Source organism: Taudactylus pleione, unplaced genomic scaffold (genome assembly GCF_031769625.1).
Source record: "Taudactylus pleione unplaced genomic scaffold, aTauple2 ptg000575l, whole genome shotgun sequence".
In the NCBI taxonomy this organism is placed as follows: Eukaryota; Metazoa; Chordata; class Amphibia; order Anura; family Myobatrachidae; genus Taudactylus; species Taudactylus pleione.
In genome coordinates this window covers 1045044-1117132 of record NW_028284977.1, presented here as the reverse complement: position 1 = coordinate 1117132, position 72089 = coordinate 1045044, and the positions used below count along the sequence as shown (strand labels likewise).

Genomic DNA, 72089 nt, shown 5'->3' with positions numbered 1-72089 from the left:
GATAGAAGTATTACAGATAGAATGAAATGTAATAGGAGATAGCTGTGTAACTTTGATAGATGTATTACAGATAGAATGACATGTAATAGGAGATTAGCTGTGTAACTGTGATATATGTATTACAGATAGAATGACATGTAATAGGAAATTAGCTGTGTAACTATGATAGAAGTATTACAGATAGAATGAAATGTAATAGGAGATCGCTGTGTAACTGTGATAGATGTATTACAGATAGAATGACATGTAATAGGAGATTAGCTGTGTAGCTGTGCTAGATGTATTACAGATAGAATGACATGTAATAGGAGATTAGCTGTGTAACTGTGATAGACGTATTACAGATAGAATGACATGTAATAGGAGATTAGCTGTGTAACTGTGATAGACGTGTTACAGATAGAATGACATGTAATAGGAGAGTAGCTGTGTAACTGGGATAGACGTATTACAGATAGAATTACATGTAATAGGAGATTAGCTTTGTAACTGTGCTAGATGTATTACAGATAGAATGACATGTAATAGGAGATTAGCTGTGTAACTGTGATAGATGTATTACAGATAGAATGGCATGTAATAGGAGATTAGCTGTGTAACTGTGATAGATGTATTACAGATAGATTGACATGTAATAGGAGAGTAGCTGTGTAACTGTGATAGACGTATTACAGATAGAATGACATGTAATAGGAGATTAGCTGTGTAACTGTGCTAGACGTATTACAGATAGAGTGACAAGTAATAGGAGAGTAGCTGTGTAACTGTGATAGACGTATTACAGATAGAATGACATGTAATAGGAGATTAGCTGTGTAACTGTGATAGACGTATTACAGATAGAATGACATGTAATAGGAGAGTAGCTGTGTAACTGGGATAGACGTATTACAGATAGAATGACATGTAATAGGAGATTAGCTGTGTAACTGTGATAGATGTATTACAGATAGAAAGACATGTAATAGGAGATTAGCTGTGTAACTGTGCTAGATGTATTACAGATAGAGTGACATGTAATAGGAGATTAGCTGTGTAACTGTGATAGATGTATTACAGATAGAATGACATGTAAGAGGAGATTAGCTGTGTAACTGTGATAGATGTATTACAGATAGAATGACATGTAATAGGAGAGTAGCTGTGTAACTGTGATATATGTATTACAGATAGAATGACATGTAATAGTAGATTAGCTGTGTAACTGTGATAGATGTATTACAGATAGAATGACATGTAATAGGAGATAGCTGTGTAACTGTGATAGATGTATTACAGATAGAATGACATGTAATAGGAGATTAGCTGTGTAACTATGCTAGATGTATTACAGATAGAATGACATGTAATAGGAGATGAGCTGTGTAACTGTGATAGATGTATTACAGATAGAATGACATGTAATAGGAGATTAGCTGTGTAACTGTGATAGATGTATTACAGATAGAATGACATGTAATAGGAGAGTAGCTGTGTAACTGTGATATATGTATTACAGATAGAATGACATGTAATAGTAGAGTAGCTGTGTAACTGTGATATATGTATTACAGATAGAATGACATGTAATAGGAGATTAGCTGTGTAACTGTGATAGACGTATTACAGATAGAATGACATGTAATAGGAGATTAGCTGTGTCACTGTGATATACGTATAACAGATAGATTGACATGTAATAGGAGATTAGCTGTGTAACTGTGATAGACATATTACAGATAGAATGACATGTAATAGGAGATTAGCTGTGTAACTGTGATAGACGTATTACAGATAGAATGACATGTAATAGGAGATTAGCTCTGTAACTGTGATAGACGTATTACAGATAGAATGACATGTAATAGGAGATTAGCTGTGAAACTGTGCTAGACGTATTACAGATAGAATGACATGTAATAGGAGATTAGCTTTGTAACGGTGCTAGACGTATTACAGATAGAATGACATGTAATAGGAGAGTAGCTGTGTAACTATGATAGAAGTATTACAGATAGAGTGACATGTAATAGGAGATAGCTGTGTAACTGTGATAGATGTATTACAGATAGAATGACATGTAATAGGAGATTTGCTGTGTAACTATGATAGAAGTATTACAGATAGAATGACATGTAATAGGAGATTAGCTGTGTAACTGTGATAGACGTATTACAGATAGAATGACATGTAATAGGAGATTAGCTATGTAACTGTGATAGACGTATTACAGATAGAATGACATGTAATAGGAGATTAGCTTTGTAACTGTGCTAGACGTATTACAGATAGAATGACATGTAATAGGAGATTAGCTGTGTAACTGTGATAGACGTATTACAGATAGAATGACATGTAATAGGAGAGTAGCTGTGTAACTGTGCTAGACAAATTACAGATAGAATGACATGTAATAGGAGATAGCTGTGTAACTGTGATAGATGTATTACAGATAGAGTGACATGTAATAGGAGATTAGCTGTGTAACTGTGATATATGTATTACAGATAGAATGACATGTAATAGGAGATTAGCTGTGTAACTGTGATAGACGTATTACAGATAGAATGACATGTAATAGGAGATTAGCTATGTAACTGTGATAGACGTATTACAGATAGAATGACATGTAATAGGAGATTAGCTGTGTAACTGTGATAGACGTATTACAGATAGAATGACATGTAATAGGAGATTAACTGTGTAACTGTGATAGATGTATTACAGATAGAATGACATGTAATAGGAGATTAGCTGTGTAACTGTGATAGACGTATTACAGATAGAATGACATGTAATAGGAGATTAGCTTCGTAACTGTGAGAGATGTATTACAGATAGAGTGACATGTAATTGGAGATTAGCTGAGTAACTGTGATATATGTATTACAGATAGAATGACATGTAATAGGAGATTAGCTGTGTAACTGTGATAGACGTATTACAGATAGAATGACATGTAATAGGAGATTAGCTATGTAACTGTGATAGACGTATTACAGATAGAATGACATGTAATAGGAGATTAGCTGTGTAACTGTGATAGACGTATTACAGATAGAATGACATGTAATAGGAGATTAGCTTCGTAACTGTGAGAGATGTATTACAGATAAAATGACATGTAATAGGAGAGTAGCTGTGTAACTATGATAGAAGTATTACAGATAGAATGAAATGTAATAGGAGATAGCTGTGTAACTTTGATAGATGTATTACAGATAGAATGACATGTAATAGGAGATTAGCTGTGTAACTGTGATATATGTATTACAGATAGAATGACATGTAATAGGAGATTAGCTGTGTAACTATGATAGAAGTATTACAGATAGAATGAAATGTAATAGGAGATAGCTGTGTAACTGTGATAGATGTATTACAGATAGATTGACATGTAATAGGAGAGTAGCTGTGTAACTGTGATAGACGTATTACAGATAGAATGACATGTAATAGGAGATTAGCTGTGTAACTGTGCTAGACGTATTACAGATAGAGTGACATGTAATAGGAGATTAGCTGTGTAACTGTGATAGATGTATTACAGATAGAATGACATGTAATAGGAGATTAGCTGTGTAGCTGTGCTAGATGTATTACAGATAGAATGACATGTAATAGGAGATTAGCTGTGTAACTGTGATAGACGTATTACAGATAGAATGACATGTAATAGGAGATTAGCTGTGTAACTGTGATAGACGTATTACAGATAGAATGACATGTAATAGGAGAGTAGCTGTGTAACTGGGATAGACGTATTACAGATAGAATGACATGTAATAGGAGATTAGCTGTGTAACTGTGATAGATGTATTACAGATAGAAAGACATGTAATAGGAGATTAGCTGTGTAACTGTGCTAGATGTATTACAGATAGAGTGACATGTAATAGGAGATTAGCTGTGTAACTGTGATAGATGTATTACAGATAGATTGACATGTAATAGGAGATTAGCTGTGTAACTGTGATAGATGTATTACAGATAGAATGACATGTAATAGGAGAGTAGCTGTGTAACTGTGATAGACATATTACAGATAGAATTACATGTAATAGGAGATTAGCTTTGGAACTGTGCTAGATGTATTACAGATAGAATGACATGTAATAGGAGATTAGCTGTGTAACTGTGATAGATGTATTACAGATAGAATGACATGTAATAGGAGATTAGCTTTGTAACTGTGCTAGACGTATTACAGATAGAATGACATGTAATAGGAGAGTAGCTGTGTAACTATGATAGAAGTATTACAGATAGAGTGACATGTAATAGGAGATAGCTGTGTAACTGTGATAGATGTATTACAGATAGAATGACATGTAATAGGAGATTTGCTGTGTAACTATGATAGAAGTATTACAGATAGAATGACATGTAATAGGAGATTAGCTGTGTAACTGTGATAGACGTATTACAGATAGAATGACATGTAATAGGAGATTAGCTATGTAACTGTGATAGACGTATTACAGATAGAATGACATGTAATAGGAGATTAGCTTTGTAACTGTGCTAGACGTATTACAGATAGAATGACATGTAATAGGAGAGTAGGTGTGAAACTGTGCTAGACGTATTACAGATAGAATGACATGTAATAGGAGAGTAGCTGTGTAACTGTGCTAGACAAATTACAGATAGAATGACATGTAATAGGAGATAGCTGTGTAACTGTGATAGATGTATTACAGATAGAGTGACATGTAATAGGAGATTAGCTGTGTAACTGTGATATATGTATTACAGATAGAATGACATGTAATAGGAGATTAGCTGTGTAACTGTGATAGACGTATTACAGATAGAATGACATGTAATAGGAGATTAGCTGTGTAACTGTGATAGACGTATTACAGATAGAATGACATGTAATAGGAGATTAGCTGTGTAACTGTGATAGATGTATTACAGATAGAATGACATGTAATAGGAGATTAGCTGTGTAACTGTGATAGACGTATTACAGATAGAATGACATGTAATAGGAGATTAGCTTCGTAACTGTGAGAGATGTATTACAGATAGAGTGACATGTAATAGGAGATTAGCTGTGTAACTGTGATATATGTATTACAGATAGAATGACATGTAATAGGAGATTAGCTGTGTAACTGTGATAGACGTATTACAGATAGAATGACATGTAATAGGAGATTAGCTATGTAACTGTGATAGACGTATTACAGATAGAATGACATGTAATAGGAGATTAGCTGTGTAACTGTGATAGACGTATTACAGATAGAATGACATGTAATAGGAGATTAGCTGTGTAACTGTGATAGACGTATTACAGATAGAATGACATGTAATAGGAGATTAGCTGTGTAACTGTGATAGACGTATTACAGATAGAATGACATGTAATAGGAGATTAGCTTCGTAACTGTGAGAGATGTATTACAGATAGAATGACATGTAATAGGAGAGTAGCTGTGTAACTATGATAGAAGTATTACAGATAGAATGAAATGTAATAGGAGATAGCTGTGTAACTTTGTTAGATGTATTACAGATAGAATGACATGTAATAGGAGATTAGCTGTGTAACTGTGATATATGTATTACAGATAGAATGACATGTAATAGGAGATTAGCTGTGTAACTATGATAGAAGTATTACAGATAGAATGAAATGTAATAGGAGATAGCTGTGTAACTGTGATAGATGTATTACAGATAGATTGACATGTAATAGGAGAGTAGCTGTGTAACTGTGATAGACGTATTACAGATAGAATGACATGTAATAGGAGATTAGCTGTGTAACTGTGCTAGACGTATTACAGATAGAGTGACATGTAATAGGAGATTAGCTGTGTAACTGTGATAGATGTATTACAGATAGAATGACATGTAATAGGAGATTAGCTGTGTAGCTGTGCTAGATGTATTACAGATAGAATGACATGTAATAGGAGATTAGCTGTGTAACTGTGATAGACGTATTACAGATAGAATGACATGTAATAGGAGATTAGCTGTGTAACTGTGATAGACGTATTACAGATAGAATGACATGTAATAGGAGAGTAGCTGTGTAACTGGGATAGACGTATTACAGATAGAATGACATGTAATAGGAGATTAGCTGTGTAACTGTGATAGATGTATTACAGATAGAAAGACATGTAATAGGAGATTAGCTGTGTAACTGTGCTAGATGTATTACAGATAGAGTGACATGTAATAGGAGATTAGCTGTGTAACTGTGATAGATGTATTACAGATAGATTGACATGTAATAGGAGATTAGCTGTGTAACTGTGATAGATGTATTACAGATAGAATGACATGTAATAGGAGAGTAGCTGTGTAACTGTGATAGACATATTACAGATAGAATTACATGTAATAGGAGATTAGCTTTGGAACTGTGCTAGATGTATTACAGATAGAATGACATGTAATAGGAGATTAGCTGTGTAACTGTGATAGATGTATTACAGATAGAATGGCATGTAATAGGAGATTAGCTGTGTAACTGTGATAGATGTATTACAGATAGATTGACATGTAATAGGAGAGTAGCTGTGTAACTGTGATAGACGTATTACAGATAGAATGACATGTAATAGGAGATTAGCTGTGTAACTGTGATAGACGTATTACAGATAGAATGACATGTAATAGGAGATTAGCTGTGTAACTGTGCTAGACGTATTACAGATAGAGTGACATGTAATAGGAGATTAGCTGTGTAACTGTGATAGATGTATTACAGATAGAATGACATGTAATAGGAGATTAGCTGTGTAGCTGTGCTAGATGTATTACAGATAGAATGACATGTAATAGGAGATTAGCTGTGTAACTGTGATAGACGTATTACAGATAGAATGACATGTAATAGGAGATTAGCTGTGTAACTGTGATAGACGTATTACAGATAGAATGACATGTAATAGGAGAGTAGATGTGTAACTGGGATAGACGTATTACAGATAGAATGACATGTAATAGGAGATTAGCTGTGTAACTGTGATAGATGTATTACAGATAGAAAGACATGTAATAGGAGATTAGCTGTGTAACTGTGCTAGATGTATTACAGATAGAGTGACATGTAATAGGAGATTAGCTGTGTAACTGTGATAGATGTATTACAGATAGAATGACATGTAATAGGAGATTAGCTGTGTAACTGTGATAGATGTATTACAGATAGAATGACATGTAATAGGAGAGTAGCTGTGTAACTGTGATATATGTATTACAGATAGAATGACATATAATAGTAGATTAGCTGTGTAACTGTGATAGATGTATTACAGATAGAATGACATGTAATAGGAGATAGCTGTGTAACTGTGATAGATGTATTACAGATAGAATGACGTGTAATAGGAGATTAGCTGTGTAACTATGCTAGATGTATTACAGATAGAATGACATGTAATAGGAGATGAGCTGTGTAACTGTGATAGATGTATTACAGATAGAATGACATGTAATAGGAGATTAGCTGTGTAACTGTGATAGATGTATTACAGATAGAATGACATGTAATAGGAGAGTAGCTGTGTAACTGTGATATATGTATTACAGATAGAATGACATGTAATAGTAGAGTAGCTGTGTAACTGTGATATATGTATTACAGATAGAATGACATGTAATAGGAGATTAGCTGTGTAACTGTGATAGACGTATTACAGATAGAATGACATGTAATAGGAGATTAGCTGTGTCACTGTGATATACGTATAACAGATAGATTGACATGTAATAGGAGATTAGCTGTGTAACTGTGATAGACGTATTACAGATAGAATGACATGTAATAGGAGAGTAGCTGTGTAACTGTGATAGACGTATTACAGATAGAATGACATGTAATAGGAGATTAGCTGTGTAACTGTGCTAGATGTATTACAGATAGAATGACATGTAATAGGAGAGTAGCTGTGTAACTGTGATAGAAGTATTACAGATAGAATGACATGTAATAGGAGAGTAGCTGTGTAACTGGGATAGACGTATTACAGATAGAATGACATGTAATAGGAGAGTAGCTGTGTAACTGGGATAGACGTATTACAGATAGAATGACATGTAATAGGAGATTAGCTGTGTAACTGTGATAGATGTATTGCAGATAGAATGACATGTAATAGGAGATTAGCTTTGTAGCTGTGCTAGATGTATTACAGATAGAATGACATGTAATAGGAGATTAGCTGTGTAACTGTGATAGACGTATTACAGATAGAATGACATGTAATAGGAGAGTAGGTGTGAAACTGTGCTAGACGTATTACAGATAGAATGACATGTAATAGGAGAGTAGCTGTGTAACTGTGCTAGACAAATTACAGATAGAATGACATGTAATAGGAGATAGCTGTGTAACTGTGATAGATGTATTAGAGATAGAGTGACATGTAATTGGAGATTAGCTGTGTAACTGTGATATATGTATTACAGATAGAATGACATGTAATAGGAGATTAGCTGTCTAACTGTGATAGACGTATTACAGATAGAATGACATGTAATAGGAGATTAGCTATGTAACTGTGATAGATGTATTACAGATAGAATGACATGTAATAGGAGATTAGCTGTGTAACTGTGATAGACGTATTACAGATAGAATGACATGTAATAGGAGATTAGCTGTGTAACTGTGATAGACGTATTACAGATAGAATGACATGTAATAGGAGATTAGCTGTGTAACTGTGATAGACGTATTACAGATAGAATGACATGTAATAGGAGATTAGCTTCGTAACTGTGAGAGATGTATTACAGATAGAATGACATGTAATAGGAGAGTAGCTGTGTAACTATGATAGAAGTATTACAGATAGAATGAAATGTAATAGGAGATAGCTGTGTAACTGTGATAGATGTATTACAGATAGAATGACATGTAATAGGAGATTAGCTGTGTAACTGTGATATATGTATTACAGATAGAATGACATGTAATAGGAGATTAGCTGTGTAACTATGATAGAAGTATTACAGATAGAATGAAATGTAATAGGAGATAGCTGTGTAACTGTGATAGATGTATTACAGATAGAATGACATGTAATAGGAGATTAGCTGTGTAACTGTGATAGATGTATTACAGATAGATTGACATGTTATAGGAGAGTAGCTGTGTAACTGTGATAGACGTATTACAGATAGAATGACATGTAATAGGAGATTAGCTGTGTAACTGTGCTAGACGTATTACAGATAGAATGATATGTAATAGGAGATTAGCTGTGTAACTGTGATAGACGTATTACAGATAGAATGACATGTAATAGGAGATTAGCTGTGTAACTGTGATAGACGTGTTACAGATAGAATGACATGTAATAGGAGATTAGCTGTGTAACTGTGATAGATGTATTACAGATAGAATGACATGTAATAGGAGATTAGCTGTGTAGCTGTGCTAGATGTATTACAGATAGAATGATATGTAATAGGAGATTAGCTGTGTAACTGTGATAGACGTATTACAGATAGAATGACATGTAATAGGAGATTAGCTGTGTAACTGTGATAGACGTGTTACAGATAGAATGACATGTAATAGGAGAGTAGCTGTGTAACTGGGATAGACGTATTACAGATAGAATTACATGTAATAGGAGATTAGCTTTGTAACTGTGCTAGATGTATTACAGATAGAATGACATGTAATAGGAGATTAGCTGTGTAACTGTGATAGATGTATTACAGATAGATTGACATGTAATAGGAGAGTAGCTGTGTAACTGTGATAGACGTATTACAGATAGAATGACATGTAATAGGAGATTAGCTGTGTAACTGTGCTAGACGTATTACAGATAGAGTGAAATGTAATAGGAGAGTAGCTGTGTAACTGTGATAGACGTATTACAGATAGAATGACATGTAATAGGAGATTAGCTGTGTAACTGTGATAGACGTATTACAGATAGAATGACATGTAATAGGAGAGTAGCTGTGTAACTGGGATAGACGTATTACAGATAGAATGACATGTAATAGGAGATTAGCTGTGTAACTGTGATAGATGTATTACAGATAGAAAGACATGTAATAGGAGATTAGCTGTGTAACTGTGCTAGATGTATTACAGATAGAGTGACATGTAATAGGAGATTAGCTGTGTAACTGTGATAGATGTATTACAGATAGAATGACATGTAATAGGAGATTAGCTGTGTAACTGTGATAGATGTATTACAGATAGAATGACATGTAATAGGAGAGTAGCTGTGTAACTGTGATATATGTATTACATTTAGAATGACATGTAATAGTAGATTAGCTGTGTAACTGTGATAGATGTATTACAGATAGAATGACATGTAATAGGAGATAGCTGTGTAACTGTGATAGATGTATTACAGATAGAATGACGTGTAATAGGAGATTAGCTGTGTAACTATGCTAGATGTATTACAGATAGAATGACATGTAATAGGAGATGAGCTGTGTAACTGTGATAGATGTATTACAGATAGAATGACATGTAATAGGAGATTAGCTGTGTAACTGTGATAGATGTATTACAGATAGAATGACATGTAATAGGAGAGTAGCTGTGTAACTGTGATATATGTATTACAGATAGAATGACATGTAATAGTAGAGTAGCTGTGTAACTGTGATATATGTATTACAGATAGAATGACATGTAATAGGAGATTAGCTGTGTAACTGTGATAGACGTATTACAGATAGAATGACATGTAATAGGAGATTAGCTGTGTCACTGTGATATACGTATAACAGATAGATTGACATGTAATAGGAGATTAGCTGTGTAACTGTGATAGACGTATTACAGATAGAATGACATGTAATAGGAGATAGCTGTGTAACTGTGATAGATGTATTAGAGATAGAGTGACATGTAATTGGAGATTAGCTGTGTAACTGTGATATATGTATTACAGATAGAATGACATGTAATAGGAGATTAGCTGTCTAACTGTGATAGACGTATTACAGATAGAATGACATGTAATAGGAGATTAGCTATGTAACTGTGATAGATGTATTACAGATAGAATGACATGTAATAGGAGATTAGCTGTGTAACTGTGATAGACGTATTACAGATAGAATGACATGTAATAGGAGATTAGCTGTGTAACTGTGATAGACGTATTACAGATAGAATGACATGTAATAGGAGATTAGCTGTGTAACTGTGATAGACGTATTACAGATAGAATGACATGTAATAGGAGATTAGCTTCGTAACTGTGAGAGATGTATTACAGATAGAATGACATGTAATAGGAGAGTAGCTGTGTAACTATGATAGAAGTATTACAGATAGAATGAAATGTAATAGGAGATAGCTGTGTAACTGTGATAGATGTATTACAGATAGAATGACATGTAATAGGAGATTAGCTGTGTAACTGTGATATATGTATTACAGATAGAATGACATGTAATAGGAGATTAGCTGTGTAACTATGATAGAAGTATTACAGATAGAATGAAATGTAATAGGAGATAGCTGTGTAACTGTGATAGATGTATTACAGATAGAATGACATGTAATAGGAGATTAGCTGTGTAACTGTGATAGATGTATTACAGATAGATTGACATGTTATAGGAGAGTAGCTGTGTAACTGTGATAGACGTATTACAGATAGAATGACATGTAATAGGAGATTAGCTGTGTAACTGTGCTAGACGTATTACAGATAGAATGATATGTAATAGGAGATTAGCTGTGTAACTGTGATAGACGTATTACAGATAGAATGACATGTAATAGGAGATTAGCTGTGTAACTGTGATAGACGTGTTACAGATAGAATGACATGTAATAGGAGATTAGCTGTGTAACTGTGATAGATGTATTACAGATAGAATGACATGTAATAGGAGATTAGCTGTGTAGCTGTGCTAGATGTATTACAGATAGAATGATATGTAATAGGAGATTAGCTGTGTAACTGTGATAGACGTATTACAGATAGAATGACATGTAATAGGAGATTAGCTGTGTAACTGTGATAGACGTGTTACAGATAGAATGACATGTAATAGGAGAGTAGCTGTGTAACTGGGATAGACGTATTACAGATAGAATTACATGTAATAGGAGATTAGCTTTGTAACTGTGCTAGATGTATTACAGATAGAATGACATGTAATAGGAGATTAGCTGTGTAACTGTGATAGATGTATTACAGATAGATTGACATGTAATAGGAGAGTAGCTGTGTAACTGTGATAGACGTATTACAGATAGAATGACATGTAATAGGAGATTAGCTGTGTAACTGTGCTAGACGTATTACAGATAGAGTGAAATGTAATAGGAGAGTAGCTGTGTAACTGTGATAGACGTATTACAGATAGAATGACATGTAATAGGAGATTAGCTGTGTAACTGTGATAGACGTATTACAGATAGAATGACATGTAATAGGAGAGTAGCTGTGTAACTGGGATAGACGTATTACAGATAGAATGACATGTAATAGGAGATTAGCTGTGTAACTGTGATAGATGTATTACAGATAGAAAGACATGTAATAGGAGATTAGCTGTGTAACTGTGCTAGATGTATTACAGATAGAGTGACATGTAATAGGAGATTAGCTGTGTAACTGTGATAGATGTATTACAGATAGAATGACATGTAATAGGAGATTAGCTGTGTAACTGTGATAGATGTATTACAGATAGAATGACATGTAATAGGAGAGTAGCTGTGTAACTGTGATATATGTATTACATTTAGAATGACATGTAATAGTAGATTAGCTGTGTAACTGTGATAGATGTATTACAGATAGAATGACATGTAATAGGAGATAGCTGTGTAACTGTGATAGATGTATTACAGATAGAATGACGTGTAATAGGAGATTAGCTGTGTAACTATGCTAGATGTATTACAGATAGAATGACATGTAATAGGAGATGAGCTGTGTAACTGTGATAGATGTATTACAGATAGAATGACATGTAATAGGAGATTAGCTGTGTAACTGTGATAGATGTATTACAGATAGAATGACATGTAATAGGAGAGTAGCTGTGTAACTGTGATATATGTATTACAGATAGAATGACATGTAATAGTAGAGTAGCTGTGTAACTGTGATATATGTATTACAGATAGAATGACATGTAATAGGAGATTAGCTGTGTAACTGTGATAGACGTATTACAGATAGAATGACATGTAATAGGAGATTAGCTGTGTCACTGTGATATACGTATAACAGATAGATTGACATGTAATAGGAGATTAGCTGTGTAACTGTGATAGACGTATTACAGATAGAATGACATGTAATAGGAGAGTAGCTGTGTAACTGTGCTAGACGTATTACAGATAGAATGACATGTAATAGGAGATTAGCTGTGTAACTGGGATAGATGTATTACAGATAGAATGACATGTAATAGGAGAGTAGCTGTGTAACTGTGATAGAAGTATTACAGATAGAATGACATGTAATAGGAGATTAGCTGTGTAACTGTGATAGACGTATTACAGATAGAATGACATGTAATAGGAGATTAGCTGTGTCACTGTGATATACGTATAACAGATAGATTGACATGTAATAGGAGATTAGCTGTGTAACTGTGATAGACGTATTACAGATAGAATGACATGTAATAGGAGAGTAGCTGTGTAACTGTGATAGACGTATTACAGATAGAATGACATGTAATAGGAGATTAGCTGTGTAACTGTGCTAGATGTATTACAGATAGAATGACATGTAATAGGAGAGTAGCTGTGTAACTGTGATAGAAGTATTACAGATAGAATGACATGTAATAGGAGAGTAGCTGTGTAACTGGGATAGACGTATTACAGATAGAATGACATGTAATAGGAGAGTAGCTGTGTAACTGGGATAGACGTATTACAGATAGAATGACATGTAATAGGAGATTAGCTGTGTAACTGTGATAGATGTATTACAGATAGAATGACATGTAATAGGAGATTAGCTTTGTAGCTGTGCTAGATGTATTACAGATAGAATGACATGTAATAGGAGATTAGCTGTGTAACTGTGATAGACGTATTACAGATAGAATGACATGTAATAGGAGAGTAGGTGTGAAACTGTGCTAGACGTATTACAGATAGAATGACATGTAATAGGAGAGTAGCTGTGTAACTGTGCTAGACAAATTACAGATAGAATGACATGTAATAGGAGATAGCTGTGTAACTGTGATAGATGTATTAGAGATAGAGTGACATGTAATTGGAGATTAGCTGTGTAACTGTGATATATGTATTACAGATAGAATGACATGTAATAGGAGATTAGCTGTCTAACTGTGATAGACGTATTACAGATAGAATGACATGTAATAGGAGATTAGCTATGTAACTGTGATAGATGTATTACAGATAGAATGACATGTAATAGGAGATTAGCTGTGTAACTGTGATAGACGTATTACAGATAGAATGACATGTAATAGGAGATTAGCTGTGTAACTGTGATAGACGTATTACAGATAGAATGACATGTAATAGGAGATTAGCTGTGTAACTGTGATAGACGTATTACAGATAGAATGACATGTAATAGGAGATTAGCTTCGTAACTGTGAGAGATGTATTACAGATAGAATGACATGTAATAGGAGAGTAGCTGTGTAACTATGATAGAAGTATTACAGATAGAATGAAATGTAATAGGAGATAGCTGTGTAACTGTGATAGATGTATTACAGATAGAATGACATGTAATAGGAGATTAGCTGTGTAACTGTGATATATGTATTACAGATAGAATGACATGTAATAGGAGATTAGCTGTGTAACTATGATAGAAGTATTACAGATAGAATGAAATGTAATAGGAGATAGCTGTGTAACTGTGATAGATGTATTACAGATAGAATGACATGTAATAGGAGATTAGCTGTGTAACTGTGATAGATGTATTACAGATAGATTGACATGTTATAGGAGAGTAGCTGTGTAACTGTGATAGACGTATTACAGATAGAATGACATGTAATAGGAGATTAGCTGTGTAACTGTGCTAGACGTATTACAGATAGAGTGACATGTAATAGGAGATTAGCTGTGTAACTGTGATAGATGTATTACAGATAGAATGACATGTAATAGGAGATTAGCTGTGTAGCTGTGCTAGATGTATTACAGATAGAATGATATGTAATAGGAGATTAGCTGTGTAACTGTGATAGACGTATTACAGATAGAATGACATGTAATAGGAGATTAGCTGTGTAACTGTGATAGACGTGTTACAGATAGAATGACATGTAATAGGAGAGTAGCTGTGTAACTGGGATAGACGTATTACAGATAGAATTACATGTAATAGGAGATTAGCTTTGTAACTGTGCTAGATGTATTACAGATAGAATGACATGTAATAGGAGATTAGCTGTGTAACTGTGATAGATGTATTACAGATAGATTGACATGTAATAGGAGAGTAGCTGTGTAACTGTGATAGACGTATTACAGATAGAATGACATGTAATAGGAGATTAGCTGTGTAACTGTGCTAGACGTATTACAGATAGAGTGAAATGTAATAGGAGAGTAGCTGTGTAACTGTGATAGACGTATTACAGATAGAATGACATGTAATAGGAGATTAGCTGTGTAACTGTGATAGACGTATTACAGATAGAATGACATGTAATAGGAGAGTAGCTGTGTAACTGGGATAGACGTATTACAGATAGAATGACATGTAATAGGAGATTAGCTGTGTAACTGTGATAGATGTATTACAGATAGAAAGACATGTAATAGGAGATTAGCTGTGTAACTGTGCTAGATGTATTACAGATAGAGTGACATGTAATAGGAGATTAGCTGTGTAACTGTGATAGATGTATTACAGATAGAATGACATGTAATAGGAGATTAGCTGTGTAACTGTGATAGATGTATTACAGATAGAATGACATGTAATAGGAGAGTAGCTGTGTAACTGTGATATATGTATTACAGATAGAATGACATGTAATAGTAGATTAGCTGTGTAACTGTGATAGATGTATTACAGATAGAATGACATGTAATAGGAGATAGCTGTGTAACTGTGATAGATGTATTACAGATAGAATGACGTGTAATAGGAGATTAGCTGTGTAACTATGCTAGATGTATTACAGATAGAATGACATGTAATAGGAGATGAGCTGTGTAACTGTGATAGATGTATTACAGATAGAATGACATGTAATAGGAGATTAGCTGTGTAACTGTGATAGATGTATTACAGATAGAATGACATGTAATAGGAGAGTAGCTGTGTAACTGTGATATATGTATTACAGATAGAATGACATGTAATAGTAGAGTAGCTGTGTAACTGTGATATATGTATTACAGATATAATGACATGTAATAGGAGATTAGCTGTGTAACTGTGATAGACGTATTACAGATAGAATGACATGTAATAGGAGATTAGCTGTGTCACTGTGATAGACGTGTTACAGATAGAATGACATGTAATAGGAGAGTAGCTGTGTAACTGGGATAGACGTATTACAGATAGAATTACATGTAATAGGAGATTAGCTTTGTAACTGTGCTAGATGTATTACAGATAGAATGACATGTAATAGGAGATTAGCTGTGTAACTGTGATAGATGTATTACAGATAGATTGACATGTAATAGGAGAGTAGCTGTGTAACTGTGATAGACGTATTACAGATAGAATGACATGTAATAGGAGATTAGCTGTGTAACTGTGCTAGACGTATTACAGATAGAGTGAAATGTAATAGGAGAGTAGCTGTGTAACTGTGATAGACGTATTACAGATAGAATGACATGTAATAGGAGATTAGCTGTGTAACTGTGATAGACGTATTACAGATAGAATGACATGTAATAGGAGAGTAGCTGTGTAACTGGGATAGACGTATTACAGATAGAATGACATGTAATAGGAGATTAGCTGTGTAACTGTGATAGATGTATTACAGATAGAAAGACATGTAATAGGAGATTAGCTGTGTAACTGTGCTAGATGTATTACAGATAGAGTGACATGTAATAGGAGATTAGCTGTGTAACTGTGATAGATGTATTACAGATAGAATGACATGTAATAGGAGATTAGCTGTGTAACTGTGATAGATGTATTACAGATAGAATGACATGTAATAGGAGAGTAGCTGTGTAACTGTGATATATGTATTACAGATAGAATGACATGTAATAGTAGATTAGCTGTGTAACTGTGATAGATGTATTACAGATAGAATGACATGTAATAGGAGATAGCTGTGTAACTGTGATAGATGTATTACAGATAGAATGACGTGTAATAGGAGATTAGCTGTGTAACTATGCTAGATGTATTACAGATAGAATGACATGTAATAGGAGATGAGCTGTGTAACTGTGATAGATGTATTACAGATAGAATGACATGTAATAGGAGATTAGCTGTGTAACTGTGATAGATGTATTACAGATAGAATGACATGTAATAGGAGAGTAGCTGTGTAACTGTGATATATGTATTACAGATAGAATGACATGTAATAGTAGAGTAGCTGTGTAACTGTGATATATGTATTACAGATAGAATGACATGTAATAGGAGATTAGCTGTGTAACTGTGATAGACGTATTACAGATAGAATGACATGTAATAGGAGATTAGCTGTGTCACTGTGATATACGTATAACAGATAGATTGACATGTAATAGGAGATTAGCTGTGTAACTGTGATAGATGTATTACAGATAGAATGACATGTAATAGGAGATTAGCTGTGTAACTGTGATAGATGTATTACAGATAGAATGACATGTAATAGGAGAGTAGCTGTGTAACTGTGATATATGTATTACATTTAGAATGACATGTAATAGTAGATTAGCTGTGTAACTGTGATAGATGTATTACAGATAGAATGACATGTAATAGGAGATAGCTGTGTAACTGTGATAGATGTATTACAGATAGAATGACGTGTAATAGGAGATTAGCTGTGTAACTATGCTAGATGTATTACAGATAGAATGACATGTAATAGGAGATGAGCTGTGTAACTGTGATAGATGTATTACAGATAGAATGACATGTAATAGGAGATTAGCTGTGTAACTGTGATAGATGTATTACAGATAGAATGACATGTAATAGGAGAGTAGCTGTGTAACTGTGATATATGTATTACAGATAGAATGACATGTAATAGTAGAGTAGCTGTGTAACTGTGATATATGTATTACAGATAGAATGACATGTAATAGGAGATTAGCTGTGCAACTGTGATAGACGTATTACAGATAGAATGACATGTAATAGGAGATTAGCTGTGTCACTGTGATATACGTATAACAGATAGATTGACATGTAATAGGAGATTAGCTGTGTAACTGTGATAGACGTATTACAGATAGAATGACATGTAATAGGAGAGTAGCTGTGTAACTGTGCTAGACGTATTACAGATAGAATGACATGTAATAGGAGATTAGCTGTGTAACTGGGATAGATGTATTACAGATAGAATGACATGTAATAGGAGAGTAGCTGTGTAACTGTGATAGAAGTATTACAGATAGAATGACATGTAATAGGAGATTAGCTGTGTAACTGTGATAGACGTATTACAGATAGAATGACATGTAATAGGAGATTAGCTGTGTCACTGTGATATACGTATAACAGATAGATTGACATGTAATAGGAGATTAGCTGTGTAACTGTGATAGACGTATTACAGATAGAATGACATGTAATAGGAGAGTAGCTGTGTAACTGTGATAGACGTATTACAGATAGAATGACATGTAATAGGAGATTAGCTGTGTAACTGTGCTAGATGTATTACAGATAGAATGACATGTAATAGGAGAGTAGCTGTGTAACTGTGATAGAAGTATTACAGATAGAATGACATGTAATAGGAGAGTAGCTGTGTAACTGGGATAGACGTATTACAGATAGAATGACATGTAATAGGAGAGTAGCTGTGTAACTGGGATAGACGTATTACAGATAGAATGACATGTAATAGGAGATTAGCTGTGTAACTGTGATAGATGTATTACAGATAGAATGACATGTAATAGGAGATTAGCTTTGTAGCTGTGCTAGATGTATTACAGATAGAATGACATGTAATAGGAGATTAGCTGTGTAACTGTGATAGACGTATTACAGATAGAATGACATGTAATAGGAGAGTAGGTGTGAAACTGTGCTAGACGTATTACAGATAGAATGACATGTAATAGGAGAGTAGCTGTGTAACTGTGCTAGACAAATTACAGATAGAATGACATGTAATAGGAGATAGCTGTGTAACTGTGATAGATGTATTAGAGATAGAGTGACATGTAATTGGAGATTAGCTGTGTAACTGTGATATATGTATTACAGATAGAATGACATGTAATAGGAGATTAGCTGTCTAACTGTGATAGACGTATTACAGATAGAATGACATGTAATAGGAGATTAGCTATGTAACTGTGATAGATGTATTACAGATAGAATGACATGTAATAGGAGATTAGCTGTGTAACTGTGATAGACGTATTACAGATAGAATGACATGTAATAGGAGATTAGCTGTGTAACTGTGATAGACGTATTACAGATAGAATGACATGTAATAGGAGATTAGCTTCGTAACTGTGAGAGATGTATTACAGATAGAATGACATGTAATAGGAGAGTAGCTGTGTAACTATGATAGAAGTATTACAGATAGAATGAAATGTAATAGGAGATAGCTGTGTAACTGTGATAGATGTATTACAGATAGAATGACATGTAATAGGAGATTAGCTGTGTAACTGTGATATATGTATTACAGATAGAATGACATGTAATAGGAGATTAGCTGTGTAACTATGATAGAAGTATTACAGATAGAATGAAATGTAATAGGAGATAGCTGTGTAACTGTGATAGATGTATTACAGATAGAATGACATGTAATAGGAGATTAGCTGTGTAACTGTGATAGATGTATTACAGATAGATTGACATGTTATAGGAGAGTAGCTGTGTAACTGTGATAGACGTATTACAGATAGAATGACATGTAATAGGAGATTAGCTGTGTAACTGTGCTAGACGTATTACAGATAGAGTGACATGTAATAGGAGATTAGCTGTGTAACTGTGATAGATGTATTACAGATAGAATGACATGTAATAGGAGATTAGCTGTGTAGCTGTGCTAGATGTATTACAGATAGAATGATATGTAATAGGAGATTAGCTGTGTAACTGTGATAGACGTATTACAGATAGAATGACATGTAATAGGAGATTAGCTGTGTAACTGTGATAGACGTGTTACAGATAGAATGACATGTAATAGGAGAGTAGCTGTGTAACTGGGATAGACGTATTACAGATAGAATTACATGTAATAGGAGATTAGCTTTGTAACTGTGCTAGATGTATTACAGATAGAATGACATGTAATAGGAGATTAGCTGTGTAACTGTGATAGATGTATTACAGATAGATTGACATGTAATAGGAGAGTAGCTGTGTAACTGTGATAGACGTATTACAGATAGAATGACATGTAATAGGAGATTAGCTGTGTAACTGTGCTAGACGTATTACAGATAGAGTGAAATGTAATAGGAGAGTAGCTGTGTAACTGTGATAGACGTATTACAGATAGAATGACATGTAATAGGAGATTAGCTGTGTAACTGTGATAGACGTATTACAGATAGAATGACATGTAATAGGAGAGTAGCTGTGTAACTGGGATAGACGTATTACAGATAGAATGACATGTAATTGGAGATTAGCTGTGTAACTGTGATAGATGTATTACAGATAGAAAGACATGTAATAGGAGATTAGCTGTGTAACTGTGCTAGATGTATTACAGATAGAGTGACATGTAATAGGAGATTAGCTGTGTAACTGTGATAGATGTATTACAGATAGAATGACATGTAATAGGAGATTAGCTGTGTAACTGTGATAGATGTATTACAGATAGAATGACATGTAATAGGAGAGTAGCTGTGTAACTGTGATATATGTATTACAGATAGAATGACATGTAATAGTAGATTAGCTGTGTAACTGTGATAGATGTATTACAGATAGAATGACATGTAATAGGAGATAGCTGTGTAACTGTGATAGATGTATTACAGATAGAATGACGTGTAATAGGAGATTAGCTGTGTAACTATGCTAGATGTATTACAGATAGAATGACATGTAATAGGAGATGAGCTGTGTAACTGTGATAGATGTATTACAGATAGAATGACATGTAATAGGAGATTAGCTGTGTAACTGTGATAGATGTATTACAGATAGAATGACATGTAATAGGAGAGTAGCTGTGTAACTGTGATATATGTATTACAGATAGAATGACATGTAATAGTAGAGTAGCTGTGTAACTGTGATATATGTATTACAGATAGAATGACATGTAATAGGAGATTAGCTGTGTAACTGTGATAGACGTATTACAGATAGAATGACATGTAATAGGAGATTAGCTGTGTCACTGTGATATACGTATAACAGATAGATTGACATGTAATAGGAGATTAGCTGTGTAACTGTGATAGACGTATTACAGATAGAATGACATGTAATAGGAGAGTAGCTGTGTAACTGTGCTAGACGTATTACAGATAGAATGACATGTAATAGGAGATTAGCTGTGTAACTGGGATAGATGTATTACAGATAGAATGACATGTAATAGGAGAGTAGCTGTGTAACTGTGATAGAAGTATTACAGATAGAATGACATGTAATAGGAGAGTAGCTGTGTAACTGGGATAGACGTATTACAGATAGAATGACATGTAATAGGAGAGTAGCTGTGTAACTGGGATAGACGTATTACAGATAGAATGACATGTAATAGGAGATTAGCTGTTTAACTGTGATAGATGTGTTACAGATAGAATGACATGTAATAGGAGATTAGCTGTGTAGCTGTGCTAGATGTATTACAGATAGAATGACATGTAATAGGAGATTAGCTGTGTAACTGTGATAGACGTATTACAGATAGAATGACATGTAATAGGAGATTAGCTGTGTAACTGTGATAGACGTATTACAGATAGAATGACATGTAATAGGAGAGTAGCTGTGTAACTGGGATAGACGTATTACAGATAGAATGACATGTAATAGGAGATTAGCTGTGTAACTGTGATAGATGTATTACAGATAGAAAGACATGTAATAGGAGATTAGCTGTGTAACTGTGCTAGATGTATTACAGATAGAGTGACATGTAATAGGAGATTAGCTGTGTAACTGTGATAGATGTATTACAGATAGAATGACATGTAATAGTAGAGTAGCTGTGTAACTGTGATAGATGTATTACAGATAGAATGCCATGTAATAGGAGATAGCTGTGTAACTGTGATAGATGTATTACAGATAGAATGACATGTAATAGGAGATTAGCTGTGTAACTGTGATAGATGTATTACAGATAGAATGACATGTAATAGTAGAGTAGCTGTGTAACTGTGATATACGTATTACAGATAGAATGACATGTAATAGGAGATTAGCTGTGTAACTGTGATAGACGTATTACAGATAGAATGACATGTAATAGTGGAGTAGCTGTGTAACTGTGATATACGTATTACAGATAGAATGACATGTAATAGGAGATTAGCTGTGTAACTGTGATAGACGTATTACAGATAGAATGACATGTAATAGCAGAGTAGCTGTGTAACTGTGATAGACGTATTACAGATAGAATGACATGTAATAGGAGAGTAGCTGTGTAACTGTAATAGATGTATTACAGATAGAATGACATGTAATAGGAGATTAGCTGTGTAACTGTGCTAGATGTATTAGAGATAGAATGACATGTAATAGGAAATTAGCTGTGTAACTGTGATATATGTATTACAGATAGAATGACATGTAATAGGAGATTAGCTGTGTAACTGTGCTAGATGTATTACAGATAGAATGACATGTAATAGGAGATTCGCTGTGTTACTGTGCTAGATGTATTACAGATAGAATGACATGTAATAGGTGATTAGCTGCGTAACTGTGATATAAGTACTTTATCATTGTGGGAAAATAATTACCCGGGAGGTAGTTGACATCTAAGTGGCACTCAGAATACCCTCATTGAAATCCCATCAGCAGCCAGAATCCAAATCGCCGACATCTCAATAATAAGCAAAAGGGTTAGAGGTAGGTTTAGGGTTAGACTTGCTGGGTGAGGTTTTTTGGTTATCTATGGGATAGATGGGACAATGTTAGGGGACGGTTAGATGTAAGGGTTAGCCTACTCACTCTTGGGCATCAGGGTTCTGACTGTTGGATTGCATTACCATACCCCATTAACTTGTGTTTTGCCCATGTGATTTTTGCTTTATTCAGATCACTATAATACAGTAGCTCAAAATGTATTTTTACTTTTTCACATAAATCATAATATAGTACAATAAAATTATGCAATGCTCTGTGCACAAAATAAAATATTAAATTGCATATAGAATATTTGATGTTTTATAAATTGTTTTTCTCCAGGATGATTTTTCTGGAATTCAGTTCAGGTCTTATAAGCAGAATATACATCTTTGGGAAAAATATACAGCCCAGAACTCCAGCGCATGAGGACAATATGGCGAATATCTCCACAGCCACCGTGTCTTTCCCTTTGGTGCTCAGATAGGCCGGGATCATTGCAATCCAGACACTGCAGAACAGCACCATGCTAAAGGTGATGTACTTGGCCTCATTAAAACTGTCTGGTAATGTCCTCACCATGAAAGCCAGAACAAAGCTCACAGCCGCCAGTATCCCCATGTAGCCCAACACAGAGTAAAACCCAATCACTGACCCTTCATTACACTGAATGATGATCATTCCCTGATAGGAGTGATGGTCATACTCCTGGTAGGGAGGAGAAATAGACAGCCAGATACCACAGATCAGAGCTTGGAAAGAGGAGCACACAATCACCACATAATTAGACACTTTCAGTGTGACCCACTTCCTCCAGCGACTGCCAGGTTTGGTGGCTTTGAAAGCAATGCAGACAGTGACCGTCTTGGCCAGTACAGAAGAGACAGCTGTGGAGAAGAAGATCCCAAATGATGCCTGTCTCAGCCTGCAGGTTATATCCATCGGCTGACTGAGGAACAAGAACACAGAGAGGAAGCTCAGCAAGATGGAGACCAGGAGAATGAAGCTTACAGCCCGATTATTGGCTTTCACAATGGGAGTGTCCCAGTAATAAATAAAGCTCCCTAATATAAATAATGTTATGGCAGAGAAAGATGAAGCTGTTACTGCAGAAATTAGCACCACAATGTCCTTCTCATATGACAGAAAGTCGTACGATTTGGGAATACAGCTCACTTTTCTCTCATCCGGCCACTGATCATCAGGACATCTATGGCAGCTCTCACTGTCTATAATTAAATATAACATCAACACATTACCTGTGCGGCCGATATTGATTTTCATAATAAAACCATTAAAGGACATAAAATTTCAATAAACATCAACAAAAAATAACCTTCATGCTTTTTCTTGAGCATTTTACCATCTGATATATTTCACATATTTTCTATCTATCTATCTATCTATCTATCTATCTATCTATCTATCTATCTATCTAGCTATATATATATTGCATTACTCATATACAATACTGAGGAGTTATACAGAGTATACTATGTAAGTATAATACCTGTGTGTCTTTCATATAATTGGAATACGAGGTCTGGCTATTCAATAACGAGACTGATGCTATAATTTATTTCTAATTATTTTAAGTATATTTTAACTCCATTCCCCTTCTATGTGCTCCCCTTCTATGTGCTCCCCTTCTATGTGCTCCCCTTGTGCATCCACACACCGCTGTATTCTTATTTCCCATTGGTCAGAGCCGCACTGTAGCTCATTATCTGTCAGCTGTCTGAGCAGCTCAGTCGTTTTCTTCTTTACCTCAGTAACTGATGCAGAATGGGTTCTTTTGATCCATATTTAACTTTAGGGAAAAGAAAGAAGTCACAGGGTGCTGGGTCTGGTGAGTATGGAGAGTGCTCTAGCACCGCAATCTATTTCTCGGCCAAAAACTGCATCACAAAGGATGAAACCATCTTTCCAGAACTCTGGCTTCTTTCTTCTAATTCTCTACCTCAAAGTTACTAGAACATTTTTGTAGTAATGTTGTTTCACTGATGCACCTTCCGGTACTTTGTCTTCCAAAATAACACCCTAGATATCAAAGAAAATAGCTAACATGGCTTTTCATTTGGATTTGCTGATGTACTTTCTTCATTCTTCGTGCTGATAGTATTTTCCAGTGCATGGGCTGGCGTTTTGTCTAAGGATTGTACTGGATGTTCCATGTTACTTCAATTACTTGAGTTTGCTCCAAAATGTTTTTGCAAATTTGCTTTCAATCTTCTTACTGTGAGAAACCTTGCAACCATAATAGCAAAAACTTTTGTCATGTTTAGATCTTGATCCAAAACTTGCATAACAGTCTATTTGTCAATGTTTCTATTTCTGCTATCATTTCAATGCTAAATTGATGATCTTCAAACAGTTTTCTCAATTTTTTCCACATGTTCATTTCTTTTTGATGTGCAAGGAATTCCAGGACATGCATCATCTTCGACATCCTCACGGCCATTGATAACTCTTTTGTGCCACTGTGTACACATGTGCACGTGACATACATTCTGAACCATAAGCCTTGGTTAGAATTCAGAAAGATTTTATGGGAGTTTTGATAAATTTAATTAAAAATCTTAAGTTAAAACATTGCTCTACATATGAACTAAGAATTTTTACAAAACATGGGAAATACACAATTTCTTTGAATGATGTGTGACAGCAAACTATCTGTGTGAGAGGAGTGAAGCTTTCAAAATCATTTTGGGATAGTCCAAGATCAATGTTCCCCCACTCCCTTTGCAGTATGGTTTATTTTTTACAAGTACAGTCTCATTATTTAACAGCCACACCTTGTACAGTATATCACTGTTGAAACTCAATAAAGTTTAGACAGTAGCTGGAAAATTGACATTACCACAATACGGCATCTGGGTTGGGTACAACAACCCGATGGTCAGAATTCCGATGGTCAGAATACCAATGGTGAAAATGGCAACAATTTTTCTGTAAGTATTCTAAGGCTAACCCTAACCCCAACCGTAATCCACCCCTCCCCACAGCCTAACCCTAATCATTCCCTCCCAGAGCTTAACCCTAACCCTCCCCTCCCCATAGCCTAACCCCAAACATCCCCTCCTGCAGCCTAACCCTAACTGTCCCCTTCCAAAGCCTAACCCTAACCCTCCGCTCCTGCAGCCTAACCCTAACAATCCCCTTCTGCAGCCTATCCCTAACTATCCCCTCCCACAGCCTAACCCTAACATATAACCCTTGCCTCCTGCAGCCTAAACCTAACTGTCCCCTCCCACCACAGCCTAACCCTAATCTAAACCTCTCACAGCCTAATCCTATTACTTATCATTTGAAGTTGTCAGCATTTTGACCCATCGGGGCCCATAGTCGGTAAAGTGATCATCAGGATTCTGACTGTAGGGATGCCGACTACATCCCATGATGGGCGGTGTGTTAAGATTGTGGAATTTTATACATTAGTGTGAGTAACTTTTCTTCCTTTATCACTGAATGAACTGGTGACATGAAGAACTTTGTTTTTTTGCCATCTGTTCATTCTTTTAATTCTATCAAATTTCTTCTATCCTGAGCACATTCCCCATAGCAATTGTAGCCTATAACTCTTCCTGTGTGTGACACATCCCTACCTGTAACATTGGACATTTCCCCCTCAGAACAAGGGACACAGTCATAGCAGCAGACATGTAATCCTCCATTAGAAGCTTTTCTGTATCCAGGAGAACATCTGTCATTGCACTGAGATCTGGGGGTCTTATACAGGGAGTAATGAGTAATTTATAAATCATATTTAAAATACAAATGAAATATTTGCTTCATTGTCACAGTATTTTATGTACTGTGACACAGTCCGGATAGGGGTCCCTCTCCTGGGGTAAATGGACTCCCTCTTTACACACATAGCAGCTGTAGAAACAGGATACAAGTCAGGGGTTCTCGTACAAACTGATCGGTGCCAGTCTTTATTGTGCCAAATGAATATAAACATAAACAAAACATAAACATAAGTCCTAGCCCGGCTGGGCACTAGCTACACAGCAGATACCCTCTCTATTATAATGGTAGGGCCTATTGCCCTCACAATCAACAAAACACATGCACAATACTTACTAGGATTATCACCAAGTGTCTCTGAACAGGCTGGTCTGCCAGTTCCCCCAGGTGAGAGACCCTCAGCCACAAACAAACCATGCTTATGTTAGCCATTTCCAGCTGCAAGCCCTAATGAGCCTGTTACCAGGTTGAAAGGCCCAAAACCTGGTAAATCTGTTCTGGCTTTCTTTTCACCGGCTGGTAAACTTTATTATTGACCTGCCCCACTTTTTCTAAGATTTCAAAGGGTCCTTGCCATTTAGCCAAAATGTACTTTCTGCTGTTGTAACCAACACCAACACTTTGTCCCCAGGAGCAAAGTTGCATAAGCGAGCATTGTGGTTGTACACCCTCTGCTGTGCCTGTTGGGCCTGTTCCAAGTGTTCTCTTACTATCGGCACCACAGCAGCAATTCTTTCTTTTATTTGAGAAACATGCTCAATAACTGTTTTATAGGGACTGGACTGCCCCTCCCATGTCTCTTTGGCCATGTCAAGTAACCCCCTTGGATGTCTCTCATACAATAAATCAAAAGGGGAAAATGCTGTGGAGGATTGGGGAACCTCTTATGGCCAACAGCAAATAAGGTAACAAGTAATCCCAATCTCTACCATATTTGTACACTACTTTCCTTAGCGTGTGTTTTAAAGTTTTATTAATCCTCTCCACTAGCCCATCGGTCTGGGGATGATATACAGAGGTTCTTAATTGGTCAATTTTAAATAGGCGGCATAACTCCTTCATGATTTTTGACATAAATGGGGTACCTTGGTCAGTCAGGATCTCCTTAGGTATTCCCAACCTGCTAAAGACATGGACTAATTCTCTAGCAATGGTCTTGGTTGACGTATTGCGTAATGGTATCGCTTCAGGATACCGGGTAGCATAATCCATTATCACCAGAATATATTGATGGCCCTGGGCAGATTTCATTAATGGCCCAACCAAATCCATAGCTATTCTTTCAAATGCAACCTCAATAATGGGTAACAGAACCAGGGGACTTTTGAAATGTGGCCATGGAGTATGATACTGACATTCAGGGCAGGATGCCCAATAGTCAGATACCTCTTTATGGACCCCGGGCCAAAAAAACCTCTGCACAATTCGCTCAGTAGTTTTCTCTACCCCTAGGTGGCCTGCCATTATATGACCATGGGCCAGATCTAATACTTTTCTTCTGTATGCTTTGGGAACTACTAATTGTTCCGCAATATCTTCCCCCTTCTTAGTCACCTGATATAACAAATCCTGCCATGCTACCATGTGAGGCTATGACAAAGGACTATCGGGGTCTATGGGTTTAACATTGATCACCTTGACATTCTCCCTCACTTTTACCAGAGTAGGGTCATTCAATTGCTCAACAGCAAAGACTTCTCTCCTGACCTCAAGATCAGGCAGGTGGTCCACGGGCTCAATAACACTCCCCACCTCAGTGGGAGGCACACCACTTGGCGAGCCACCATCAGGCTCTGCATTCTCTAGTTCACCAATCATACTAGAAAAAGGGAACATCTCAGACTCTGCTGCTATGTCAGTAACCCTCTCAAACGAGTCAGGGTGATTTACCTCTGTGCAAAATCAGTTTTCCCACAACTTCCAGAAGTGAGCACAGTCCCTCCCCAATATTGCATCATACATTAAGCCCTGTACCACACTCACAGAGACTATCGCGGAACCACATGGTGTTTCTATGTACACTTCTGCAGTAATATAATACCGAGTATCCCCATGTATGCAGGTCACTCCAACAGTTTTCCCCTTATGCTTCAAGGGGTTCAACTGTTCAGCTTTCATAAGTGTAACCAGTGTCGAAGACTAATTTACATAATTCCATATTTACATATGTTTTATGCTGTATAATGAAGCAGTACATGAGATTTAATAGGGCAATTGTACGTCCATGTTGTTTCTCTGTCCAAACTCAGATTTAAATGGAAATTAGTGTGTATCTTTAAGGCCGCTCCCAAGGAAAACTGTTTATCTAACACAGTGAATGAGAGCATGCCCATATATGTGTCCTTGTGTTGAGAAAAATACTCAAACTAAATATGGGGATACAGCAAGCAATGAGTATCTCTTAAAATAATTCAGTTTTGATTCTGATTGCCAAGGAGGAGTAATCAAGAACAAGCTTTGTCTATCTGATAATGTTAGTGGGTGTATAAGGGGAGTATAATCTGAATATTGTAATAATGTATAAGTACTGTGTGATAATGTCAATCATGGTTATTACTGCATTAACCCTGGGAGAATATGTCCCAGTTAAGGGCTTGATCTATTTATTTAATTAATTAATAAAATGACAAATTCTCAAGTATACTAGATTGGAGTCTATATTACTTATTATGGAACAACACCTGGTTAAGAGTTAACTTAAACACCAGGCTACCAGAATCTAACAGAGCCACTACTCGGTTGCCTTCTACAGTCCGTATACACATGTGCTTATCTGTCTCAACCTGCCGGTCAGCAGTACAGGCTGGTTGTGCAAAGAAAGACATCCTGCGGTTGACATGAGCAGTATCACATTGCATAGGTTCAGAGGTAAGTGAACAATTAGCTGCAATATGGCCAAAAGCACCACATCAGAGATACTGAATCACATTGTTATCTAGTCTTTTATGTGGTAGGAACCTTCCTGTCCTGGCTGGCCCATCTCTAGGTTCCACACCCCCGGTCTTGAGTACATTCCACCACCCACCACCCTTCTCCCCTGGAACAGTCTTACAAAAGTAAATGGGAGTTCACTGATGTGCCATCGGGTCTCGGTGGGGCACACTCATCAGCTACTCAGCTGCCATGTACCTCTCCACCAGTTCAACTAGCTGGTCTGCGGACTTAGGTTCTGCATGGCTCACCCACTTGTGCAGAGATGCAGGTAGTGATCGCAGATACCGGTCCATCACAACTCTTTCCACCATCTGTGGTCCTATAAGCATCTCGGGCTGCAGCCATTTTATGGTTAGATGGATGAGTTCATGCATCTGTGAGCATGGAGGTTTTTCCATTTGGAACACCCAGCGGTGGACTCGTTGGGCCCGAACAAATGAGGTGACTCCCAAGTGGGTTAGGATCTTCTGTTTTAACTTTGCATAGTCCTTGGCATCATCCAGGTATAAATCTTAGTAGGCCTTTTGTGGTTCTCCAGACAGGAAGGGTACCACAAGACTTGCCCACTGCTCTTTAGGCCACTTCTCTCTTTTGGCAGTTCTTTCAAAGGCTTCAAGTTACGCCTCCACATCATCACTCTGGGTTTTCTTTTCCTGAAAGTGACTGGCCCATATGTTGTGAGTGTTAGTTAGAAGAGCAGGGGAAGCATCTCCTGACTAGACTGCAAGCTGTTGTACCACCTCTTTTATGGCCTGGCTGTTTTCCACTATGGCCTGTTGGGTTTCCTTGATGGTGACTTGTTGTTGCCTCTGGGCTGCCTCCAAGGCCAATAGTTGCACCTGGGTGGATTCCTGCTGAGCCCTGGTAGCTTCCTGCTGAGCCCTGGGAGCTTCTTGCTGAGCTGCCGTAGCTTGGAACAAGGCTTTAACCATGTCCTCCATTTTGTCCTGGGGTGTGGTTTGGAAGCAGAATCTGGCTTCCCTAAGCATCCACGGACACCACCTCTATGGACTTCTAAGGACACAACTTAATATCCACCCTGACAAATTGGTATCTGTCCCTTTATATTTTAAATGAAATGTTTCCCTCTTTACACACACAGCAGCTGTAGAAACAGGATACAAGTCAGTGGGCTCTTGTACAAACTGGACAGCCTCAGTCTTTATTGTGCCAAATGAATATAAACATAAACAAAACATAAACATAAGTCCTAGCCCGGCTGGGCACTAGCTACACAGCAGATTCCCTCTCTATAATAATGTAGGGCCTATTGCCCTCACCATCAACAAAACACGTGCACAGTACTTACAAGGATTATCACCAAGTGTCTTTGAACAGGCTGGTCTGCCAGATCCCCCAGGTGTGAGACCCTCAGCCACAAACAAACCATGCTTATATTAGCCATTTCCAGCTGCAAGCCCAAATGAGCCTGTTACCAGGCTGAAAGTCCCAAAACATGGAGTGGCCTGCGGATGGAACCAGCTTTTCCAAAAGCCAACACTCTGGTCTGCTTACAAAACAGACTTCTCATGGGGTTTTTTAGAACACATAGGCCAAAAATCTAGGACAAATGTACCTGCCATTGACCACTTTACCAGTGCTTCTATCAAAGTACCCTATGTATCATTTTTAGCCTAGGATTTCTCATTGTTCTCTGCACCTGTTGATATTCATTTTGTTTAATGAAGGTGTCTTATTTTTACTTCCATGCGCCCTGCTGTTATGACCACAGTAATAATGTAATAAAATGCGTATGAAGGTGATATCTTAATAAAAACATGCAGCTGTCATATTTACAGTGTGCATTGTAATATGTCTTAGTGGATTTTCACTTAGATTTTAAACTAACTAACTGCGGAGTGTGTAAAACATTTTTCAGTAATGTGATCAATAATTGTATTATTAGAATAATGTAGCAGTATTTTTGGTCATCTTTGTTGATATGTATGAATGAGGATTTCCCTGTCTGCAGGGAGTGCAGTGATAGATGAGCCACAAAATCTCCCTTTACCTGAGAAAGAGATAAACTTCCTGCACTTTAACATTGGCTTCATCTTGGATTTTGGCCTCCTGGCTATACTTATCCATGTGCTTTGTCACTACAGACCTGCTACCTTTGCCTGGCCTAGACTTTAATCTAGATTTTGGTGTCTGCTTGAGCTCTAGAATCTCATTATTTTTCAGTTGGATCCTATAAAGACGCCTTTGTGTACCATCTGTTACAATCATGTTGAAGTGCAGTCTTAGGTGAAAGGAGCAATGCCATGAAAATCAATTCCCCCTGTGCCACTTTTTTTAGAGTATTGGAGAGACCACTTCCCTATGCATGCAAACAGTTCTAGGCTATGGAGATACTGACTTCCCAATACCAACCATGGACCTAATGCTGAGTTGGACTTAAATCTGAAAGCAGCCATCTAGTTGCACAGTTGATCACTGAAGCCATGACAATTATGTTATCATTAGATCTGTGTCCAATATCTGCCATTAATACATGTGGTTTAAGATCGTTAATTGAGGTCATGTGTCCCCACTAAAATATTCCATCTTGAATCCATTTTACAAGAATAGCAATTGCTCACCTGTACTAGGATGTTACAAAAATAGTTCCAGGCCCAAAAAATGCCATTGTACCCACTATCCACTCAACCATAGACATGTGGACTAGTGGTCCTGGTCAAACAAAAGATTACTGGATGGGTGTATCTGCTTCAGCATCTGCAGTATCTAACACACAATGCCAGCTTATTCAAAGGCAGGCTACTGTCTGTATCACTGGCTTCACTAAGAGCCATATCAGTTTCAACCTGTTAGACAAACTCAGATGTCATAGTAAAATGACTTATCCAGCTAAAGGCTCTTTGTCATTTCCAATAACGGATGTAACATTGTGAGTTCATTACAACTGAGTGAATTTGAACACATCCCATATTTTGCCCACACAATAAACTTAATGGTTCAACATTTTTTTTTAATATGACAGGGCAATGCAGGAGATGCTATCTGTGGTCCGGAAAATTTCAGGACATTTATGGCATCCAACAGCCAGATGTAGAAGATTACAGTGGCTGCAAGAACAGTTCAATTTGCTATGTAACCAACTGAAGCTACAGTATAGGTAGTGACCAGGTGGAGTTCCATCCTTTATATGCTTCAGCGAATGGAGGAACAGCAACAAGCCATCCAAACCTACCCAACAAGCCATGACATGGGGAGAGGATGGGGAACATACCTTAGTCCAGCACACTTGAGAATACTTTCTGTTTTATGCAAGCTACTGAAACCATTTTAAGTAGCAACTAATAAAGTGAGTAGACACTGCCAGCCAGAGTCAGATGATTCCCTTAACAAAACTAGTGGAAAAGCAGCTAGAGAAAGTAAAAGGAGGAAATTAAATGAAGTGATTCCACTAAGTATTTTGTAGATCAACTTATTTATTTCCTTTGCCTGGACCAAAGAGTTGTCAAGATTTTGCAATTGGATAACTACATTTTGGCATCCAAGCTTGATCCTAGGTTTAAGTAATATGTAATGTCTTTCCAACTGACACCAATCTTAAGATATGCAAAGAGCTCCTTGTCAGCTAATTGTCAGCTCAAATGGCACATGACATGACAACGTCTCCTGCTTCTGTTTTTCCTGCAAATGCTGCTGCTAGGAAAAAAAATTACCTTTTCCTAGAGACCCAATGGGGGTGTGGATGATGCACCACTCAGCACACCAAAGTGAAACATTATTTTGACATCTGGTCAGGTGTAAAAGAATTGCCCACAATTATTTACACCTTAATTATGATTCAATCTGATACATTAAGCATCAGTAGAATGGTGGAGGATTATTTTAATAACAATGTACAAATTAGCGTATCACTCAGTCTTTTTGATTACTGGGAGGTTAAAAGGCAATTTGGAGCCCCTTGTAAAAACTAGCTTTGGTGCTCTTAAGCTGCCCAGTGGGTGTAGTATGTATGGCAAGCTTCATTAACATTGTGAACTTTTATGGCATTTTCTCTTCTCAGTTGATGCAAAACAGCTCTCACATAGCCACTTCTCAAATTAATTTATATTGATTTATCAATTGATATTTTTTGCCTGCATTTGACTACATACTCCTCCTCCATTTCCATGTACTGCTCTCAAGCCTCTGGGCTAGTTCTTGATTAATGAAAATAATTTTTATGGGGTTGCATATGTTATTAACATGCCATCCTGTCTGCCACTGCTGTGCACAATGGACCTCATTCAGAGCCACTTGCAAAAAGTGAGCGGTCGCTCTGAATGAGGGCGGCCACTTCGTTTTTTTAATCCGGCCTCCTGGCCACTCGTTAAGCTGTGGGTTACCACCCACAGCTTTAGTGAGCATGCAGGTGATGGTTGCGATGGTCGAGATCATTACGACCATCAGGGCTTGTGACAGGGTCTCATCTGCTGCAAGCCCCAGTTAGCTTCCGCTCTAACAGAGCAGGAAGCTCTCTACTGACATCACTGGTGATGTGAGTAAGGCTGCGTATAAATAGCAGGGGTGCCTTTAGGAATGCCTCCATTTGTCTGGCCACCCCCCCTTACCCTGCCTACAAAATGGGTTGAGCTGTCAATCAACATCGACAGCTGCCCCATTTCTATCGAGCTCCGGAGCTTGCGCATGCACACTGCAAGCACTGCGAGTGCGCAGGCTCTCACCATCGACCCGCTTGCGAGCACATAGCGCTTTCCAGCGGGTCTGAATGAGGTCCTATGTTTCATATGTGTGCTATATTCTTTTAAACTCCTGTGGGTTTGTGCTATTGCTCTGTTAATTAGTTTAGCCAGCCAGCTATGGCCAATATTGGTGATCAATATTGTGAGCAGTGAGGTGGTCAAAATTGACTGGAAATTACTGTAAATTTGGCCATCTGTGGATGCAGCATTGGATCATCTAAAGCATCAGCCATCTGAGGATGCAGTATCAGATTATCTGCATCAGCATCAGCCATGTGAGGAAGCAGCATCAGATCATTCACATCACAATCAGCCATCTGAGGATGCAGTATTGGATCATCTGCATAAGCATCAGCCATCTAATGATGCAGCATCAGATCATCTGCATAAGCATCGGCCATCTGAGAAAGCAGCATCGGATTATCGGCATCAGCATCGGCCATCTGAGTAACCCTGATTTAGAATTTTTTGTGATAAATTTATGCTGCTAAGGCCAGTGAAGCTGTGTCCATGGAAACAGCCATTGGCTTCAGCAAACCCAAGAGATGGGTCTGACACACACCCATTTTCATCACCACCCCGCAAAAGCCAGAAGCATGTCAATTATGCTGCAGTATTTGGGGCACTGTGAGCAGCATCTCAGCCCTGGATCTGCACACTTGCAATGCTATTTCTGAGCATATGCAGATCATAAATCATGGGAGATGTAATGCATACCATAGGATAAATCTTTGAGTTAGGTTAACCAATGTAGATTTTAGGGGTAACTAGGTTATTAGTTTGCTATCCTGCTTAACAGAGTCCTCTGTGTCTGCTAAATCTCCTCACAGGAAGTGTCTATGATATACTCTGTTTCTTCCATTGCCTTCTTTATTGTATTAACTTGGTCATTCATTACCTTGTCTCTATGTTGTTCTTTCCCTCCCTTTCCTTTTATTTCCGTTAGACCTTGCAATCAGATTTCTCCCTCCATTCTGTCTCACTCATGCTATTCTGCCCCCTCCTGCCCATTCCCTGGATGGCGTAACCTTGTCCAGTTTGCCTCTCCCACTCACCTTCATGGGTGCCCACCATGTAAGCTCCAGAGGCTTGGAACCTGACTATTAGGTCTGATAATGTGGTACTAGCTCCAGCCTGATACCGGGAGGCAGGGGTCAGCCTTAGAGACTGGGCTCCTTCCCAGGGGTCTACAGCTTCCAAGAAAGGTCAGTGTTTGGTGCAGGTGGCAAAGCTTCCTGGGACTGAGGGTTTGGAGCTTCCTAGAACTGCAGGCAGTGCTGATTATGTGGTGCTGAGAGCTGATGATCCTCATCACCATGCCCACACATTTAATAATGAGATGTAGAGGCCTGATGACTTCAGCACCAGGTCTCCCCTTTTGTTCATGGAGTGATAGGGCAGGGCTGACCATGCTGCTAAGAGGCCTTAGTCCCATGGGTGCACTCTCCCTGATCCCAGTACTGTAGGGTCTCTTGAGATCCTCAGTGATGGGTCATAAAGTGTGCTGCCCTCTGCAGGTTTTGCACCTAGTCAGATGTGACAGGGTAGGGTGCATTCATGCATAACATACTGCTTCTCCTACTATAAGATCTGCTGATCTGGATCCCTCAGTGTCTGTGCTGGCAGTTTGAACCCCCTTGACCCTAGTGCTTATATAGCAGCTATAGCATTGATGGCAGGCTGTTTTGCTCCTTTCTCTTCTTAATTTGTGACTGGTCATACACCAGGTCCTTTAACATTGTCCCCTGTTGTGGCTCCTCCCACCAGTGCAAATGACATCTTTTTTAGGTATGTTGATGCAGACCCTCACTGTGTCTCACTTTGCCTCACTGTCATCATTTATCCCTCCTTTAATTGCATTGGTGGTTTGGCCTGATAGTGACTCCCCTGTTTCTTTTTCTCTTACCCTGCCAGTCACTTGGGCTCCTCAGGCCCCGGCTCTCGATATTCCTCTTACCAAGTTTCATATTTTAAAAAGAATGTGTGCAGCCTTGATGTTTTGGATCAGGTGTGGTCTCTTTGCACTGGCTGTTAGAGGATGATCATCCTGGCACTTCAGGTGGGTGAAATTTGGAATTTGACATTGATGTGGGTGTGTTTAGTTTGTCATCAACTTCATCTTTTTATTCTGATCTCTCTAAGCATGCTAGGAATTGCGCTGAGAAGTACACTCGCTTGGAGGTGGTTCAATGGGATAGTCCCCAATGTTGGGCTGTGCTGGGAAAGATGGGGGTAGTGCGCTGCAATAACATTTGGGGTTTATGGCATTAAGTGTCATGAATACATCCATTAGGGTTGTTAAATGGATGTGATTGCTCTGAATTACAGTATAATTCTAAGAAGGCAGTCAAGGCCAAAGGTGGTATTGTTATGGACATTTTTGAGTCCTACTCAAACTGGTTGGTGAGATTCTTTGCTTTATTGGATTGCTATTTTGAGTCTTACCCTGGTGAACATGATCTGCTACTTGCATCTCATCCATTCTATGTATCAGGTGATTTTCATGGAGACCTTATGACAAGGAATGTTGGCTTTAGCAGGATGGAGTGGCTGATATGTAATTTGGTTGCAAGGATGTGGAGGTGTGGATGGCAGTCACTCAGCCTCCATATTCCTTTCCTTATAGGGTGGGTAAACAGAGGCCTCCTGGGATTGTTTGCCCAGCAGGGCAGAATGTGCTGAAGGGCAAATGTTTTGCCTTTAATAACTCAACATGTATGAAGGGCAGCAATGTAATTTTTGCTACCTCTGCTAGTGCTGTGGAGGAAGACACCATGTTGTTAACTGCGTTAGACTTGGTTGTGCCACCCCAAATCAGGAAAACTCCCAGTGGTGCAGGATGGGCTAAGTAAGGCCTCCTCACTGGTCCACCTGGATGTCATAACCAAATGGTTTTCATGGTATTCGTTGAGGGATGAGGCTTCCTTATTGTTTGAGGGATTTCTTTCCAGTTTCCAGTTGCTGGTTTGTATGCAGGTTTCACTTGTCTTAGATAGTCTAGGGAATTCCCTGATATGTTGCGGCCTAAACTGGATATGGAGGTGTATTTGTATCAGATGGATGGGTCTTTTGCGTTGCTGCAAATGGCTGAACTAGTGCTATCTTACATTGGCACAGTCCCAAAAAAGGCACTGGGTGAATTATGGTTGGATCTCTCTTACTTCACAGGACTGTCAGTTACCAATGTCATCAGTGCACTATTAGTCTAATGATGCACTGGTTGTTTCTGATGGTGTGGGGGCATTGATGGGCTATATTGATGTGGATTCAGCTTTCTATACTCCCCAACTTTTTTGATTTATGGGTTCTTGCTTGGACGATGATTGCATCATCCAATTAATGGATGATGCAATCATGATTGCAACATTTGTCCACTTAATGAATATTAAGTGGACAAATGTTTACCAATGTTTTATCTCCTGCTCTATTTTGAATGGTTTAGCACTTGTCTTCATTGGTGTACTGAGCATGGAAAGAAGGGTCATGGGATAGCTCATTATGTCAATGATTTCTTATTTGTGTCTGTATGGCTGATTCAGACATGTGCACTTCCTTGCGGTCCCTCTTCACACATTTTGGGATCTTAATTGATCATGAGAAGATGGAAGGCCCCTCCACTCATTTGTCCTATCTGGGTATTGAAATCGATACCTTGTATTTTTTTTTTGCTTTGATGTGTGTTTTATATTATTTTCTCTTTTTTTTTTTTCTATTGTTTTTCTATGCATTCGTTGTCTCTTCCCTGCCTTTCCTACTCAGAGCTTCCTGTCTGGCCAATTGTAACGGGGGGTGTTGAGAATTTTTTCCTCACTAGATAGACAAAATTGGCTGTAAAGTCCCTAGGGAGGTTTTTCATCTCTCACCAAGTTTCCTATGTTCCCCTGTGCCCTCCTTTCCATTTGTGTTGCCATTCCCTCTTTTGTTTTTAATATGTTAGTCCTTACATTTCATGAATTTAATATATTTTTTAAATGTTATCGACTTTTTTGCTGTTTAGGTTTTCCCCCATTAATATAATTGATATTTGGGTTGCAGGCCATTCTTATGTTTTTGGGTAGTGAAGTCTGAATTTTTTCCTAGTTCTGGTAGTGTGTGTTTGTTAGGAGATGTTGTGGAAGGATTTGCTGGTCCATTTGTTGGAGACAGTGACCCACCATGCTGTGCCTTGTACACTGATGGTTAATTTAGATGGCAATGACTAGGGGAAGAGTTTGACTTTGGAGCTGCAGATCTCTATTGTATGGGATTTCAGACATCTTCTGTTGGACTGGCGCTGGTGTAGGTCTTTGTGGTCTTGTATTGTTCCTAGGCTAGTTTGGCAGGGCATTCATAAAACTACAGCTATAGATGAGGCTTGGAAGAATTTGAATGTGTCTGTTTCTTTTGGCGAATGGGCAGTTTGTGGTTGAGCTTCCGATGATTCATTTGCTACAGGTATCTTTATAGATTGGATGGAATGCATCTGACTGATGATGGTTTAATGGGTTTTCCTGGGGAATTATTTAGGGTTTTGAATAAGCTGGTTTAGGTCATATGTTGGCAGTGCAACAGTATTGTACTAAGAACATTGCTTTGATGGGAAAGTACTGTAGAGTAACAAAATGGGTGCAAGTTTTAGTTTATAGTTATATGTTTGTTTGCAGTGAATGCACTTTCCTGACTATGTTGAGAGCTGCACCATCTTCATAGGGGCAACAACACTGCCCACATGACATGGGGAGTCAAATTTAGATGGGCAAGTTGGATACCCATTTTTCTTATTGTTTGATGCATTCTAACTTTTGTAGTTTATGTTTGTTGGTTTGTTTGAGCATGGTATGGGTTTGCTGTGTTATAGCTGTTCTTTCTTAGCTTTCATATATTTACTTTAACAGTTTTAAATAATTATTCCATTAATTAAAATAAACTTAAATATTACTTATTTATTTATTTATTTTTATTTGTTTTCTATTTTGTTATGGTGATGTTTGTTCAGATTTCCCCAATATGTGATATGGACCTTGATTCGGCCTCCTTCCTATTTATCCTGCCCCCTCTGCTTCCCTTCTCTCAATTTCTTTTTTCTTTTCTACATGCTTTTATGATTTCCATTTGCTCCTTTTCTTTTTATGTTTGTCTCAGATATATAGTAGTTTCTATTTCCCTATATTTTATTTATTTTTCAGATCAGTTTATTGCTGTATGTGTTTTTAAGCTACTATGCAATTCTGTATCTTTGTTTCTGTATATCGCTAATACTTTCTATGCTTAATAATATATTGCTGTACTATTTTATTTCTGTAAAATTCAAATTAAATTTGTTAACAAATAAATAAATAAACTTAAATAAATAAATAAATGATGGCCCTAATTTAATTCAATTTACCATGTCAGAGTATGTATTTTAGTGAAGGCATTGTTAATTTTATACTGTATATATATATATATATATATATATATATATAAAGAATCTGAGAAATACAGCACTCACATCCCTTAGTAAAGTCATTCAGCAGGGTGCTCCACTAGGGAGAAAGGCCAAACAGGTAGACCAATAAATATCCTAGGAGGCACTCACAGCACTAGAGAATAATGATTCAATTGGATTTTTTCAAATAATGATACTCCACCATCAATATAGTCGACGTTTCGACCCCTAAGGGTCATTATCAAGACACATCAGCACTGACAAATATCCAGCATGTTGACAAAAGGCATGCCAATTGAATCATTATTCTCTAGTACGGTGAGTGCCCTCATTTGGCAATTTTTTTAGCCTCCTTGGATATATATATATATATATGTTTATTTACATATATATATATATATATATATATATATATATATATTATATATATATACATATATATATATATATATATTGTGGAGTTTAATGAAATTTTACATTTACTGTAAGCATTCTCCCTTGGTGTCACCCGCTGTGTATTGTTGTCAGCAGCTTAAAATTAACTTTAGATGACTGATTGGAAATGGGTGGAAATCTTAAAAATGGGAACTTGTCAATGAAAGTGAATTGAAATCTGAATGCAGAATAAAACAAATATATTTTACCATGATTCACAAACTTTGAGCTGAAAGTTAGCAAAAACATTGGGAAGAGAAATTCTGTGAATTTATATAATCCTACTTATTTCTCTGTATAATTGTATATGATAAATTTGATAGCCTCTTACCTTGCCTTTTTTCCATATGATTTCTTTGGATTCAATATGGTAAATTTGATCATCTTCTTTGAAGGTGGTCAAAGATTTTAAAACAAATTTATATGTAGTTTCAGTTTTGTAAATGACCCAGTTTGCTAGAGACCACATAGAGGGCAGATCTCCTCTCTCGTTAAAGATTATCTCTTCCCCAGTGGGATCTGTGTAATGAAGGTTTTTCATATAGCGTCGCTTATATAGGGAAATAAAAATGTTTGCTTAAATTATTACCCATTGAGAATGTTCTATTCATTTGCCCCTACTTACAGAATATATTAGGTAAATATTTTATATATTTATGATTGCATTTTACTCAGTTTAATGTATGTCCTGACTTTAAATTCACAATTGCTGATCATAGTAGTTTTGGACTCTATCCGTGGTCACATATGATATGATAAATTGGACAGCATCTCACTAGGGGATAAATTTACTAAGAATTGATACTGGTTGAGAAGTCAATCATGGGTGTCTTGGAAATTTTTTACAACTCACAAATTTACTAAAGGCAAACTCAGGTGAGAAATCATCAAACACTCTGACAAACATGGGTGAAAATACTGATAAAAATAAATACACCACCAGTCAGCTCACAGAGGAATACAACATGGGAATTTACCAAGAATCACGATTATAATCACAGGTGTAATTTTAGCAAACTAGGTCCAAAATAGAAGTTTCTTTAGCAGAAAAATACACAGATCAACGTGATCCATGTATGTTTCTGCCTGAAAATAAGCAAAAAAAGGGTTAAATGTAAAAAAAAATGATGTGGAGTCCTCCACCAAAAGCATAACCAGCCTCTCTGTGAGCCAGTCCTGGTTCTAAAAATATGAGGGACAAAATATTTAGTGGTCCCCCATATTTTATGAACCAGCACAGGGCTCTTTGAGCAAGTCAAATATAAGGAAAAAATTGTGAGGTTCTCCGTATTTTTAAAACTAGTCAGAGTATAATGCTACAGCCCTGTCACTGGGTCCCCTGGCCAAAGCATTAACACCCCAAACTAGTCATCCAAGGTCAGAGATCCCTGGAGAGGTCAGAACCTCCCCAATAAATTGGTCTCCACTCTCCTGAGCACCCCAGGCCAGGGCTGAAGCCTTTCACTCTTTCCTGTACCCCTGGCTGGTGGGTGTAGGAAAATAGTGATAATCATACATGTATACTATTGTTTTTTACAAAGGGACTACAGGTGCCAGCAATTTAGCACTTGTGAAACTATAAGTGCCAGCAGGCAGCCAGTACTAGTTCCCTCACTATAAAAAAGTAAAAAAAACCACAGGACACACAACATAGAAAGAAAACATTTCTTAAACACTAACATACACACACACTATACTCAACTTGTCCCTGGTGTTTGGACCCCTTGAAAAGTACAAATCACCAATTATCCCTTAAAAAAATAATAGTGTACCTACCTCCTAGTGCAGGTTGGTCCTCTTTACCAGTAGAGTCCAGGCCATTAAAAAACAAACCAACTCACCCAGAACATTTAGGACACTAAATAGATGTATGTGTTTGCACATACAAGTCATGGCCAGGCCACCAGCCAATCAGAGGCTGCTCTAGAGTCAACTGTGAGAAGCCAAGTTGTCAGTCAGTCAACTTCTTACAACATGATTACATCTCCTGGGAAAATGAATACATTTATCTGCAACCCTTCATTAGGAGAAATGGTGACAGGAGGAATGGTGACAGGAGGAATGGTGAAGGCGGAATGGTGACAGGAGGAATGGTGACAGGAGGAATGGTGATAGGAAGAATGGTGACAGGAGGAATGGTAACAGGAAGAATGGTGACAGGAGAAATGGTGACAGGAGAAATGGTGACAGGAGGAATGGTGACAGGAGGAATGGTGACAGGAAGAATGGTGACAGGAGGAATGGTGACAGAAGGAATGGTGACAGGAAGAATGGTGACAGGAGGAATGGTGACAGGAAGAATGGTGACAGGAGAAATGGTGACAGGAGAAATGGTGACAGGAGGAATGGTGACAGGAGGAATGGTGACAGGAAGAATGGTGACAGGAGGAATGGTGACAGAAGGAATGGTGACAGGAAGAATGGTGACAGGAGGAATGGTGACAGGAAGAATGGTGACAGGAGGAATGGTGACAGGAGGAATAGTGACAGGCGGAATGGTGAAAGGAGAAATGGTGACAGGAGGAATGGTGACAGGAGGAATGGTGACAGGAGGAATGGTGAAGGCGGAATGGTGACAGGAGGAATGGTGAAGGCGGAATGGTGACAGGAGGAATGGTGACAGGAAGAATGGTGACAGGAGGAAAGGTGACAGGAGAAATGGTGACAGGAGGAATGGTGACAGGAGGAACGGTGACAGGAAGAACAGTGACAGGATGAATGGTGACAGGAGGAATGGTGACAGGCGGAATGGTGACAGGAGGAATGGTGACAGGAGTAATGGTGACAGGCGGAATGGTGACAGGAGAAATCTTGACAGGAGGAATGGTGACAGGAGGAATGGTGAAGGCGGAATGGTGACAGGAGGAATGGTGACAGGAAGAATGGTGACAGGAAGAATGGTGACAGGAGAAATGGTGACAGGTGGAATGGTGACAGGAGGAATGATGACAGGAGAAATGGTGACAGGTGGAATGGTGACAGGCGGAATGGTGACAGGAGGAGTGGTGACAGGAGGAGTGGTGACAGGAGGATGGTGACAGGAGGAATGGTGACAGGAGGATGGTGACAGGAGGAATGGTGACAGGAGGATGGTGACAGGAGGAGTGGTGACAGGAGGAATGGTAACAGGAGGAATAGAGACAGGAGGAATAGTGACAGGAGGATGGTGACAGGAGGAATGGTGACAGGCGGAATGGTGACAGGAGGAATGGTGTGCAGTTGGTCAGGGTGGAACTGAGGTAACAAACCCAGTGAGCTAAGGAGAGTGGGCTATCCTGCTGTTCTGTGAGGGGAGATGATGCACTTTGAGTATGACCCTACTGATGTCCTGAGAGGGGTGTGAGGAGCTTATTCTCCCCATCTCCATTATAAGCTGGCATCAGAGGAGAAGAGCCAGTAGCTGGAGACAAACCCCATATGACCAGCTCCTGAGTCGGGGAAGGAGAGAAGGTGGAATATCCCACCAGCTGCAGATTGCTGGTAACACAGTGGCTGACTGGGGAGCTCTAGAGATAGACTGAATGATGGTCCAAACGAAGGAGACCTGAACAAGAAAAAGCGCTGAGTGAGGAGCGAAACTAGTCAGCCACAGGGTTATTAGCAGTTGTAGCTGCTCACTGAGCTCTATTTTCATCCCAGCCTGGCCAAGCTTTAACTTTATTTGTATATGGAACTTTTATCTCTTGCTTCACCACAAGCTACAATGAGAGCCCTTCAGTAATGAGGAAATGGATTGGATTTAAATAGCAGAGGACCCAGATGGCACATTACAGGAGAGAATGCCACTATGCCCATGTGCCCCAGGGACTGGCATCTTATTAGTGCTCTTCTGCTGCTGTGACATCACCACTTTTATTTTATACTCCGCTGGCATCCGCACCATTGAGATGCAAATGAACTATAAGGAGACACCATTGCAGTATCTCTCTGTGAGCATTTGTTTCAGCCAGAATGGGACTGTGATGCTGGTGGCTGTTTAGCCACCGGTTCAAATCCCGACACTGTGAGGCCAACAGGAGGAACTCCCGACATCGTGAGGTAAGTACCCTAACCCTCTCCTCTCCCACCCTAACCCTAACCTTCCTTTAGGGGTGCCTAACCCCAACCTCCCCCCTAGTGTCTAACCCTAACTTCCCCCCAGGGGTGCCTAAACCTAACCCCTCCTCCCTGCACCCTAAATCTAACCCTCCCAGGGGTGCCTAACTAGATACTATATAAGAAACTGTCCTTAACCAGCCGGTAAACATAGACTGCAAAATACACCCCTGGCATTGATTATAATGGGCATGATGTTTTAAAACCGGATTATTTCCAAGTTTATAGTGCACCACTAATTTAATGGCCCGTCCAGTTTTGGGACTGAGATTTTATATACAAGATCTATTAAATTACTTTTAGTTGGAATACCAGTAATAGTTGACGTTGTATATTAATATCCTTTGATATCACCAAAGCTCAGTGGGAGGATATTAGTTAGAGTAGAAATTGTTGTTAGGCAACTTATTACCACTATATTGTAGTCTCTAGAATTAGCAGCAGGACTATTTTTGTCCTATTAATTCAGCTAACTAAGGCTGTATATACAGTATTGGGCATATTATCCAGTTGTAGCAATAAATACAATGATAAAATAAATGTGTTCAATATCTATCTATTGTATTATCTAGTCTAATGAACCCTGGGATAATTGACAATTTCTCCATATACTGTAAGTATTTTATTACAAGTTATAGTGGTTGGATAACCCAGTGAAGAAGGAATAATCCACTAAGAGGTGGTAAACTACATTTACAAAATAAGGCTCCTTAGATATCAGTAGTGATGTTTTCAACAGTGGAATTATAATTTATATATACTTTCAATAAGGATTGAAGTAATTAAACAACACAGATTATAACAATTCTATTCTTTTCTAGCAATCTATATATTAATACACGCCATATGTATGAATGAATGAAGGAATGAATGGAGGAATAATTAATGGTTGAATGAATGAACAAATTAATTAATGAATGAATGGATGAGTGACTGACTGAATGGGTTTACTGTCATCCTACAAAACAAACAAATTAATTGACAATGAAATAAAGACAATGCATTCTTATTACAATTTACCCTAACAATAACTGAAGGAAAAAACTCTCTCTTAAATGTGTTGGATAACAGAAAGGCTTCCCTCCTGTGTTAGTACTTCTGATGATTATTAACCATCTCAGTCACAATTTCAGCATTTTTTCTTCACAAATAATAATTATAATGACAGGAGATTGTTAATTAAAGGTTATTACAACTACTTGCAACCAATTAAGAGATGTCCACAGAAGTTTAGGCATAGACGAGCACCGGTGCCGGCACAGGAGGTGCCCCCTCCACCTGGTCATGGATAACCCTGTCCACACCTCCCAATGGGACATAGACTACTAACCTGGATGGCCAGGTTAGTCCAGGTGAGAAGTGTATGTCCCAGAGGGAGGGGGAGAGGGTAGATCATGACCCAGCAGAGGGTGAAGTGTTGAAGCGGCACCTCCTGTGCCGGCACCGGCACACGCCTATGAATATAGGAGCTGAAGCCTAGATACTGTACCAGCCAGTTAGTTACATTGGCTGCTTTGTTTAAAGCAATGTAAACAGTCACTGAAGCTTAGACTTTTAATGGCTGTATATAGCAAAATGTGATTTTCCATGGACCAACATATGCAACATGGGTTGAACCGATGTTTAATTTCACATGTCAGCTGTGTGTATTGTGTGAGTATAAGTGACAGAACAAATGAGAGATGTATCAAAGTGAGTAACGAAATGGGCTCTTAAACTTTTTTTTATATAATTCAACTTACTATCTGTCTTAATCCATAGTCCACTTTTGTTTTACGTTGTTTCATTTTGTGCAAAGCGTGGGCCAGTGCGTATACTGCCGTGAATGTATAGTACGGCTTTGAGTCATTCAGACCATGATCTGATGGTGGAATAGAACCTGTGCCAGTACAATTAACTCCAGTAAAGTTAAGTAAAAATTGATAAAAATCATTTTTAAATTTGTTTTGGGAAAGACAATGATAATGCTGGAGCCAAATATCTTCCAATAGTGGATCAGTTGGGCAATTATATGGGTTTGCATTATTAATTAAATTATTAATGTTGGGGATACTTTTGGGGACCAATATAAAAATTAAACTGCAATTTACTGATAGATAGTAGGTAATATGGCCCATATATTTAATATTAGTCCCTGATTCATGTAGGATTAATGTGATATTTTCATTAATATTTACTGAATTATGGAAAAATTTGATATAATTTATGGAGAATATACCACATATTACTATAACTCTAGCAGTTAATTTCTTAATCTCAGTAGTTTTTTTTCCATTAATTTTTTCATCATTAGAAAATTTAATGATCAACTCGATGCAGATCCCATGCTGAGTCATCATTTTACTTAGTTCTCGTAATTCCGTGTCCCCACTACCATCACTTGCTGTAATGACTCCAACCCAGTTCCATCCAAAATGTAGCAGACACTTAACAGTAGCTGTAAAACGGCTCCGATCATCTGGGACAATCCGGTAAAAGGTTGGGTATAATTGTCTGTCATTCAGAACAGGGTCAGTGGTTCCATAATTGATCTGGGGAAAGAGAATGTAGCAAATATATTTGAAGTATAGGGTTTTTGTTAAAAACAAATATAGATGTAAATAATGATGAGGCAACAAAGTGTAAAAGAAGTAGACAGGAACATTACAGAGAAAAATGTCCTGGATGTTCTCATTGTGTCCTAGTGTGCAGCCATGTCACATAAAGCAGGATACTTTATTGGTCCATTGCCTATTGCGTGGCTCTACCCAACCACAAAAAGGTGACGTGGGGTGCATCATTCTAATGTCTCCAGCCTAGTGCCCCTTCCTGTGATTGAATAGGTCAGGGCTATGTTTTTTTGCATCTAGCCTAGTGTTGAGGATCATTTATGCCCACTTCAGAGTGACAGTACACTTTTGGCTCTCCAGCTGTTATGAAACTACCAACAGACGTATATTGGGACAGGGACCTTAAGCAACCACTTGCCTAAGATATCAATAGTAAAAAAGAAAAAAACATGCAAACATCTCCTTTAACGTTATAGTTACAGTATTAGACCTCAAAGGCATTTCCCCTTATTTGAGTCTATTCCTTGTCCTCAATATTTGTCGTGTGTGTTTGTGTGTATTGGGGGTTGGGTTTTGGTACAACAACAAGGAATGGTAAAGGGAGTAATGGACTTTACAGTACAATAATATCATCAAGGTGATTAAGTGTTATTAACCACTTAAATGACAATTTTTTACCGGCAAAACCGGTCAGAAATTGAGCTAGCAAAAGAGAAAGAAAATAGGACTCTTTGTGGAGGCACACGATAGGTGTGGAGATAATTGGTCACATGCCAAAAGCTAAAACTTAACTTTCATTATATATATTAAAAGAGGTAATCAGCGTAAATTCAACATATAAACAGACACACAATCAAACATGAAACAAATAAAGTTAATAAGGATAGGTTGAAGAAAATATATTCTGGACGACAATATGTTACTTTTGATGATCAACAATAGGACAAAATAAATTGATGATCCATCAAGATAAGTATCACATTATATCATTAAATCCATAGACTTCTCATATTGTCAAAATTCACAATTTTACCAGAAACAGTGGAGATATAATCTCCAGCAGGAGATATATTTTCTCCTAAGGTTGAAAAAATGTAAATAACCAGGCGAATAAATTGATATTAAATCTAAATAATTATAGCTGTGTATTGATAAATCCACAGATGCCTCATATTATCTAAAATTCACAATCTGGGCATGTTCAAGAAATCATTGAATACATATTTCATATATGCTGGAATATCAAACAAATAGCTCTCTGCAGAGAATACAGTATTGGGAAATACACCCTAATCACAGACAAATTGCACATGTATCTGCATGCAAATGTCTACTGTTCTTTTTTCTAACATCAATATACAGGTCCCCATGACTCACCAACCATCGATGCCAAGAGTATGTGTTTGGAGGTAGCATGGATCTCTGATAAATTATTGTATGACCTATACCTTCTCTGTACTTAATTTTATATATTCTATATATAAGGAGCACTCTCATTGCAGATTTTCAGGAGAGGTGCCTGCAATGCTAGTCATCAGGTACCCCTCAGCTGATACAATACAAAAGTAGATGCTCTACTTACTTATTCTTATCCTTGGATGCTTTTTGAGCACGCTCACATACCATTCAATATGTGAATAATGGTATGCAGTAGCTGCTCACTAAGTTCATTATCTGGGAGGATATTTCATTTTCTCCCCTCTATGTCTATCTTGCATACTTAAATATATCATGTATCTCATCAATTTATTTTGTCCTATTGTTGATCATCAAAAGTAACATATTGTCGTCCAGAATATATTTTCTTCAACCTATCCTTATTAACTTTATTTGTTTCATGTTTGATTGTGTGTCTGTTTATATGTTGAATTTACGCTGATTACCTCTTTTAATATATATAATGAAAGTTAAGTTTTAGCTTTTGGCATGTGACCAATTATCTCCACACCTATCGTGTGCCCCCACAAAGAGTCCTTTTTTCTTTCTCTTTTGCTAGCTCATATTATACATTGAGTCTGGGGAGCACCACGGACTTACCACATTATAGTTTTTTTACAGACCAAGGTCTTATAAACTATCTGGTATATTCAGGACATAGAAGTGTTCATTCACAAGTCTGGTTATAGGTTTATTGAGATATATACAACCTTCAATAGATACAGTAGCAGTCCTTTTGGTTCAGTGCGGTTCCTTTCTTTTTCATTGTATACCAGTCAGAAATTGTCAGGTTTTTTTTTCATTTAATATAGTTTAAAGAGTATTTTTAAAAATGTTTTGAAATATTTTATTAAATCAAAATATATGCCTAGGGAGTGTCTCATACATCCCTCACGTTCCTAGGCCCTCATTATAAAATTTCTTTCCACCCCCTTCAGTAGTGTAATGTTTTTAAATTATTATTTTAAGCCCCCTCCCCTCCAGATTTTATCCCTCCTTAACACCTATATACACGATTCCCACCCCCTAACTCCCTGGAACCATATACATCCACCCCCCCTTCCCTCCCTCCGCCCTTCCCTGCAGCCACATGCAGAGAGCAGCACAGATTCTGCATAGGGATGGCTATCAGTGGGTTAACCATCAATGTTTAACCATTGATGGAGTGAAACAATTATCATGAACCATCGATGGTTTCACCCATCGATGTCCATCACTTTTTTGTCAGGTGAGGCTAATGATCAATCCCCCCTGCTGAGTGAAGCATGATTGAAGGTACAGTGTATGAAGGGAGAGAACAGTGCTGGCTGGGGGGGAGGGGGGAGGGGGTGGGGGTACTGTGCTACCTTCACCCGCAGCTGCTGCTCCTCCCTGCAGCTGCTGCCGGGTAAATGCAGGGAAAGGACTGGCTTCCCCAGTGGTTTGAATCTCTGGAGCTGCTGGGGTAGAAACATAAAGGGGGAATGGTGCTGGCTTCCCGGCGGCTGCTACATTCATTGGCCACCGGGGAATACACAGGGGGAGATGGGGCAGCACTGACTTCCCCGGTGGCTGCTCTTCTCTGCAGCTGCTGGGTGCCCTATCACTGTAGCCATCAGTGATTGGTACATACAGAAAGGGGAGCCGCTGGTGTAGAGGGACCAACAGGTCCCTCTGACATAGGCGGCTGTGGGAAGATTAGTTTCCCACAGTCGTCTAGTGGGCATTTCTGACTGGTCGTATCAGATATGACCATGTCAGGGAAAGCCCAGTCTGGTATGGTCATATCTGATACGACCATGCCAGGCAAGTGGTTAAGTAGAGGAGAAGTAATTACACTATTCCACCAGAGAGAAATTTTATATCTATGATCAATTTAGCTCGATCTTCAAGAACTAAATGTTTAGTAGTTTAATAATTGTAGTGTAATAAGGTCTCTATTTAAAAAAAAAACATTTTCTCTCAAACTTTTAATGCATCTCAACTTAATGTAACGCTTTGGATTAACTCTTAGATGTTTTTATATTAAATATATGATGAATACTCACTATTTAATGCTATTCCTGAATCTAAACACACTTTATTCTTTGCACCAAAATCAATCTCTTAATTGAAATAATATACAAATATCCTGGTATCTCAACAGGTTCAGAAGGGGACCTTGCTTTTACAAGGTTGACTTGAAGTCACCAGGCAGGAGTCTGTCATGACCAGGGTTTCTTGGCATGGTGGTCGACGGGTATTACCTGTGAGGTCACTGTGGCGGGGGGCATCTTTTGGTGGTACTGGTGTGTGGCAAGGGGCATTTGCTGTGCATGGCTCTGCGTGGGCATGCTGTCTCATTGGGCTGGTGAGGCCTGGCAGTGCTTCCGTTCCGTTTGGCATGGGCACTGCCATCTTGCCTCCGGCCATGTGATTTGCTCGCCCAATCCTGATTTGTCACATGCTCTCTCTGGCCAGTCACGGCATAGCACTTGGTATTTAGGAAGGTTCAGAGCCTCATTTCATTGCCAGTGCAACATGTTTCTCAACATAGCTGAGAGAGAGTTCCCTGTGCTCACCACCTGTTACCTGTGAAACGGTACCTGCCTGCCTGCTTGTCTGCTCCAATCCCGCTGGACTACCCTGCATCCTCCATTACCTTCCCCTTGCCTGAGTACCTGAGTCTTGCTGTTCACCCTGCACCCTGCCTTCACTGACACTCTGCTGGATATTTCTTTCTCAGTGTGCATTCTTCATTAATCAGTCACCACCTGGACAGTTACCCTTGTCTGCCACTACCTGGACATTTTCCATTGCCTGTCACTAACTGGACTTTCTCCTATTTGCGTCACTACAGCTCCCAAGTGCACTTTAGTGCTATACACGGACTTTCTGTTTTACCACATTCATGTCTGTTAAGTCACTCATTAAAAACTCCACATTTACTTTTAAACCTGCTTCAGTGTCTGCTCCTATTACCACCCCGGGCCCACAACAAAACCAGAACCTCACAGCATCTTCATTTAATTCCATCTAGATCTTTATTGTTAGAATAAGTGCAAAACAAAACCCTGCAAAGCACAGCACACGGGAACAGTGGTGGAGGATTACTGCAAATTCCAGTTGATACAGGATTTTCCATGCAGAGATGATAGTGATGATAACTTCCCCACACACAAACCAACAAGAGACTGAGGGTCTCATTCAGAGCCGCTCGTAAGCGGCCGTTCGCTCGTTCCGAGCGATGTTCACACATCTGCGCATGTGTACAGTTTGTAATACGCAAGCGCGAACCAGTCAGTGCGGCTGAAAAACGTTTGTTCGTTATATAGCGAATGCCTGCTACTTTGAGTGACAGGATGAGGCGTATGTGGGTGGTAACAGGGGAAGGTGCTTGAAAACGGGGAGTGGAAATCAGAATGCAGGCGTGCTTAAAGGTCAAAACGGGCGTTTTATGGGTGTGCATAATTAATACAGCAGCGTCATCGACCACGTCACTTGGTTATTTTATAGTCAGAACTGCTCGCAATATAGTGGTAGGAAAAACCAGCCACAAGAATAGCGAGCAGTTCATACGCCGTTCGATGTACTCGATTAATCTATTAAATAGCGGACATGACGTATGGTGAGAGCTATTTTTCAAAATTTCGACCGCAAGTTTTGTTCGCTCGTTCAGACTTAGAGGCATGAACAGACCGCAAATAGCGAACGGTTTATTTGAATAGCCACCCCCTTTTTCCAGAACGAACGACCGCAAATAGCGTCCGGCTCTGAATCAGACCCTGAGCTTCAGACCTTAAGTAGGCCCAAACACCTTCCTATATGATGATGAGGCGGAATTATCACCAAACTCCTTGGATGTTAACCCCTTCCTCACACTGGCACAATAATAATATTAGTATTTATTGGGGAAATGTAGTTGATGGTTTAATAAAGAGACTACAATGTCATTGAGAAGCATCATATTAAAGGCAACAAGTTGACCCAGCCAGGAGACATCATAGTTGTTCCAAGTCTACTGTGACATCTGTGTGAGAAGGTTAAACTTGAAAAAATTATCAAGTTTAGATCTGCAATCTCACATTTGATAGTGTATATATATATATATATATATATATATATATATATATTTTTTTTAAATGTATTTATAAGCTTTATCAATTTCCCTTCAGAGATATTAAAATGAAATGGTTTGAGATTTAAAAGCATCCAATTTGTAAATGAAAAATCCAGGACAGCATGGAGGTCCAACAATGAGGTGTCTGGTTCATTCACATATAGAAGGACTGCACCTGTACTGTACATAATTTGCAGATGTCCTCTATACAGTGAGACCTTTGAATATGGAAAATCTAAGTTGTGCAGCTATGGGTTCAATTGACAGCAAAAATACTAACGGAGAAAGAAGGCACCTCTGTCTAGTTCCATTAATTATGGCAAACACTGAACAAAGGAAATGGTTACTTAGTAGCTGTAGAGAATGAGAACTTATCTCAAAATCTCATCCTAACAATTAATTATAGTAAAAAATACCTTTAAAAAACATCAAATGTTTTCTTGGCATTAAATGAAAGCAAAATTAATTTCACTGTGATTTGTGCGGATTACATTTTTGTCACATTCAGGACCTTCTTTGTTTTATCAGATGCTTGGTGCCCTGATGCAAAAACCAACTTGGTCAGAATGGATTAGCTAGTTTAGGAAATGAAGGGGCTTGCTTGGTTTGCTATAAATTTAGCATATATTTTAGTAGCCACATTTAGTAAAGCACTGTGATTCTAGTTTTCACAACCAGTCAGACCTTTCACTGGCTTGGGAATTGATAAGCTCGGATTTTCTACTTAATCAATGTGAAACACCATGTTGGAATGTTTGGAAACAATAGGATAAGTTCAGACTAAAAAGTTAAGTAAAAATGATTTATATACAGTAGCCATCCAGTCTGGGAGACTTCTCTTTGGCATCATATTTAAGACTCTCAGAATTCCTTGTTGTGTCCATGGGGGAAACTAAAACCCCAGCATAAGGATCCACTGTAGGGAGATTTAAGTTATCGAGGAATGACTCAATACTGTCATATGAAGGCAGAGATTTACAGTATCTATGTTGTAGACTATAATTGCTGCATTATAAACAACAAATGGCTTGTAAAATTGCCTTAATGTTGGAAATTTATATTTAATTTTATCCTAAATACTCCAAAGTTTCCTTTCTATCAATCTACTAGCCTCATCTCCAGATATAACTTTTTTGTTGTAAACTATAGTAGAAAGTGCTTCTTGCATTTGTGTTAAGCCTAGAGATGAGCAGGTCCGGTTCTCTGGGGAACTGAGTAGGATCCTAATCAGGCTTGGGTTATACAAAACGAGGCAAAACATCATCCTCCTGCTGTCAGATTCTCATGGGTTTTTGGATTGTATATAAGTCCCTCCCCACAGTGATTGGCACCATATACTGTATATATAAGCACTGTGATGCTGCTGGCCATACCACAGTGTAATATTCATACAAGTATTGTGACACTGTTGGTCAGTGATACCACAGTGTAATATTCATACAAGTATTGTGACACTGTTGGTCAGTGATACCACAGTGTAATATTCATACAAGTATTGTGACACTGTTGGTCAGTAATACAACAGTGTAATATTCATACAAGTATTGTGATGCTTTTGGTCAGTAATACAACAGTGTGATATTCATACAAGTATTGTGACGCTGTTGGTCAGTAAAACTGCGTTGTAATATTCATACAAGTATTCTGACGCTGTTGGTCAATAATACCGCAGTGTAATATTCATAACCAGACAAATCTCAGGTGCACAACTCCAAATTATTAATAATATATAAATGCAATAACATTTTGCATTCAATAGAGGTTTTTAGCATAATCTTGGCCAAGGTTAAGGGCCTACCCACCATATCCAGGTAACCTCTATAGGGTAGGTCCCTAACATACTACGATTCAAATCCAGAGCGCAGGACACCCCCAAACTAGCCCAGCTAAACCGCCCCAGGGCACCACCATAGTAAGAAAAGTGCAGTGTGAAAGAGATAGTTAGGAGCAGCTACTGCTGCATATAAATAATGAAAATAAAAAGTGAGGTACATATATAATAAACAAACAGTGAAGGGTTAAAAAGTGTTATAAAAGAAAAATGTGTTATAATGCGGTGCCCTGAAATAGATCAACAAAGGCAATCCAGGGGTACCCACACCCCAAAAATAAACCAAAGTTGCACTACAGTATATAAAACTTTTAGGACTTACCTAGAATTGTGCCTATTACTAGTGTGCATATTCATTACAAGACTCCATGCTTTTAAACCAATAAGGTAGGGGTGCTAATCCAGAGTGAGGGCATCTCCTTTCCCTCAGGTGTGCAATAAAGCACATTAAATAGAGTATATGGGAAAGATTTCTGGACTGCACACCCTGAATATATATATAATGGGAGGTGCTACCTGATGAGACAAATTGCAGGCACAAAAACAGACAAATCTCAGGTACACAACTCCAAATTATTAATAATATATAAATGCAATAACATTTTGCAATCAATAGAGGTTTTTAGCATAATCTTGGCCAAGGTTATGGGCCTACCCACCATATCCAGGTAACCTCTGGAGGGTAGGTCCCTAACATACTACAATTCAAATCCAGAGTGCAGGACACCCCCAAACTAGCCCAGCTAAGCCGCCCCAGGGCACGCCTTAGTAAGAAAAGTGCAGTGTGAAAGAGATAGTTATGGTTTTGGATCTGGATCTCCCCTGGTTTTGGATCTGGATTGGTTTTGCCAAAACCTCACCTCTGTGTTTTGTTTTCGGGTTTGGGTTAAAACCACATAAATGGGCCTTTTTCTGTTCCTACAGTGTTAATAACCTCAATAGAAAAAATCCACTCATTACCTGTCAATTTTGACCACCTCACAGCTCACAATATTGATTTTTTCATCTTGTTAAAGGGCCAAAAGGTTGCATCCAGCTTGCTGGCTCAAAACTAATTAATATAATTATTAATAGAGTTGAGGACTGTGCAAAGATGATGGTTGGGATACCCTTGAGAATTGAAGTATTGATAGTTGGTGCAGCCCCTGGCTGTAAAATTGATAATAAATAAATAAAAACAATTCATTGGTGCAACCCCAGGCTGAATAATTAAAAATAAAAATAAATTCATTGGTGAAGCCCCAGGCTGTAAAATTGATAATAAATAAATTAAAAAACAATTCATTGGTGCATGCCCAGGCTGAATAATTAATAATAAAAATAAATTCATTGGTGCAGCCCCTGGATGTTAAATTGGTAATAAATTCATTAAAAAACAATTCACTGGTACAGTCCCGTGCTGAATAATTAATAATAAAAATAAATTCATTGGTGCAGCCCCTGGCTGTAAAATTGATAAGTAAATTAAAAAACAAATCATTGAGTGCAGCCCCCGGCTGAATAATTAATCAAAATAAATTCATTGGTGCAGCCCCAGACTGTAAAATTGATAACAAATTAATTTAAAAACCATTAATTGTGTGCAGCCCCTGGCTGAATAATTAATATACAGAAATTCATTGGTGCAGCCCCTGGCTGTAAAATTGATAATAAATTAATTTAAAAAAAAATCATTTGTTTCTAAACCAACCATAACATTAATTTAAAATATCAGGCAGCAATGCCCCAACCAGCACCTAATGGAAAAGAAAAAGGTGCAAGATGGAATAATCCTTGGGCCCTCCCACTAACCCTTATGTTGTATACAAAACAGGACATTCACAGTTTAACAGACCAATCATTTCAGCAACAAGGACTGCCAATTGTGACTGAAATTATTGGTTTGTTTGGACCCCCATAAAACAAGCTGCCAATGTACATTGGACATGGAAATTAAAGTGATCTCATACACAAACTGGCTTTACTTTACAAGTTGTCGTCGTCCTCGTCCTTGTCATCCCCATCAGTGTTTATATCCTCTTCTTCACACAATATTAAATCATCCCAGTTGAAATCCACAATAGGTGCCTATGTAATTTTTTTATGTATTTGTGGGTAGAGGTCTTCCTTGTGAAATTTGTAATTCATTTTAATGAACATCATCTTTTTCACATTTTGAGGAAGTAACCTACTTTGCCGATCATTGACAAGGTTGCCAGCTGCACTGAAAACTTTTTCAAAGTACACACTGGAGGGTGGACAACTTAAGTAACGCAAAGCCAGTTTGTGTATGGGACTCACAATTGCCGCTTTTTCATGCCAGTACTGAAAGGGACTGTCTTACATGCCTATTACAATGTTATCTCTGAAATAGTCCTCCACCATTCTATGAATGGAGACCGTCTCACACATAGTCGCGGTAGAAGACTTGTCACTTGTAGGCAGTTCCCTCAGGCCAGACCAGCTGTCATTTTTTGGTGAATGATCTGCATGACCAGCAGGCATTCTGTAAGGAAAATTTTGTTTTTTTCCAGGCAGCTAAAGAAACTAAAGGAGGAGATGATGGAGTTTCACGTGTGGCTGCAGCTGACAATTTTTTTACCAACAGCTCTTTGCATAGTTTTAGAATTTGGTCTGTTGGAAAAAAACTCACATGGTACTGTAGGACTTTAACCTAGGATCCAGAATAGTCGCCAAAATATATTTTTCAGATTTCAATAGATTCACGACTCTTGGATACTGGTGAAGTCAATCAAGGGCTTGATCCACCAGTCCAACATACCTTGCACAATTGCTCCATTTCAGTTCCTCCTTCAGTTTCTCCAGCTGTTTTTGCAAAAGTCTGATGAGAGGAATGACCTGACTCAAGCCGGCAGTGTCTAAACTAACTTCACGTGTGGCAAGTTCAAAGGGTTTGAGAACCTTGCACAATATAGAAATTATTCTCCACTGCACTTGAATAAGGTGCATTCCACCTCCATGGCCTATGTCATAGGCTGTTGTATATCCCTGGATGGCCTATTGCTGTTCCTCCATCCGCCGAAGCATATAGAGAGTAGAAATCCACCGAGTTACTACCTCTTGCTTCAGCTGATGGCAGGGCAAATTTAACAGTACCTGCTGGTCATGCAATCTTTGACAAGCATCTGCTGAATGTTTAACATGTCCGGATATTTTGCGGGCCACCGAGAGCATCTCCTGCATGCCCCTGTCATTTTTAAAAAAATGTTGCACCACTAAATTAATTGTGTCAGCAAAACATGGGACGTGTTGGAATTCGCCCACAAGTAATGCTCTCACAATATTGGTGGCATTGTCCGAAATCACAAATCCCGAGGACAGTCCAAGTGGGGTAAACCATATAGCATTGATTTCCCTGAGTTTTTCTATGAGGTTTTTAGTGGTATGCCTCTTAGTGAAACCAGTTACACAAAGAGTAGCCAGGCTCTGTATCAGCTGTCTTTTGGTAGATGTTGCTGCTGCTGTTGGAGGTTATACACCTACCCAGTGGGCTGTCACAGTCATGTAATCTTTAGTTTGCCCTGCCCCACTTGTCCACATATCAGTGGTCAAGTGGACAGTGGGAACAATGGCATTTCTGAGGACATTAATAAGGTTTTTTTTAAGGTCCTTGTACAGACTTGGAATTGCTGTTCTAGCAAAGTGGAATCTAGAAGGGATATGGTAGCCAGGACACAGTACCTCAATTAACTGTTGAAAACCCACTGCAGTAATGGCAGATACTGGATGCACATCTAATACCAGCATAGCTGTTATGGCATCTGTAATCCGCTGTGCAACTGGGTGATTGCTGTCATACTTGTTTACCCTTGCAAATGATTGTTTGACAGTTAACTGTTTTTTGGAGGATACTCTACAAGTAGTCTTCCTCATGGTCCCCTTCTGGGATGAAGATCCACTCACAGCAACAGCAGCAGCAACAGGCGTAGTCATCAAGGATCCTTCTAAGGAATCACAGATAGGAGAGAAGTCAATCATGCTTCAAATAACAACATTGGATGCAGCAGGACTACTCCCGATGACGAATGAGGATGTTGATGATGCAGATGTTGGTGGTGATCAAAGGCGCTTGGATCCCACAGAGAGGGAGCAGGTACAGTAGGTGACACTGGACTTGTTAGGTTTTGAGTTTTGGAACTTGGCAACATACACTTTGATATTTGATGAATGTGCTCCAAGTGATGTAACAAGGAGGAGGTTCCTAGGTGGTTTAGGTCCCTCCCTCTACTCACTCTTACTTGGCAATGATTACATATGGCTTGACAACTGTTGTCCAGATTGGGGTGGAAATAATTCCACACGTGAGAAGTGGATTTTTTTGTCCTTTGCCATGGCATAACAGCAATGGGCTTTGGTTTTTTTAATTCATGGGCAACAGCTGTTCCATTACTTACACAAAGGACATCCTCTGCATCAACATCCTCATCACCAACATCTTCATCATCAACATCCTCATCATCCTTAGTGCCTTCAACTACCAAAATATCCTCCTCCTCCATGTGCAATTCCATAGAAGCATCCTCGATGACTATGTCTGCAAGATGTTGACTGCCCTTCTCCACATTTACAGAGGGCACACAAATGTTGGAACTTGGAGGATCCTCCAGTACACTAGTATTTAGGTCTGGCTCACACATGGCAACCGCGGACACACTTGCACTCTCCTCTGGGATTTGTGATTTAGATTTCTCAGGGCACACAGTTGCTTTTTCCAGAGCTATCTTCCTCTTCCTAACTTCCAATTTTTAATGGTACCACCACCACTACTACTACAAGCAGAAGGGCTATCAGATCCAGCAGTCAACATAAATAAAGGCCAAGGCCTTATCCTTTCCTTGCCACTTTGTGCAGTGAATGGCATATTGACAATTTTGGGTCCAGAACTTGGGCCCAGAGCACAGATTGATAATGACTGGAGTTGGGCAGCATTAGGTTGCGTTGCTTTATCTTGTGCGGCTAAGTCTAACATGCACACACAGAAAAAAAATAAAAATACAGTATTTTTTTTGGGGGGGGGTCCAGAACTTGGGCCCAGATGGATGCAGGAGACAGCACAGCACCAGCCCAGATGGATCAGCACCAGCCCAGATGGATGCAGCAGACAGCACAGTACCAGCCCATATGGATCAGCAACAGTACCAGCCCAGATGGATCAGCACCAGCCCAGATGGACATAGCAGACAGCACAGCAGTGACAGCACCAGCCCAGGACACAGCAGACAGCACAGCACCAGCACAGGTAAGTAGTAGTACCTCTCCCAGCCCTACACTACCCACCCTCCCTGTTCAGTCTCCACAGCCAGAGTGAAATGGCAGCAACCGCAGGGTCCATTATATACATAGAGATGAAAGCTCACGAGCTGCAAGATTTCGTATCTATGGTTTTGCCTCAGTTTGAGATCGGGGGCCGGCAGGAGAACCCAACGCATATTCTGTTCTCGCCCTGGATCTCTAAATTTGGATGGGTTCGGATCTGTGAGATCCGACCCCACTCATCTCTAATAATTAGAATGTTGGAAAAGCAGCTTGAGCAACTGAAGGAGGAACTTAAACGAAGCAATTCTGCTAAGAATGTCATACTTGTAGATCATACTTGGATTATTCGACAGGATCAAAGGGTTGTCAGGATCTTCCAATCGGAGCAATACATTTGGTGACCGTGCTCGATCCTAGGTTTAAGTCATACATCGTGTCTTTCTTCCCAATGGACACAGATCTGAAGAGCTGTAGGTAAGCAAATTGCTCAAGCAGCAAGTGATTTTAGTGATGGCTCCGCCTTCAGTTTTTCCAACAAGTGTGGCTGCCAGAAAAAAACTAAACTTTGCCAAAAGACCCATTGGTGATGCAGATGAGTCAATACCACCAAGTTTTGACATCTGGTCGGGTCTTAAAAGAATTGCCTACAATTGTGGGGGCCCAAACAAACCAATCGCTTCAGCCACAATTGTAAGTCCCTGCTGCTGAAGTGATTGGTTTGTCAAATCGTGCATGTTGTATATACAACATAAGGGTGGATGAAAGGGCCAAAGGATAATTCCATCTTGCACCTCTTTTCTTTGCTTTATGTGCTGTTGGGACATTTCTGCCTGACATTTTAAATGTTATAGTTTATTAAACTGCCATCCTGTCTGCCATTGCAGTGCCACTCTGTTCCGTGTTGGAAGCTGAACTGCAACATATTAATGTCACCCACTGATGCTGCTTAGCTTATTCAGCCAGCTAGCTCAATGCATCCTTTTGGACTAAAATGGATTAAATTAATATTGTAAGCTAGAAATTACTGGAAATAAATGTTATTGAGGTTAATAATACAGTAGGGATAAAAACTGTTTTGGGCATTGCTGTCTGACATTTTTAATTTTATAGTTTATTAAACTGCCATCCTGTCTGCTGCTGCTGTGTGGCAAATGTTTAATAGATGTACTATAAACTGTCATGCTTTTGTGCCGCTGCTATGATGCTTATTTTTTTTTAAATGTCATACTATATGTATTTAAATTAAAATCACAAATAGGTATTCTTGCAAAATACTCTTATGACATTTTTCGACCTTGAATTGTAGATACAACCTGGTGGGCTTGGCTGTTTTTGATCATGACAGCAATATTTGGTGACATGCAACTTAAGTACCAAATGGAGAGGCTATTTTTTATGATGGTATTTGGAGATGTTCTCCCTCCTCCCCTCCCAGCCTTCCCATCCATAATCCCAGAAGCACAATGATAAGATATTTTTAGTACCATACTTAAATCCCTCTGTCCCCTTCATGTTCAGAGCTTCCATTGTGTGTGCTGCCACTGACAGCATCTCCTGCATGCCCCTGTCATTTAAAAAAAAAAAACGGAACCACCAAGTTCATGCGGTGGGAAAAACATGGTAGATTTTCAAATTTACCCACTTTTTTAATTGCTCCCCCCAAACCCCAACTGGTTGACCCACGATCCTGGTGAACTGATGAACTGAGCCGTTATTTATAATAACATCCTAATAAACACCTGCCTCCTTTGTATGTAGGTGACTCTAAGTGGAATAACTGGATAATTCAGATGGTGGGTGTCATGCGAGAGACCAGATATATGAGCAGCAACACAGAGCATCTTCCTGCAAGGATGTGTGCAATAAAGTGCAAGATACTTTTAATACAAAAATTAGTTGTGTATATTGGTCACATACATACTGTACATAGTTGCATGTTACATGCAGAGCATAAATCAGGCTGAAGTAACCTGAAGCACACCACCCGTTGTTGACAAACAACTTCCAGCAGGCCCGGCAAACAGCATGGATGCTGGGAGTTGTAGTTCAGCCAGAGAGCTACAGGCTGCTTTCCTCTGCTGTAAACAGCAAGTATTGGTCCCATTATCCCTAACAACCTCCCTGAGCACAAAGTAAAGGTCTGTTTACTTTGTGTACTATTTAGCAGCACCTCCACATGCAAGGCCACCACATTTCTATTAGATGTATAAAAAAAAACTTCCTACAGATCAAAAATGTCTTTCAGGAACTAAAGTAATTGATCCTACATTGATCCTCCCTCATAAATTTTCTTAATAATCAAATCATTAAAATAAACACATTTACAAACAAATCAATCCTATCATCCTTCTCATGTACAGTATTCAATCTATAAACATATTCCAACTTCCTCGGGCCTCTGACCTAGTTCTTTATTAATGATACATTCTTGGTTTTTAAAACTCTTATGGGGTTTTATAGTTTATTAAACTGCCATTCTGTCTACCACTGCAGTGCAACTTTGTGAAATGTTGGAAACTAAACTGCAACATGTTAGTGCCACCCACTGCTGTTGCTTAGCTTAGTCAGCCAGCTAGCTCGATGCAACCTTTTGGCCTAAACCTGATGAAATCAATATTGTGAGCTGTGAGGTGGTCAAAAGTGACTGGAAATGACTGGAAATATATGTTATTGAGGTCAATAATACTGTAGGAACAAAACAGGCCCAAATTATGTGATTTTAGTTGTTTTTATGATTTTTTAGAAAACATACAGATCCAAAACCAAAACACGCACAGGTGGTTTTTGGAAAAACCAAATCAAGATTCAAAACAGGAAGATACAGATCCAAAACCAAAAACACAGAGGTCGGCACATATCTCTAGTTAAGACAATAGCAATTGACTTAAAATTCATTTTGTGCACCTTTGAGGGATGTTATTTATTCTGGGTTTCAAATGGTAAAAGATTAGACTACAACACAGTATCATAATTAAAACAGATTTTTTTTCCCCCTTTGTATATTTACATCTCTCCAACCAAAAGAAAATAGTCACAGAAATAACAGGACCACATCAGTCCATTCATCCAGATCTATGATCCAACATAGCAGTAGTACAACAGAACAAGCTATGGAGTAACCTCAAAGGCAGAAGATAATATGATACTTCGTATTCCCAGGAGGTCCCCAATCCAAGTCCTAACCGAGCCCAGCACTGTTTAGCTAACAAGATCGGATGAGATTGGACAAGAGAAAAGGTTTGATATTGTGCTACCACACTGAGGGTCTCATTCAGACCCATTCGCAAGCACTGAGTGATCGTAAGTGGGTCGATGTTGAGGCTATGCACACGTGCAGCAGCCGCACTACGCATGTGCGCTAGCCCCAGAGTGGGAGAGAAATTCTCTCGCTCCGGGGCTCACTACAAAAGGGGTGGCTGTCGATGGTGATCGACAGCTCGCACCGTTTAGTAGGAAGGGTGGTGGGGAGGCTGGCCAAATGGAGGCATTCCCGAAGGAACGCCTGCTGTTTGGGGGCGGCCCCACTGACATCACGCGTGATGTCAGTGATGAGCATCCGGCTCTTTTAGAGCCAAAAGCTCGCTGGTGCTTGTGGCAGACGAGACCCTACCACAAGGGTCTCGTCACAAGCCCCGATGGTGGTCACCCACAGCTATACGAATGACCATGAGGCCGAACAAAAAAACAACAACGCCCGATTCAGAGCGAGCACTCGTTCAGAGCATCCATCTCTGAATCAGGCCCTGTGTCCACAGTAAACATACACATACTCTTTATTTTCTTATCTCCTTAATTCTTTACTCTTTATATCTCCTTTAATCCCCTTTTACCTTCCTTATCTACCTATACCTTCCTCTTGTCTCCCTTTCTCTCCCTGTGCCCTTCCTGCATCACTTGGCCGGCCTGATTCCAAGTAGTTTCCCTGTTCCACGATGGACCACCCGCGCTGCTCTGCACCTCCCCCCGCCTGTTTCTTGCCTGATATGGAGGCATCTACTGCAGACCCCAATGCAATGCCTCAGGGCATGTCAGCATCGCTGCTCCCCGCGGCTGCTCATGCCGGAGGTCGAGTGTCATGTGACTCCCGTTGTTGCACCTCGATTTCGCGCACCATGCGGCACAAGACCCGGCGCTCTGTTAACCCAGCCCTGGCCTCCTCATCGACCACCCACGGTCTTGCTGCGGGCCGCAGCGGGGGAGTAGAGGGCTCCACCGGCCCTAATGATGGCATTAGCGGCCACCATGTTAGGGCGCCCAACTCTGATGGTGGTTTTAGCGGCCGCCATGTTAGTGCTAGGCAGGGGGCGGGGCCTAGTACTCCTACTGTTGTAACCCCTGCAGTACTGCTAGTGGCTACATCTCTCAATGCCGTGCCCCCTGCGACTGCTACTATCCCTGGGACTCTAGCCCCTGTGGCTGGTATGGCATCTTCCTCAAACATGCCTGTAAATGGCCAAACTGTGTCCCCAGCCTTTGACCCAGCTGCTATAATGGGGCTGTTTGCCAACATGGCCACTACCTTAGCCCCCATGTTTGCTGCCCTCCTTCCTCCTAATGCACAAGCAGCGCCATGTAACCCGGTGGCTCCCCCGACTGCTAGCTCCTTGCCACAGGCTATGCTGATGCAGTCAATTGACACCGGATCTAGGCAGAGGGTCCGGCTGGCACGCTTCTTCCGATTGGGGTTCCACAACCTGCCCTGGCGCCAGATGGCCTTGCTCCATCTTTTGCAGGTTCCAATGATCATTCATGGGATGCTGGCAACGAGGCAACTTCTGGTGCTTGTCGATCCGGTAGCCATGCTGTTCCCCCAGCGGAGGCAGTTTGTGAGTGATCATCCAGTTCTTATTCTATGTTTAGCGACGTCAGTTATTCTACCTCTGAAGACTCCTGCGACACTAGCCCCCCCCAGAAAACTTGCAAGGCATGCAAGCGTGCAGCTAAGTTTGCTAGGATTGAGGCCGACAGGTGCTTGCATAGACCTCGGCATAATCACCACGCCCCCCATGATTACAAACCGCCCGCTGACAGTGCTGACGTAGGGGTGGTTCATTGCGCTGACACCATGGTTCTGAGGGGCCTCCGCCCTAGCATTAAAGACAAAATATGGAAGGGATGTTATGTGGATGTATTCTCCCTTGCAGATAACATGCCAAAGGAATTTTTGAGTCGCTAAGCGCAAAGGCAGTATTGGTTTGGAAGCTTTCCAGACTTATTCTAATTGGCAGGTGGGGATATTTGTCTTCTCGGCCTGCTATATAGTCACTCACCCCACAGAACACCCCAATATCACTCGGTACTTACACCTTATTCATAGAATGAAGAGGTCCGGCCGAGGGGTTGCATGGCGTGTTTACGATGAAGAATTTCATTGTAAGCAGGACAGGCTCCCCGTTATTGATTTTGGGTGCAAGGGTGTTGAGGTTTGGCTCGACGTCACTCAGGGACCCAAATTTTCCCCAGCTGTGGTTAGCCAGCGAAGAAAATTAGGCGCTAGCTGGCTGTGCCTGTCCAACAGCAGTAAGGGTAAGTGCTTTGCATTTAACTCAACTCAGTGTTCGTTTGGCCAGCAGTGTCATTTTTGCCACCTTTGTAGCAAATGCGGCGATGCCCACCCAGCTTCCAGCTGCTCGATACCTGTTGCTTCCCCGGCCCCCAGAAAGCCTGCTGGCCCTGGGCCTGCTAGTTAAAGCTTTTTCCCCTGTTAACCTGTATGCCATGGCCAAATAGCTTGCATGGTACCCCAACACAGTTTTTGAGTGACAGTTTTAAGTTTGGTTTTCATTTGCCGATAGCTTCAGTCGTGCCTGCAGGTTCTCCACGGAACCTTCGATCTGCAATAGATCTGCCCCACATAGCAAAGGACAAAGTAATTAAGGAGGTGGGGCTGGGTTGCATCATTGGTCCTTTTCTCGAGCCACCAATAGCAGACTTGGTATTGTCCCCCGTCGGCGTGGTCCTTAAGAAGACACCAGGTTCTTTTAGGCTCATTCAGCATCTGTCTTGCCCATCCAGCCGTTCAGTTAATGACGCCATTCCGCAGGAGCTTTGCTCGGTGTCTTATCAGTCTTTTGATGAGGCGCTGGAGCTAGTCAGGGCTCACTGACCCGGCGCATTGATGGGTAAGGTAGATGTTGAGTCAGCTTTTCGCTTGTTGCCCCTGCACCCGGACTCTTTTAGGTGCATTCATTTTCTATTGGACGACGGGTACTACATAGACAAGTGCTTGCCTATGGGGTGTTCCGTGTCCTGTGCTTATTTTGAAAGGTTCAGCACCTTTCTGCATTGGTGCATTGAGGCTGGTACTGGGGGACATGGCATGGCCCATTACCTGGACGACTTTCTGTGCATCAGCCCTGCTGATTCCCCACATTGCGGGTTTTTGTTAGGGTTCATTTAGGCCCTGTTTTCCTTTTTTGGAGTTCCGATTGCCAGCGAGAAAACCTTGGGCCCCGTTTCCCGGCTGTCCAATTTGGGTATCGAAATTGATACCTCGGATGGCTGTTGCAGACTTCCAGCTGAAAAAATTCTCAAATAAAAAAAAAACAAGCCATTCAGGATTGCCTGGCTGCAGGTAATGTGACACTGCGGCAAGCGCAATCTCTCCTGGGTTCGCTCAATTTCTCATGCCGGGTGATCCCCATGGGTAGGGTATTTTCCAGGAATCTACAGCGAGCCACCACAGGTGTTTGCAGGGCACACCATTTTATTCGGCTCTCTGCTGAAAGAAAAAGTGATCTCTCTATTTGGCTCTCTTTTCTAGCTGACTTTAATGGTGTTCTGGCTGCCCCCACCGGTCCCCAGCTATCAGTTATAGTTGTTAACTGACACGGCCAGTTCGTCGGGCTATGGGTGTTACCTCCGAGGGGCATGGTGCGCTGCCCCCTAGCCGGCGGAGTGGTTTTCCAGGGGATTAACTAAAGACTGGCTACTCCTGGAATTGTTTCCCATTATGGTGGCGCTGGAACTGTGGGCTCCTGAGTTGCGCGATAGGAGTATTGTTTTTAGATGCGACAACATAGCCATTGTGCACGCTGTTAATGGAGAGCCTGCATCTTCCTTGCCGGCCTTACGCTTGCTCGCGCAGTTAGTGCTGCGTTGCTTACAATTTAACATCTTGTTCAAGGCAATTCACATTCAGAGCTCGGGCAATAACATCACTGACGCGCTCTCCCATTTTCTGTGGGACAGGTTTAGGTTGCTTGCTCCTGAGGCTTGTTTAGTTGGTGAGCCTTGGTCCCCCTATGTTTGGCAGGTCATCGAGCCGGCATGGAGGGCCTAACTGAGCAATCCCTTGCTCCGGCTACGTTGCGGGCCTATCAGAAGGCTGGGTCTGAATGGGAAAGCTATCTTCATCACCGTGGACACAGAGGTGAGAGCACGCATGGCTCAATGCTTTCTTTTGTTTGGAGTCTTTATGTCTATGGTCGGTCCCGTGAGGTAGCTTCGCGCATGTTGGCGGGCATTTCTTTCTTTTCATGACTGAAAGGGCTTTCAAACCTTACAAAGAGCTTTGCCGTTACTAAGGCCCTTAAGGGATTGGCTCGCGCCTCGCCTCGGCTGGCTGATAAGAGATGGCCATTCGATATTCCCCTATTGCTTAAGCTTCTAGCTGCGGTGCCTGAGGTTGTGGTTTCTCAGTTTGAGGCTAATCTTTTCTGTTTAGCATTTTCAATGGCGTTTCATGGCGGCTTCCGAATTTCGGAACTACTTGCCCCTTCTAAATTAGTGGTTTTGCCCATGTCCCATTCGGATGTCAGTATTGGGGAGGGGGCAGTGTTGTGCAAACTACAGCATTCTAAAACTGATCAAATGGGTCGCGGCCGTTGGGTCTCCCTAACGGCTTGCAAAGATGATCACATTTGCCCAGTACATCTCGCAAAACTTTACCTGGCATTGCGGCCTGTAGTTGACAGAGCATGGTTGCATCATGCTGACTGTTTGCCTCTTACCAAATATCAGTTCCACTTCATTTTTAGATGATGTTTGCTTCACATTGTCCTCTCCCCAGGGGATTTCGGTACCCATTCTTTTAGAATTGGCGCAGCTACTTCTGCCGCCGTGGCTGGCTTGTCAGTTCCGCAGATCATGGCTCTGTGGCATTGAAAATCGGCTTGTTATAAGCATTATATTAGGCCAGTGGCCACTAGCTGAAACTACTTTTCAGTTTTCCTGATGTTTTGTCTGCTTATGTTTGTTCTATCTGTGTGTAGTTTGTCTTGTTATGTCTCCCCTGTCCATTACTCGGGTAATACTTGCCACTTGTCGCTTGTAACAAGTGGGGGTCTTGAGGGATTTTACTTTACCTGACTAGACGGACTAATTCAGCCAAACATACAGTCCCTCGGCAGGTTTTTGGTTTACCTCTCACTGAGTTGTTTTTGTTGTTTCCTGTCTCCATCCACCCCCCCCTCCACCCTCCCTGGTTTTTCCTCATCGTTCTCTGCTGTTGTCCAGGCTACTTTAGATTAAAAACTTAAAATCAAATTTGTTGATTTGGCTTATCATCAGCCCGGGTGTAGTGTGTGTGCTCACCTTCTATTATGTGTAGAGAAGTAATGTACCACATCCAGGGGCGTAGAGAGCCACGTGGGGCCCCGGAAAAGAGGGGGTGTGGCCTAATTGCAGAAGGCATGGCCACGCCCCCCTGAAAAAAAAATAGGGCACTGCGTGCCGGGGAGGGGGCGCTGTGAGCCCCTCAGCCCGGCGCAAAGCCAGTGGGGGGCGAGATCAGTGTGATCGCTCCCCCCTTCAGGCATAGGAGATTGCTGTGGCTGCTACTTAGCAGCCGCAAGCAATCTCCCGCTGCAGCCCAGCACACGCTGTGTGCTGGGCTGCTGCAGAGGGAGGAAGTGAGGGGGGGGGCGCTGGACCCGGGCCCCCACCGGGCCCTCTGGAAGCCCGGGCCCGGGTAAACTGTACCCACTCCCCCCCCTCTCGGCGCCCCTGACCACATCTAAGGGGGCAGTACAGCCATCTAAGGATGGGATTGTGTTTGGTAGAAGGTCTATGCTTGATACCCAAGTGCAGGATTTGACATCCACAGGGCAGACTCCGCCCACAATGCTGTGTTTTGTAGAGTTTACATTGTTGGGCTGCTCTGTATAAGTGCCGTCCTTCCAGCCACCATACAATATTTAAAATAATTAAATTAGTTTCTAAAAAAAATAGCAGACCTGTTTTAAAATCCATTACTGTCTCCGTGTGTTTATTCTTAGATAAGTTTGAAATGTTTATATTGTTATGGTATAATGATCACACACACTGGGCACACATCAGCCGTTACTAGTTTTATGCAGCACACATCCTTGGGATTACACCCTCTATAATAAAGCACTGTAATGCAGCACACATCCTTGGAATTATATCTTCTATAATATAGCACTATAATGCAGCACACATCCTTGGGATTACACCCTCTATAATAAAACACTGTAATGCAGCACACGTCCTTGGGATTACACCCTCTATAATAAAGCACTGTAATGCAGCACACATCCTTGGGATTACACCCTCTATAATAAAGCACTGTAATGCAGCACACATCCTTGGTATTATACCCTCTATAATATAGCACTGTAATGCAGCACACATCCTTGGGATTATACCTCTATAATAAAGCACTGTAATGCAGCACACATCCTTGGGATTACACCCTCTATAATAAAGCACTGTAATGCAGCACACATCCTTGGTATTATACCCTCTATAATATAGCACTGTAATGCAGCACACATCCTTGGGATTACACCATCTATAATAAAGCACTGTAATGCAGCACACATCCTTGGGATTACACCCTCTATAATAAAGCACTGTAATGCAGCACACATCCTTGGGATTACACCCTCTATAATAAAACACTGTAATGCAGCACACGTCCTTGGGATTACACCCTCTATAATAAAGCACTGTAATGCAGCACACATCCTTGGGATTACACCCTCTATAATAAAGCACTGTAATGCAGCACACATCCTTGGTATTATACCCTCTATAATATAGCACTGTAATGCAGCACACATCCTTGGGATTATACCTCTATAATAAAGCACTTTAATGCAGCACACACCCTTGGGATTACACCCTCTGTAATAAAGCACTGTAATGCAGCACACATCCTTGGGATTACACCCTCTATAATAAAGCACTGTAATGCAGCACACATCCTTGGGATTACACCCTCTATAATAAAGCACTGTAATGCAGCACACATCCTTGGGATTATACCCTCTATAATAAAGCACTGTAATGCAGCACACATCCTTGGGATTACACCCTCTATAATAAAGCACTGTAATGCAGCACACATCCTTGGGATTTCACCCTCTATAATAAAGCACTGTAATGCAGCACACATCCTTGGGATTATACCTCTATAATAAAGCACTGTAATGCAGCACACATCCTTGGGATTATACCTCTATAATAAAGCACTTTAATGCAGCACACATCCTTGGGATTACACCCTCTATAATAAAGCACTGTAATGCAGCACACACCCTTGGGATTACACCCTCTATAATAAAGCACTGTAATGCAGCACACATCCTTGGGATTACGTCCTCTATAATAAAGCACTGTAATGCAGCACACATCCTTGGGATTACACCCTCTATAATAAAGCACTGTAATGCAGCACACATCCTTGGGATTATACCTCTATAATAAAGCACTGTAATGCAGCACACATCCTTGGGATTATACCTCTATAATAAAGCACTTTAATGCAGCACACATCCTTGGGATTACACCCTCTGTAATAAAGCACTGTAATGCAGCACACATCCTTGGGATTACACCCTCTATAATAAAGCACTGTAATGCAGCACACATCCTTGGGATTACACCCTCTATAATAAAGCACTGTAATGCAGCACACATCCTTGGTATTATACCCTCTATAATATAGCACTGTAATGCAGCACACATCCTTGGGATTATACCTCTATAATAAAGCACTGTAATGCAGCACACATCCTTGGTATTATACCCTCTATAATAAAGCACTGTAATGCAGCTCACATCCTTGGTATTATACCCTCTATAATAAAGCACTTTAATGCAGCACACATCCTTGGGATTACACCCTCTATAATAAAGCACTGTAATGCAGCACACGTCCTTGGGATTACGTCCTCTATAATAAAGCACTATAATGCAGCACACATCCTTGGGATTACGTCCTCTATAATAAAGCACTGTAATGCAGCACACATCCTTGGGATTACGTCCTCTATAATAAAGCACTGTAATGCAGCACACATCTTTGGGATTACACCCTCTATAATGAAGTACTATAATGCAGCTCACATCCTTGGGATTACACCCTCTATAATAAAGCACTGTAATGCAGCACACATCCTTGGGATTACACCCTTTATAATAAAGCACTGTAATGCAGCACACACCCTTGGGATTACACCCTCTATAATAAAGCACTGTAATGCAGCACACATCCTTGGGATTACACCCTTTATAATAAAGCACTGTAATGCAGCACACACCCTTGGGATTACACCCTCTATAATAAAGCACTATAATGCAGCACACATCCTTGGGATTATACCCTCTATAATAAAGCACTGTAATGCAGCACACATCCTTGGGATTACACCCTCTATAATAAAGCACTGTAATGCAGCACACATCCTTGGGATTATACCTCTATAATAAAGCACTGTAATGCAGCACACATCCTTGGGATTACACCCTCTATAATATAGCACTATAATGCAGCACACATCCTTGGTATTATACCCTCTATAATATAGCACTGTAATGCAGCACACATCCTTGGAATTATATCTTCTATAATATAGCACTATAATGCAGCACACATCCTTGGGATTACACCCTCTATAATAAAACACTGTAATGCAGCACACGTCCTTGGGATTACACCCTCTATAATAAAGCACTGTAATGCAGCACACATCCTTGGGATTACACCCTCTATAATAAAGCACTGTAATGCAGCACACATCCTTGGTATTATACCCTCTATAATATAGCACTGTAATGCAGCACACATCCTTGGGATTATACCTCTATAATAAAGCACTGTAATGCAGCACACATCCTTGGGATTACACCCTCTATAATAAAGCACTGTAATGCAGCACACATCCTTGGTATTATACCCTCTATAATATAGCACTGTAATGCAGCACACATCCTTGGGATTACACCATCTATAATAAAGCACTGTAATGCAGCACACATCCTTGGGATTACACCCTCTATAATAAAGCACTGTAATGCAGCACACATCCTTGGGATTACACCCTCTATAATAAAGCACTGTAATGCAGCACACATCCTTGGGATTACACCCTCTATAATAAAACACTGTAATGCAGCACACGTCCTTGGGATTACACCCTCTATAATAAAGCACTGTAATGCAGCACACATCCTTGGGATTACACCCTCTATAATAAAGCACTGTAATGCAGCACACA

General features: G+C 39.6%; 1 protein-coding gene across 1 annotated transcript; it reads right to left on the bottom strand.

The window, feature by feature from the left end:
- Positions 1-23477: 23477 nt before the first annotated feature.
- On the bottom strand, positions 23478-32069 carry LOC148481527 (vomeronasal type-2 receptor 26-like). The gene is made up of 3 exons (XM_088453285.1): positions 31852-32069; positions 26762-26877; positions 23478-24385 (listed from the first exon to the last, which is right to left on the bottom strand). The coding sequence occupies exons 1-3, from the start codon at positions 32067-32069 to the stop codon at positions 23478-23480; spliced, it is 1242 nt and encodes a 413-aa protein (XP_088309411.1).
- Between the last annotated feature and the right edge of the window lie 40020 nt (positions 32070-72089).

Excerpts from the sequence above, each read along its gene's own strand:
- LOC148481527 (XM_088453285.1), bottom strand. The coding sequence starts at position 32,069 with ATGATTGTAACAGATGGTACACAAAGGCGTCTTTATAGGATCCAACTG. Across the intron at positions 26,878-31,851 it reads GAAGTTTATCTCTTTCTCAG|ATCTCAGTGCAATGACAGAT; the intron begins GTAAAGGGAGAT and ends TAAGACCCCCAG. Across the intron at positions 24,386-26,761 it reads GGAAATGTCCAATGTTACAG|ACAGTGAGAGCTGCCATAGA; the intron begins GTAGGGATGTGT and ends ATTTAATTATAG.